The sequence below is a fragment of the Columba livia genome, chromosome Z (assembly GCF_036013475.1).
Source record: "Columba livia isolate bColLiv1 breed racing homer chromosome Z, bColLiv1.pat.W.v2, whole genome shotgun sequence".
Lineage (NCBI taxonomy): Eukaryota > Metazoa > Chordata > Aves > Columbiformes > Columbidae > Columba > Columba livia.
The window spans coordinates 31,652,867-31,724,955 of NC_088642.1; the positions used below are offsets into that span (position 1 = coordinate 31,652,867).

Consider the following 72,089-nt stretch of genomic DNA (forward strand, 5'->3'; position numbering starts at 1 on the left):
CATTTCAGAGCATAGATGTGCTCTCAGTCGAAAATTTTTAGTAAAACGCATCAGTCTCAAATTTTAGCTCTGAAAGTGATATCTCTGCTAATTAAGTAGCAACATGTAATATCAAGGTAAGTTTGGTGGACTCATAACGTAGTAGGTTTAGATTGGATCAAACACACACAACAATAGGAGAAAGCAAGGTCAAGATGTTACTTCCACATGAAAATTTACAAAGAATTTTAATTATATATGCTTTAAGCTGATCATAAAAAAACCTAACAGAGGCCAACTTAAGCAACTGTTCCCATGCTTCATTGCTGTGAGAATATACACCAAGGCAGATGGCGACAGAAACAGTACACATCTGTGTTATGCTTTTGATCAGGCAGAGTGTAGCAAAACCCAGTTTTGCTCAAGTCACAAAGGAGACAGAGAAGCTAAGACAGGTGTGGAGGGTGGTGCAGGTAAGCCATTTCTTGCCAGGCACTGCTGGTTTATTTTAGGTAATAGAAACATAGAGAAGTTTTATGTTGGTATAAATTACAGTGTTCCCTAAGTTTCCTACCCTCAGTATAAGCAAAATACAATTTTAATTTTTGTTTCTAATTTATTTCCTGTGTAAGAATCTACTTGTCACAGGGATGTCTACAACTTAGTAAGAATTATAGGTAAAAATATGTTTTTTTAATTAATTTCTGAAGTGATCTGGACTCTGCCAGGCAAATGGTTGCTAAAGAAAATACAACTGGAATGATTTGAAGTATAATTGGATGGTACAATTTCACAGTGAAGCAACAAATGCAAACATTAGGTAAGCAAGTTGTATTGGTCTTTCATTCCATCATCATTTGAGTTTCTTTCCTATTCTGACTGGAAGGAAAATGAAAGTTTTAACTGATTTGGGCACAACATGAAATGATATGCTATTTTCCATAGGTCACCTACCCACTCATTACCACAAATAAGTGTCAGTCTCTAAAAAAAAAAATACTATAAATTAATTTGGTGCTTTTGCTAATGTTTTGTTTCTCTCTATTCAATTTACAGTCCTACTTATTGCATGCTATTTAAAGTTTCTTGTCAATGTAGAACTGTAGATTTTCTCAGGGATTTCTTCTGCATCAGGTCCGACTGTGTTTAGGTGGAACACCTCTCAGTCTTATGTGTTCTACCAATGGAGTTCTGTATCACAGAGACATTAAGGCTGAATCCTGAGGTATGGCCATTCTTTTTGGGTGCCTGATTTGCAACATTTACAGTCTGTTTTTTCAGAATATTATACATTTTTACATTGCTGGCTAAATGCAAAAATATCTTTATATCAGATACAGCAATAAGCTCTGAAATCTGCAAATCACATCACTGATGTCTCAATCTGAGGACCTAGAAAATTAGGAATTGCAGTGCACTTCAGGTAAAAAATAGATATAAATGACAAGCTGGGAACTCATCTGGAGGAGGCTCAGTAACTAGCTTGACTTTTAGCTAGTAAAGAGATAATCTGTTTTACTGTTCCTTGCCCCATTAAATATGTAGCTTCCAAATTCTGTGAAAGGTGAGGAGAAGTTTAATAGACAATTGTTTATGAGAATTTACAGAACTGTCATCACAGAGGTGTTGCAATAGTACTTGCAAGCTAAGGAAATATATCATAAAAGCTAAATGTGGTGGGAGGTTTAATAGGAAAAGTGTGTGGTGGTTTATTACGTTTGAATAAAGGAATTACTTCCTCACAGAAAAACAGGCTAATATCTACCTCTCTCTGTAAATGTGTGTGTGCGATTGAACATATTTCTGTGTGTGTTGTTCCACTGTTGCATAAATCTATAAATTAATGTTTGTCTGCACATCACAATTATTTTTCAAAATAAACCAATGATGTACCTGGAACATCTTCACAGAACTGCACATTTGCTTTTTAAAAAGACATATTCCAAAGTGTTTGTTTTGGACACCTAAAATATAAGTCACGTACAACACATATTTACTTATTTATTTCATATATACTGTATAAGCAGCAGACTGAGAGATCTATTGCCTGAAACCTAACCATGGGAAGACACTCATTTTGCAAATGAAGACTGATATCTCTGAGACATTAAGGCCAAATCTTGATGTATGGCCACTTTTTGGGGAGTGTCTAACTTGAAACTTCTACAGTCTGTTTTCTTAGAATATTAGAGAGTACCGCAATATTTCAAAAAAATAGTGACTCAATATCAGCCTTACAGTCTGAAAACAAGATGATTTCTCTCCATCACTGTGTTGTGTTATGTCCAGCAGAACGAGGGCTGAAGCCTCAAAGCAGGATATGAGGTAGCAACAAATAGATTAATCTATCTAGAAAATAGGATCTTCTGATTCATCTGGCCAAGTAGGACTCAGAGGACGATTAACAGTCATTTCATATGTCTACCAAACAACATGAGAAAGACATTAGACAGCCCTCCAAAGATTATACTGGCTTACAGAGAATCTATTGTTCAGAGCACCCAAGAAAAAAAATGCATTTCTAAGTTGTCAAAACTTATGACTGGAAAAGGGAAAATGAACTGACGGCTTTATGTGGAGTTCAACATTTAAAACTGGAAGCTCTCTAGGGCTGCTCTGTTAATCATCTTCTCTGGAGAACTGAAAATAAGGGTCTACAAATGAAATAAAAGAATCCCTGCTTGCTTAACCTTCTTACTGAAGTGAAAACCATGACAAAAAGATCTAAAAAAACCCCAAAGACACCACATTCAGCTGTTTGAAAGTAGCTGTAATGAGGGCTTGTAACATCTCATTAGGAAACTGTCAAACCCCAGGTTGCTTTATAAATGGACAATCATGAGCTGCAATTACAAAAGAGTGGGAAATACAGTGATAGAACCAAACATTGCAGCAGGAGCAGATAAGGTGCACAGCATGCACTGGGAATTGAACCTGAGTTTTAAGTTTTAAGTCTTCAGAAAAATCTTTTAAAGGAAATACTAGGGTAACAAAGGAAGAAGAACAGCATTTTAGCCACTTTCCTATTAAGACTGGAATCTCTGAATGTCAACATCGGTATAGTCATGACCTAAGATGAGGAGCTTCTGCTATCTGACCCCAGGAAAGTAGCCAATGAGACTTTAGCAGTTTTTCTCTGATAGCATATTTAGAATAAGGGTGGTAGTGTGACAATGGGCATATAGTTTTAACGGAGCCTCCAGAAAAAAAAGATATACTGGGTCTTGCAAAAGTACAAAGATAAACAAAATCAATGATTGTTGAATAACTAAAAGTAGCAAAAAGCAGTGAATATTAAGAAACTTAGTCGATATCTCAAATCACTTTGTCTCTCTATTTCATCCAACTGAATTTTAATTTCTTAGCAGAAATACTTTTCCAGCTAGTGAATACCTAAGAAAAAAAAAAAAAAGAAACACTACTCCTGTCATGTAAGAAATTATGATGGGTCATTCAAGGACAAATGTGAATGCAAACCCACAGAAGATCCATAGTCTTTGTATATGGTGTGACAGAAACAACTTCCTGGGTAGAGCTGACATGTGCCTGGGTTTCCAGTTCCAGGGCAATGACTTTCTCTGCAACTTGAGTAGTAGCTGCATTTATCAAAGAATGGCTTGTGAGATGTCCAGCTGTCTATCAAGAACTGTCTTATAATGTACAATTCCAAGATGTCACTGAAATATGCTGACAGATGCTACTCAATGAATAAATGCATCCTGTGGTAAAGGTCACACTGGGAAACCCAACCTTGGGCAATCTGGACAGTGGTGGCAGCACACAGACCTATCTGCTGTGGAAAAATGGGCCTACTTCCCATTTCCCAAATGCATTTATGTTATGCTGCTTATGATAGGGATGTAATGACGATGCTACGGATGAGTGATTTAGGGTCCTGCTTGCCGCAGAGCAGTGTTTAAATCACTGAAATGATGGCTGAAAGCCACCTCTTCTACTGTAAGAATGGTGTCTTCTTTCCCTTGGAGGCCTAGTGAGATGGCTTGCCAGACAGCAGTTGCCAGCAGCACCAAGTGAACTCTCCAAGCACTGTTGAAGTCATGTGCACCTCAGAACAGAAGCAAGCAAGTCTGCAGGCACAGCAAAGAAGGCAGCATTGCACATCCAAAAATGAGGGTCAGATAGTTTTGCCCCCTTGGAAATGCACACTAACAAGGTGCATTAAACTTCAAATTAAACATGGAGAAATTACAGAAGCGGAAGAGAAGTTCAAGGAGGTAACAGAAGACAGTGAATGTTACTGCTGTTCTTGTGAGGCTGCAGTTTCAACAATTTTCTTTACTTCCTAAAGCTCAGTACCTTGACTGTCAAAAAAATAGGTTCCCATGGGAAAGAACCCTTCGAAAATGAGTCAATAATGATAAAGTTTTCCATGTCACTTGGTTCAACTTTGTTCTTGATAATTATAATTGCAGTCTTCAGAAAGTTATCACGTATTCACAATAAAGAGACCTGTCAAGCATTTTGAGGCAAGGAAACTGAAAGAAAGAAATTAGGATTCTTAAGCCAAATGTGATGTTAGATAGAGTAAATCCACAGCTCGGACCTCGACCATGTTACACATGCTCCAAAGTTTGAGGCCAGCCACAACGCCAGGTGTTCAGAGCTCAGGTTTTTGCTTTTGGATGGGGTGACTTCCCTATCTCTTTTGTGTAAGTAATTTCGTCTGTGCATGTTTGCTGTAACATATTAGTTAGCTCCCTAGGTGGACATATGCAGTGACCAGCCCAGTATATAAACTGAAATCTATTATATTATGGCCTGTTTCTGGAAACGCTCAGTGTATTACTGCTCTCCAGCTGAATTAATATTCTAAATTTTCTTTAAATAAGACACCTATTCTTTGGAGTGTCTTTGTTTCTATTCCTAGCTCAGTAATAAGTAATATTTATTTAGTTTTGTGCATAGCAACCTATTCAGAAAAAGATATAAGCTGATATCCAGAAAGTCCTTTTTACAAAATGTAGAGAGCATAATTTCTTGCAAATTTCTTTATACTTTATTGCATGTATATCATCCAGCTTTCACTGTCTTTGTCTCATTCACATCCTCTTTCTAGACAGTTTAGAAAGTATGCATTAAATAACCTTACTCCAGAACTAAAAACTAGCTCTATGTGGTCAACCATCAAAATTTCTGTGCAATTTTGAAGCAACTTAGTTTTCCTAAAAAAAAAGATGACAAAAGTGCATGTACTTACTCATCATTTTCATGCCATAAGAACTGAAATAAACTAAACAAAAAATCTAAACTTTCATCTTGAACAAAATACTCAAAAGCTTCTTTTGTGTCCTAGAACACGTGCTGCTGCTAGCTTAATTTAGAGGCTAGTCTGAAGTACAAACAACATGTCCTGTTTCATCACTTGAGCTCATTCACAGTTAACAGTTCAACAGAGCTCGGATTACTTTATTCTGAGAAGATCAGATAAGTTTTTGTGGATCATTGTCTGTCTGCCAGCCACTAAAAAATTCAAAATATTTATGCAAACTTTTTAATTTCCAGAGATGTAAAGTCCTCCTACACTAGTGAATGCTGGATTTCATCCAGTTCTTTTCATGTATGTCTGGTAGGCATGCATTTATCAACAACTAGTACTCAGAGAGAGATTTTTACAGAAGCTGAAATGAGAGACCCTATATTACACATCTCAATTCTGTTAGCGAGCCTTAACATAGTTATAATGATGGTCCAAGGCTTTTCAACAGTGTAGGCAAAGCTCTGATTCACTGCCTTTGGAACAGGGGATCTGGTGTGGATCCCAGAGGACTGTGCTCTCAAGACACAACCTGGAGAATATGAACAGCAGGGGAATTACTCATGATTCTTCCATACATATGTTGTTACGTTATCCACTGTCTTATGCTTCTGCCTACTTTGCTAATATTTGAGGCCATTCATAGTAGTATTTCCCCATATATTACTTTGTAAGTCCATACTATAACATGGTGGGCAGGTGGAAAGAGAGTAGAAAGTGATAGAATGTTAGAGCTAAATAGAAGGATCATAGCAATGTAACTACACTTTAAATCCTGTTTTTTTTAAAAAAATTGTGTAGTGTCATTCATGTTCAAGGTGAATATGAAATTGCAAGATACTTCACTTTGTTCAGAGTGGGCATAATGTTGGTGTGGGCAGGACAGATCTTCCTACCACAAATCAAATTCTGCCCGCATTTCACCTTGGTCCAGATTACTTATTAGCAGAGGCTATCTATCAGGAAATTTTTCACATGAATACATTTCTAACATTTGTATGAATGACAAGCTAATTCATGTTTGCAATCCAGGTTGAAACTCAGTCCAAACATCCCAAAATTAAAGACCAGCAATCCCGTGTAGTTTGTTGAAGAAAAACTGAACCACTGAGATGGGCTAATAGGCACCAACTACCTTTAAGATTGGATCTACTAGGAAAACTCAATTACCATTTTATACTATGTCAATTGAATGCAAACCTGCCATTTTACTAGATTACAAGGATGTTCCACTTCCAATAGCATTCTTCTTTTGTGCAGTACAAGGAAAAAAAATTCTCTTATGTTTGCAATTGATACAACTATTAACCATTACCAGTATTATTTTCCTATTTTACATTTTACTGCCCTGCCTATACTACCAGATTCTATCCAAGGAAGTGCTGTTCAGTATGGGTGCTCAGAATAGTGTTTTTATTTGGACTACTTTTGACATACGGCTTATGTATTAAATTCAAGTATGTATTAATATCTGTTTTGTAACAGTGGTATCTCAAAGTTTAGAGGTGGTCAGATTCAGAATTTTTGTTAAGGCTAGTTCTTCTGCAGAGAGATTAAAAAAAAAAGATAGAAAAATTTATATTCTGGATATGAAAGTAGTTTCCTCATGGCACAGTGTGGTATGTTGTATGTGATTACATGTGTAAGTCTTCATAGATAAAGACATTGCAATATTCACATTTAAAAAAAATGATAGTTAGAACTCTGAGCTTGTTTCATTTGAAACAGAGACTTCCACAACTTCAGCATTTTCTTTGTAGTGTGGACCTAATGTTTTGATTCTGCCCACTGTCTAGGGAGAACTTGCTTAGGCGTCCAGAGCTAAATCTAGGTTTACCAACTCAAAGCCACAGTGTTCACTATGGTATATCTAAAGATTGGTTCAGTCATATTATCTCGGCAATGGTAGTACCTTTTACAATCTCTGTTCTGCTGTCAACACAATCTCCTCTCTGCTTAACCATTCACCTGTGATGTTTTAAGTACGGAACATTTGATTCAAACCTTAATGGAAGCACCAATCTTTAAAACATATTTTAACAACATTTGTTAAACTTAAATTTCGTAATATCATTCTCATTCAGTATAGTGATATTGACATCATCTTAATAAGCATATAAAACATATCCCTTGGGAAGCTTGTAACTTTCTGGTATTGGAAAATACAGTAAAAGTAACAAAACAGAGGTTTGAAAAGGAACAAGCAATGAAAAGTCTATGTTTTCAACAGTCTTTAGAAGTTTGCATGCACAGGAAAGCTAAGATTATGCTATAAAATTGTCACACCACCAAGAAAAGCGATGGAGAGAGCAAATAATTTGCTATGATTAAAAAGAAAAATGAAAAACCTAAGGTAGGTTCTTAAGTAAATGAACGGTTTTCAGCTTCAAGTGGTGAATGTTATTCGTGAAGATATACCACAGGAGAGCTCTAGGAACAATAATGAATCATCAACACACAAGATCTGTGACCTGATATATTAACCACTCAGATGGGAAGAGAAATGTAGCATTGCCTGCTTTCTTTGTTACCATAACACCATCCCAGTTTCTTGTCCGGGTTCTTAGCAGCTCCTCTGACAGCAATAAAGCTTCGTGTTCTTTTGTTGATGTGAGAGCAATGGCTGTTTTCTCTTAGATGCAGTATACTGACACTAGAATATGTACACTATAATAGGTTAGTAAGACATTAAAATAAGTTGAATAATATAATCATTAACACTCCAGTTTAGACCTATCTCCAGATCTTCAGGCCATTGACCTTTGGATGACAAACACATAATGAATCAGAAATTATTAATTCAATCTCCAGAAACAGTAAGAAAACCATCTACACTAGTCTTCAGGTCTTTAACTTTCACACGACTGCCACACAAGTTCTGTGCGTTTATTACTGAATATCTTAAATAGGAAATAAGCACAGTATGAGTAGCACTTTGGACAACAGGAACCATTATCTGAATGTTAGCAGCTGAAAAATTCATGTTTAGTTTTGCTTTGCTTTGCTTTGCTTTGCTTTGCTTTGTTTGTTTGTTTGTTTGTTTGTTTGTTTTTAAATGAAAGGTTTTCCATTGGGAACAATTAAAAAGTAGACTGGAGTAGAGTATAATCCAGGTAATTTTAAACTAAGTAGAGTTCAAACTCTACTTAGTGATTAAAAAGTGATTAAAACTATATAGAACATAGCAAAATAAAAAGTGAGAAAGCATATGGTTAAGTTCACCAATATTAACAATATCAATAACTACAACAGAAGAAAATAAAGAAGAGGTAAATGCTGCTTTTTGCTGTAGAGACTTGTCTGCAAACTATGGAAAGAAACAACCATTTTTCTCAGAATACCATCATGGTAGCAACTTCTTGGGAAGATTTAATTCCTATAATCTGACAACCAGGATTGCTAGTAACATAACCATAGCTTTTCAGTACCCCTTCAAGTATAGGCTCCAATTCAAATCTTGGACCTTGTGTCAGATCACAGGTGCCAGAGAAAGTTTGATTCTTATTAATTTTTTTTTTTTTTTTTTTTTTTTACTTTTAACTTCAAATAACTAAATGGACAGTCTTAAGTTCTGTCAGAAATATGATTTGTACTTTGCAATAGTAATGCCCTCCTTTAAAGGGATTTACTTTGTCCAGTGGAACTACTCAGACTGTTGTGATATGTTTGCATAAATGTCACTAGCCAAAAGGATTCATAAAAGATATTTTAGGTCTATGATAAAAAAATTAAGTTGGATTTACAGGTACGATCATTTGTTGCTTCCCAGAACCATAAGTCATGCCCTTGCTGGCTTCAGGACTTAAAGGATTTAGCACCAGATTTATCACTTCACTTCAGCAGATAATCCTGCCACATATCAAAGTTACAGTGGCTGGATTTTTGCCCATGCTTCATATTTCTGATGTATAAATACAGATACATAGAGATAAACAAAGGGCTTCACACTTCAGGGCTGTCAGGTACTTTGTACAACTGAAACATTAAAATTGCTTAAGCGTGTATAATCTTGATGTGCATGGTTAGCATTCTTAAAATTGCACTGGGATGTATATGTAAGAACGTGAAAGAAGAAATCTTTTTAGAAATTACTAAGTATAAAACTGCCATATTATACCTCTTCTGATACATTTTTTTTCTTGTGTCATGATTTTCTCAATGTCAAAACAATACAAAAAGTCCAAGGAAGTTGCAATCTCCCCTCTGGGACAGCACTATTAGATTTTTATGCTAGTTACTCCAATTCAAAACATGCTAACTTCATAACAGTTTTTCAACTAACTTCAGAAATATTAGCATAATTTAGATTTTGATGGAAAATTGCTTACAAAACACTTCTTCGTGTTAGTTGAGGAAACAAACTGTTGGTCATGTTGACTCTTATTCAGCATGACTTGTGGCCACAATAGAATCTATTACTCAGTTTTGTGCACATTCCAACCTGCAACTCAGACCTTGTGTGCTATGCAAACACTGGTTTTATTTGCTGTTTCCTACATACACCTAAGCTGTGGTTACAAGTATCTCTACTTCATAGACCTACACAGGCCTTACATTGTCAAAAGCTTCTGGATGTTGCCACTGTACAAAGTCCTAGATATTGTCCTTTACTGCGAGTACAGCCAAGTAAATATTTCTAGCAGCCCATCAGCTAGCAGTCAGAGACAGAGAAATGGCATTTTGGTCTTACTTAGTCTCTATTTTGATAACACACGAGTAGAGACTGTTGAAATAAAAACTTCTGCATGTGGTATTTAAATTGTAATAGTCATCACCCCTGTACTACTTTCAGCTAGTCAAAGACTGGATCAACTTCAGCACTTTTGCTTTTCTGTGGAATGGCAACACTTTTCAGCCTGACCATCCAAGTGAGTTCTGTTGCTATCCTAAGGGCTAGACGTAAGGCCATGTGACTCTTTACTGCTTCAATAAAAATGAACTTTTAATGTAAAATACCGTTTCCATTTTATTCCTTTGTATTCATGTAATGCTGCTTGGGTGACTAAAAGTGCTTTGAGAATATATTTCATTTTTGCAAAATTATATTTATGCCATTCCTTGCAGTTGACAGAAGTTTTGCTGTTGATTAAATGTTCTTTCAGAAAAACACGCAAAAGCTTGGTGGGGATGAACAGCGGTATGGTTTCATAACCCTTCTTCTTTTCTTGTTGTTTTTAAAATACATTGTTTTAGGAAGCCAATGCATTTTTTTCATAGCCTATCCCACATTTATAAGCCTGTGATGAGGAAACTGCAACTCATCTTTATTTCTGCTGGTTTGGTTCCATTTTCACACATAATAGACATAACCAGTGGTGCCACTTACTACATCCACCTCCTAAGTAAGAATAATGTTACATTTCTAGTAGTTTAGTTTAGGGCAATAGACTGTAAACAGAATGAAGTATTTCCTCCATTAAAAACTTCACTCTATTATGTTCCAAAAAGGCAGAAGGTCTTGATAAACAACTTTTCTCATGTCATCCCAAAGGCAAGATAATACAAAAAAATACTATGGATCAAAACTCACAAAATTTTCTCTGCTTATTCTGGATTAACCCATGTAGAAGGGTTTTGTCTGAAGGGTAATGAAAGTATTTCTTCTGGTATGACCAGCAGTTATAACACTGAGCTTAAAGAGATGAAAAACAATCACCCTGAAAGTCAGTATATTTTCTTGCTACAAGCTGCAGTGGGAAAATGGGTAAAAAATGAGAACAGTATTTGATAACAAGAGAAGCCTCCACCTTTGCTGTCTGCTAACCTCATCTTGACTCCAAAGGCAAAGACTGCTTTCCCACAAGAAAGAACTTAAATAAGATGCTACTCATCAGAGAAGAAAGGTTGAGCCTGACTACTAGAGTTGGCATTCACAATTATTTTAACAAGAAGCCAGCAACATGTATTTTTTACAGATTCTAGTGCTGCTAAGAATAAATCTTACAAAAGATTTATTACTTTTATAAAGGAAGTCAATTGAGCATGACAGTAATATATTGTTCCAAGAAAAGTTTAACTTGACTAAACTGAGACTCGGTAGGAAATGTAAAGAGAAGCAATTCCTGTTATCAGTTTTAATGAATGCTATTAAGTGATAACCAAAAAGAAAGGGAGAAAATGATTAGTGATTGCTCAGAAAACATCCTTCCCACTCTAAATTATCGTGACACCACGATCTTTAGCTGTGAAGTTAATTTCCTCAGTAATTACATTCTGCTTAGAAGTGCAAACACTCAGAAGCTCTCACTTGGTATGACTTCCCCAAGGAACAGCAAAAATCAGATCTTTGGCACCACAGCAGAATTGCAGGGGATGGAAGATTTCTTGTCACCTCTTTCTCAGACCCTATGATGTATATCCAAGCTGCCCAAACCTCATCCAGAGAATGTGCCTCTTTACTGCAATATGTCTGACAAAACTATCCTCAGAAGCTATCAGTGACATCCAGTTGTCATGACTTAGCCCCAGCCAGCAATTAGAACCATGTGGTCACTTGCTTACCTCTCTCCTATCTCTGGTGGAATGGGGAGAAGAACTGGGAAACAAAAGGCAAAACTCACTGGTTGGGATAAAAACAGCTTAATAGAACAGCAAAAGAGAAAAGACAAACAATAAGAATAATAACAATGAAAGAATACATAAAGCAAGAGCTGCACAACAGTTCTCACCAATCCCGAGAACCAATGTCCACACCACTTCTGAGCAACAGTCCTCCAGGAAGCAGTTGTGAATGCTGGACCTCAGGTCACACTCGAATACATTTGCACTGAAACCCCCATCCTGGAGCAACAGAGGTTCGGATAGCAGCTCGTGCTCAGACATGATTGCACCACACTGATAGTCTAGAGAACAAAAAGTGCTCTGGACTGCAGTGATCCCCAAGCAGTGACCTCCTCCCACCTGGCCAGCCTCGTGAGTTTTATACAGAGCATAGCATCATATGATATCGAACTCTCTCTTTAGCTAGTTTAGGTCAGCTATACTTCCTGTGTCTCCTTCCAGCCTCCTGTGAAAATTAACCCTATCCCAGCAGACTTAGCACACCAGTTAACTAGAAGGATCATCCTGGAAGGACTCAGTTGACCTTCTGAATTTCCCTGAATAAGTTATTTTTGGCCTTTACAAAACAGAAAGGGAATATCATAATGTTCGTCTGCTTTATTGTTTTCTGTTTAGCTGGATGCAAAGAAAATAGACTATAACATCAAATTCATTCTTAAATGTAATTTGCCATCACAAGCACACACCCTAAACCTGTGAGAGGACTGCCTTTGTGAAAGGAAAACAAATTCCCTAGTTACTTGCTAGAGTAGCCATAGTAACCATGGCTGACTGACAGTATTGCTTCTCCACAATGGCATTTGCAGGGATACATCTTCAGCCTTGATTTCTGTCATGGAGATTTAGATACCTGCTAAAGAGCAGTGCATTGGGGCAAAGAAAAATTCTTTTTGTGATATCACACAACAAGAGTCAAGGGTGAAACACGGCTTTGCAGACTCTATTCCTTCATGTGTGTCCTACCATGAGAACAAGACTCAGAGGAAGACAGGCAGTTTCATATTTTTAACATACAGGCATGACATTCCTAAGAAACCATGAAGTATCTTCTCATTTACAGAAGCTCAGTGAAAATTACAGCTCCAGACCAGTGGGTTTTGGAGCTAGAGGCCAAGATGAAACAAAACCAAAACCAAAGCGAGCAAGCAACCAACCAAATGTTTTTATGTATGTGAACAAAAGACAGCAGCCTTATGGACAGTAGTGTCACTGGTGCCACATTTGAGTGATAAACACTGCCATCTGAGAATATTCATCTGTCTCAAATAAACAAACAGGTCAGAACTCACTTAATCACTCTATCAAGATATCTGGTCTCATGTGGTGTTTGATCCAAAAGTCATGTAGCTTCACCATTATCTGCAGTGCTCTCTGCAGAGTTTACTGTACTGGGTAAAAAGAAGCACTCTTGGATTGGACCTGACAGAAATGTAACAAATACAGGGGTCTCTTTAAAACAAATAAACAAACAAATGTGTGTGGTAATATTATGGAATAATAGGTCTTTGCATGGGTTTTCCATGGATATTTAGAATTCCCTTTTGGGGAAGAACAAATTCTCAACATTGTCTGCTATTTTAGTGTAACTATTATTTGGACAAATGTTTTATAAAAACAGAGCTTTTTAGCAGATATGCCATTATTTCCCTAAGGTCAAGCTCTACAAAATCCACTAATTGACAAACAAAAGTTCATATCTGATTTCCTGCAGCTTATTGTAAAAACACCAGAAGATTAATAGAAATCATGGAAATCCTGGATGTCCTGTTTGAAAATGCCAGCTTGTCTTCTCGTATGCTCTGGCAGCACAGTAACATCTTGTAGCCCAGCTTTAATTTCAAAAGAGAAGCTGTCTTTTAAACTGGCTGTCCAAAGGCTCCACAGAGGTTCCAGCAATGCAGTGGTCTGAAGTCTAGATTCCAGCTCAAGAGTCTGTGACATGAACCAATTTACCAAGTAAGTTTCTCACTTAGCAGTCAAGTAGCAGGTCTACGCTTGTCTAAGCACGGAATGAGAAAGGGGTGGTCACATCTCCCTAGCAAGGAAAGGTATTCCTTCCAGTGTCAAGATGCTTTTTTCTTTCTTTTGCCCCATCTGTAACTTCAAAGAGAAAAAATAAAGTAAGAAAATGCTGATTCTCTACACATAGTTTACCATTACATTTAGGGTATTTTTTTTTCATTGACATTCTTGTCAGCTTACATTACTGTATACATGGTTATGCAAACTAAAAACTATCATCAGTTATGCTTTTTGTTCAGTCTGTGTAGTAACAAACAGTAAACTAACAAAGCTTTGGAGAGCAAGGACTGAAAGCAACATCAGAAAAAACCCCACCCAAATTTAGATACTCAGATTTGACCTTTGACATGCAACTTCAGTATATTTCCATCACAGTCTATACTTACTTTTATAGCTAGTACTCAATTTGATGTGACTAGCAGAATGTAAGTTCTCTGGAAGTTTCTTTTCTTTATCCACTCAATCATTTTGGTATTTTCACCTTAATACCTTAACATACTTTGAACTACCCTTTATTTTCTTCAATTCACGTTCTTAACTATTCACATAATATTCAGCTTATGTCTTCTCATGAGCTATTTCTGAGTTTCAGTCAGTCACATTACACTACCTCCTGTTGGTATGCTATTAGAAATGTTTCAAAAATATCAAAATTCACAAAAATAAAAACAAAAATACATGGTTTTTTTTAAAAATCCATAACAACAACTATGACTTATGCTTTTAATTGCTATTACTGATTTTTTAAAATAGAAAAATACACTTTTTCAAACTGATTTTTTAACATGAATTGATCTAGCTTGACAACCAGCACATGCAGTTCAGAAGAAAATGAAGAAGAATAAGCTGGAACCAGCAGTTGCAAGTCACTAAAGAAGCTGCAAGAAATGTTCTTCTCTCTCTCGGAGGAGAACAGTAGTCTTCGGATACAAACTACACACAAACACTACAAGAGAATTTATGTAAGCACAAGTCCAGCAATTGCACAAAACAAACAGGAAGATTCCTTTCCCTACTATCAGCTGCAAAAAGGAAGACCCCAGCATGCCTCTTTACACTATGTCATAAAGTACAGACATATGCCCTTTTAGACTTCTGAAGATCAGTAACACAAGAAAACTGCATCCTACAGAGGGAACAGGCAGCATCCACTTTACGTAACACTAAGACTGAGATCTGGTTCTTGGCAACCTGATAGTTTAAGTTGTGTGTATAAACATATATTTATATGGCTTTACTCACTGAAGAGCTGCAAAAGATTTTTCCAGGTATTTTTCTTAATGAGTGAAAACACAGAGTGTTATTGGAGTCAGCTCTGAATCTGGACAAAACTGAAACTCCCTGGTTGAAACCTGATACAGAAATGGTAGTGGTCAGCTGCAGTACTGTTCTTCAGTTGTCATGACTTATTAGGACTGTTCTGCTGCTACTCCAGAATTTGTCCAACCCCAATTACCTATGAGTCTAACCCAATGCCCGACCAAGGCTAAAGATATAGTATGTCCAGAGAGACGCAGATTTCACCTACTGCTATAAATATTCCTTTTGTTTTTATTTACACTCCAGCCAAAAGATAGTTACACCAGAGTGGTGAATTTACTGAAAAAAAAACCAACAACCTGTACACTTCTCATACTTACCCTTAGCTTGCCCTGTCACAGAGATCTCTTGGTTTATAAAAAACATTTCAGAGAGATACAGACTCCTCTGATCAATAAAGGTGAATACAGGCAAACAAAAAGGGTCTGCCTATATTTCTCTTATTTATGACAGTCTGAATTGCTGGCATATATTTCATTGCATCTCTAATTCTATTACTACCTTACACGGGCTGTTTATATTTGCTCATTAATGAAACACTATCATGATTGAACGTGTGGCAGCCACAGTAATTAGCAAAGCATCTCCTTCCATTCTTCAAAATGTCGTCAAAACACTTGTCAGGAAACAAACTCATTTTCAGTCTCTACTGCCATTTACAGGGTTTCAGGCACTGATGATAGCTTGTCTGCTTAGTTTAAAAGACCTCTTGATATAACAGAACCTGACACTGTTTACTTCAGCCTATTATGCCTGCTGCATTCACTGAATGCTTCAGTGGAAAAGAAAAATCGAAAGAAAGCTATTCATTGTAATGCCAGCTGCTTTTTAAAAAAAGGAAATCAATTTCTGCTTGAGCTCAGAATGTACTCAGCAGGCCCAGAGTGACCTCCACGTCTGATGTCAAGAACAAAAGAATCTGCCTGCATTTTCCACAACAATCATGAAACAGCTAAAGAACATTGAAAATGTAAGATTAGTTTCATTTTAGTATCTACTAATACAGACAGTATCTCAAAACAGAATGACTGCTGTGTCACAGGTTGCATGTAAAAACACAATGAGAAACAAGGATATTTTTTGAACATAATATCTCATTAAAAATTACTTGGCAGGACCATTTAAGGCTGAAATAATTAGTTATGTTTGATATTTATAGCTGGTATCGTGATGACTTTCTGTATTGCAAATTTATTATTTTATGGTCAGCTTGTTTCAATTGCATTTATCTAAGTATGACAATGATCACGATCTTTTACATATTCATGACAACCCCGCATCTTTGTCATTCAAAACTCACTATGTTGAATGTCAAACAAACTTTTTTTTCTTAATATTAATTTTCATATGAACCTGTTTGCAGAATATGCATAAGACTGCGTAGGTATAATAATAATAATAGTGATTATTATTACTCTGGTAGTGTAGCCATGTAAAGATCAAAATCAGGGCTTTATTGTGCTAGGCTGTGTAGAAATGCAGATTACAAAAGTAGTCTTTGCACTAGAGAATTTATAATCTAGATAGTTAGAAGTCAGCTAAACAAACAAATCTCCTGGATCAGCAAACTCATAAGGACAGTGATATCAAAGTAAATGCTCTCATCACTAAAGACCTCAGCTTCTCCATTTCTTGTCTTGTGTTCGTGGCGAGTTTAGAGAGATATCAAAAGAGTTTCAGTCTTGCACAGAAACAGACTATTGCACAGAAACAAGAGAATGAAACCATGCAAAAAAACAATTTTTTCTCCCCTCCTTCTCCATGAGAAATATACAACATTTTCTGGAGCAACTCTAGAGATTGAAGCATATGTTGCTAATACAAAGTATAGCCCAAAGAGTCCTGTGAGGGTTAGAGATTTCTTTTGCTGTGTACGCCAGATTTTTCTCTACTCTCTTAGAGTGAAACAGAGAGAATAGGATCAAGAGTTTTGGGCATCTCTGGAATTCAGAAAAAAATTATTTGAAAGGTAAGCAGGAAGAAGAACTAAGAAAGTAAAAACAAAGTCAAAGAAAATTAATAATGAACGCACAAGAATCTGTGTTATTAAAAAAAGAGGTATCTGAGGGGTGTTCACAACATACTTTCTTGACATTTGTCCATTAACTTCAGATACTTTCTTGTACATTATTTGGAGTGGTAAGAAATAGTGAGGAAGAGCGGCCATTTTATACCGTTTCATAAAGATGACTCAGCTCCAAATTACTGACAACATTAAAGTCCTAAGAAACTACTTATATGCAAAGTCCTAAGAATATTTTCTCTCTTAGTTTGTAGCTGAGATAAATAACATCTGTGCTCAGCTCTCCTCAAAAGTCTCTCCTTATTTATGCATTTTAAGTCACAACACTTTGGCCATCTTCCACAGTTCCTCCCACAAAATGTTTCAGAAATCTGGTTGAGGAAGTGGAAAGGATTGTTTAGTGAGGAGGTCAAACATCTGCTGGGTTTTTCTGGGCATTTTTAATGGTATTATTGCTCTCATAAAAAAAGGGTTTGTAGTGCTTGAAAATCTGTTAATCTTGTGCAAAACGACTCAGTTTACAGAAAGAATAAATTACCTCAAACCACAAGATGACCAAGAAAGGAAAGATGTTAGAAGAGCTCCACTAGGTAATGCGTGAGTTAATGCTCAGGATGCTTCCCATCCCAGTCATCCATAAACCTCCAAATCACTGCTATCACTTTCGATCAAACAGCTATAAACAGAAATTACTGCCCCTAAGGCTGTCAGGTACTGAGAGATCTGCTGGAAATACAGACTAATTCCTTTCTCATCTTCCAGTGAACACTCAAGACTGCTGTCCCATCAGCCTGTGTAGGGTGCATCGGTGGATAACAAAGCACAAACACTGTATATGCTTGGATTGTATGGGCTGAGTTGATTTCCAGTTAGTCATCAAGTGACTTTACAAATATTAATTTAGATTGTCTCATGAAGTTTGCTTCTGCCTGTGAGTTTGCTGGTTGGTTAGAAAGTTACAGGAATTGCATTCAGTATGGCAATCCTTGAATATTTACATCTGATGAAGACAACTGGTCAAAGGAGGAGACCAGGAATTCTGAATTTCTCTTTCCCTTCTACTTCAGTGGTCACCAAAGTATTGACAACCAAGTGAACTCAATCAGATTTTGCTGTAACTCTCTTATAATGCAAAACTGGGTGGACAGAAGGGAAAAGTTTCAACTTTGGTCCTTTTTTTGTTCAACTCTATTTTTTGCTACTTTATAGAAACTTTTGAGATTTACTTCCTGCCCAGAGGTGTTAACAGCATGCAAAAAAACCCAATTTAAACCACACAATGACTTAAAAAAACTTTCTTTTATATATTAATTTAACCAACTACATTTTGAGACACAGCAGACTGTCACCTGAGACAAACACTTCTACAGCATAATTGCATATTGTGTGAGAAACACTTCCTCTGTTTTGTTTTGAGTCTGATATTTTTCTTTAATGACCATTGTATGTTAAGATGATACTCTGTTTTACAAGAAACAGAAACTAATAATTTCCTATTCATCTTCTTTATGTCACACATAATTTAATGAATCTCTACAATTTTCCAGCCTTATGGCCCCATTTTTTGCTTTTCCATAGTGGAGACCTGTGTAATCTATTTCTTATATAGAAAAAGTTTCAAATCGTTGCTTATTCTTCACTCAATCTAGTCACATCAAACAGGTGCCATTCAGAATCTCAACACTGGTGCCTGCATTGTCATAGCTGACCATCCTCCTTGTGCTTTTGGAAATGAGAATCTCTGCAAGGAGAAGACAAGATTTTAGAGAAACTTTGCAGGGGAAAAAGTAAGAGAAATAGTGTTTCTAAGTCAGGTTGTCATAGTTTAAGCCCAGCTGGCAACTAAGCCTCATGCAGCTGCTCACTCACTCCCCCAGCCCCATGGGGTAGGGGAGTGAATCAGAAGACTAAAAGTAAGGAAATTAATGGGTTGAAATAAAGAGAGTTTAATAGGTAAAACAAAAGCCACACACACAAACAAAGCAAAAAAAGCCATTCCTTCACTACTTCTGATGGGCAGGCAGGTGTTCTACCATCTCCAGGAAAGCCAGGCTTCATCATGCATAATGGTTACTTGGGAAGACAAATGTCTTAACTCTAAACATCCCCACTCTCCTTCTTCTTCCTCCAGGTTTATATGGTGAGCATAATGTCATACAGTATGGAATATCCTTTTGGTCAGTTGGGGTAAGCTATCCTGGCTGCAACCTGTCCCAACTCAGAATCATAAAATCGCAGAATCATTTTAGTTGGAAGAGACCCTCAGGGTCATCGAGTCCAACCATAAGCTAACCTAACTATAGCAATAAGCCATGTCCCTAAGAACCTCATCTAAATGCCTTTTAAACACTTCTAGGGATGGTTACTCCATCACTTCCCTGGGCAGCCTGTTCCATTGCCTGAGACAACCCTCTCCATGAAGAATTTTTCCCTAATTTTCAATTTAAACCTTCCCTGGTGCAACTTGAGTCTACTTCCTCTTGTCCTATTACTTGCTGCTTGGGGAAAGAGACCAACACCCTCCATGCTACAATCTCCTTTCAGGTAGTTGTAGACAGTAATAAGGTCTCTCCTCAGCCTCCTTTTCTCCACGCTAAATAGCCCCAGTTACCTCAACTGCTTCTGATAAGACTTGTGCTCCAGGCCCCTCACCAGCCTTTTCGACTTCCTCTGCACTCTCTCTAATACTTCAACGACTTTCTTATGATGAGGGGCCCAAAACTGAACACAATATTCGATATGCGACCTCACCATTGCCCCGTACAGGGGACGATGACTTCTCTAGTCCTGCTGGCCACATTATTGTTGATACAAGCCAGGATGCTGTTGGCCTTTTTCACAGAATCACAGAATGTTAGGGATTGGAAGGGACCTCAAAAGACCTAGTCCAATCCCCCCGCTGGAGCAAGAACACCTAAATGAAGTTATACAGGAATGTGTCCAGGCGGATTATAAATGTCTCCAGAGGAGGAGACCCTAGAACCTCGCTGGGCAGCCTGTTCCAGCCTTTTGTCACCCTCATTGAGAAGAAGTTTCTTCTCAAATTAAAGTGGAACCTCCTGTGTTCCACTTTGTACCAAGTGCCCCTTGTCTTATCATTGGCTGTCACTGAGAAGAGCCTGGCTCCACCCTCGTGATGCTCACCCTTTATATATTCATAAACATTAATGAGGTCACCCGTCAGTCTCCTCTTCACCAAGCTAAAGAGACCCAGCTCCCTCAGCCTTTCCTCATAAGGGAAATGGTCCACTCCCTTCATCATCTTCGTGGCTCTGCACTGGACTCTCTCCAGCAGTTCCCTGTCCTTCTGGAACTGAGGGGCCCAGAACCGGACACAATATTCCAGATGCGGTCTCACCAGAGCAGAGTAGAGGAGAAGGAGAACCTCTCTTGACCTACTAACCACCCCCTTCTAACACACCTCACATATTTGGCCTCAGCCCAATGATCCAGCTGGTCCAGGTCCCTCTGTATGACCTTCCTACCCTCCAGCAGATCAGCACTCCCACCCGATTTTGTTTCATATGCAAACTTACTAAGGGTGCACTCGATCCCTTCATCCAGATCATTGATAAAAAGATTAAACAGAACTGGCCCCAATACTGAGCCCTGTGGAACACCACTCATGACTGACTGCCAAATGGATTTGGCTCCATTCACCACGACTTCTTGTGCATCCCCAGACTACTCACTGGTGGGGTGGTGTAAGGAGGAGAAAAGGCCTTGACCTGCTCAGGAATAACTAAAACATCGCCATACTATCAACACTGCTTCCATCACAAATCAAACCCACATCCTCATACTATCTAGTATGAAGAAATCATCCCAGCCAAAACCAATGTCCTGAAGTACCAGACACTTTAACCACCACCTAAGAAAGGAAAAAAATAGATAATCAAGAGAAGAGGAGAGATTAGAAGGAAATGGAAAAGTATCTTAATAAATAAATTATTAGATGGTTAGCAATTATACCTCTGCTACAAGTTACAGACACTAATTTAAGCTTCAGATCATCATGGATAGTAGTAATAAACATTTCCATAGTACCTTCCTCCTGAAATGCTTTAAGTGTTTTAAAACAACAATAAAATAAGTAATTGTGATGATTACCTGATTTTTGCAGAAGAGAAACAAAGACTACCATGCAGGTTCTCCCAGTCTTTGATGCACTTGAGTCTAGTTGTTACTCTTTTTTTTCAGAGGAAAGAGAAGAACTCCTCCTCAGGGTAGCTCAGAGAAGCTCAATGCAGTTCTTACTCTGTTGTGTTCTCACATGGAGCCTGACTCTCAGCCAGGCTCCATGGAGAGCCTAATGAGGCTAGTCCTAATATCAGATGTCTAGGAAAGCAGATGAATATTCTGCAAACCTTTCTTAAATAAGATTGTAGGCAAGTCTGTGCAATAAACAAACACAGAATTGATTCATTCTGAGACTAAAGCCTCAGCACATTTATAACACTGTCATTTATGATTATATCTCATATAGTTACTGTATAGTTACAGTAAAGAACTTAATGTAATTCATTATTCAGAGGTCTAACTGTGTTCACTGTCATTTTGTGCGTATAGATTAGTAACAACAACTTCTGCATAGTTACCCAATTACAAGCATCTTTGAAAAAGAGAAGATGACCCAATATTTCTTTCATGCGTATGTATTTACAGTGGCAATAGAACATATATTCTGTTCACTTTTAGTCCACTGGACAGTTGCAGAAATGGCAATTGTCTTACACAAAACTGTCCTTGTGCTCAGTTGTATGTAAATTCTTGTTCTTGATCAGTAAACAGTACACTGAGAGAACTGCAAGTCTTCACTAAATTCTAGGTGCTATGACATCTGTTCGTATACCTGTCACCAGAGTAAAATTTCTTTTTAAAGGTAGCTTTCCATACAGTAAAAAAAATTTTGAGTTTCTATCTTCATGCATCATGAACGTTATGCTATAGGAGATATATTGTTAAAAGTTTTGAAATTCAAATTTATGTCCATATTTACAAAACATGACATGAGTACTGTGAGTTATTATCAGACAAAAAGAATTACTCTCATTTTTTATTCTCTTTGGATAGAGCTGCTTGGTTTACGGACATGGTGCAGTCTGGAAAATAATGTACACCATCTGTGAGAAGTTCCTGTTTTCTTCAGGCAAAAGCACAGCTAAATTTATTTTTAGTTTAAGCATATCTATAAGTCAAGCTAGACTTACGTGGCGTGGGTAATGGATGGTAATTTTATCACTGATTCCCTGTAACTTTATAGAGATTGCAAATGTATCTCTGATTGATTCGTGGAAGTTTTGTGCAGAGACTTAAAGCTCTTACTCAGATGCCAGTGCCTTGGAGGAAAATATTTAATGGAGTTTTCATCATGTACTTAAAACCCATTTCAATATTAACCATCACAATGACTGTCCTGATACTCAGAGTTACCATTTTCAACATGGAATCATCCAAGCAAGGAGACTTAAGGACTAACAGGACAAATAACTAATATAACTTTACCAGTACAGTCCTTCACTTAGCTTTGAAGTAACTATATATATATATATTTTTTTTTCCGTATTTTTTCCCAGAACTGGAGAAGTTATCTCAGCATCTTTCCAAATCTCCCATCAGTTCCACAAATCCCACTCCATTACATTTTTATGCATGAAAGAGTGTTTCCTGTCATTATCTAGGCAGTGTCTAGCAAAAAAGAGAGCACATTTCATGCTCATCATGACTGCAAGCTATCTGTGTGTTTTATGTTTTTAATCTTAGGACACTAACATTTAAATTAATGATTGCAAAATCTTTCTAATGCAGAGATTCTAATTCTTCATGTTCTATCATTAATAAGTTGCTGTTGGATGAAAGAGTTATAAAGAGATAAACATCAGTAGGCTAGAGGAACATCGGTTTGTTTGGAGTTGAATTTAAATTTACATCTAGAGGTCTGTGTGGCAGTTTTTGTAGTTTCAAATCTTGTTTGCACAGATGGAAACAATTAGGAGGCAGAAACTTAGCAGTACCTTAGTTATGGGAAAAAAAAAATACTTCAGACATTTTCCAAGTTGTTTCTTTTTTATTTCTTTCTTCATGTGGACCCTCTTTTATGAATTGTGAGTGTGAACTAGACAGATATTTTAGAGCCAGGACAAACTGAAGCAACTACTGACTTTTTTGTTTGGTTGATTTTCTGCTGAACCAGTTCAGGGTAGGGCGAGAACTCTGGAGGTGCCAGTGGTGATGGGTTGAAGCCCACAGCTGGGAGAGGAATGAGGCAGGCACAGACTCTCCACTGCTAGCTGACAGGAGCTGCTAGGAGGTCTCAAATCACACTGCTTATTTTTATTCCAAGACACCTGAGTTTCCCCTCAAGAAGTGTTGTCAGAGGGTGTCAGCAATGAGGCTGGATGATGTGACACGGCAGAATGATTTTCTCTGCAAGTGGGACCAGCTCATGCTTATTGCCATTGCAGAAACTGTGCTAGAACCACACTAAGATACATCAGAAGTCAGTGTAGAGAAGTTGTATGACTACTGTGTTTCTGTGCAAAGACAGGTGAATTCAGTCTCTAGGTCCTCCAAAATGGCCTCTTTTCATTCACAAAATACAAAGACCAAAAAGAGACTTAATCACTACTATTACACCCAGTGCAAGCATAAAAAAACACAATCAGAAATTTTCATAGCGTACTGTCTAAAAATAAAAAGGGAAACTATAAATATTTAAATAAATATTTAAAATTAAAAGTAAGGAGGTGAGTATAAGAGGCAACAAGGAAAATGGCAAACTGAAAAAAGAAACAAAATTGGACCTTAGTGTGTTAAAGATGTTCTCACCAGAGAGTTCACCTTCTCCTCTGTAAGAACTTAAACTGAGTGTAGGGAGACAGAAAACATTGTTAATGATGAATCTGTTATCTTTTAATACCTTGGAGTAGCAACTGTTTTGTGGAATAATACAAAGTAATGTTTATTTGGACCTAAGAACTTTCCTCTTATTCTCTACAGGAAAAGTCTGAACCTTAAGAAGATTTACTTGGCATTGATGTAAATGTCATTTGACTGTAGAGACCTCATTGCAATGCAGCATTAACCATCACAATATGTGTTAACACTTGAAATAAGTAGGAAGAATTTTACATCTTCTGGCACACACTAATTTTTCTGTCAGCCAAGGATGCAATACTTTCCTTGCAGGGCCTTTCATTTTCTTCTCAAACAATGCAGTGAAGCAGAGCAGTTGTTGGAGAAAACAGACCATCTGTATTTGTTAATACTTACTGTTCTGTTCTCCCAAATGAATGTAAAGACCATACTTCTGAGCATCACTTCATTTTTTAATAAATATGATAGCAGACAGCTTAATGATATCCCAGTAGGACCAATATGGCAACATGTGCCCTACTACAACACATAAGAAAAATTGCAGCAGTGCTCAGCATTGTTGTTACATTTCTTTATTGAAGCTGATGGAAAAATGGGTCCTCAGATGATAAACAGCCTGATAAATATTTATATGAACAAAGATGAAATAATAACATTTTATTATCTTATACTACTTTAAGTTTTTAGTCTATCACTACTTTTTGCATTAGACATTATCTTCTTTCTCTTACGCTTTTGGCCTTTAGAACAATATCCTCACACTGCAGGGATCTTATTTCAGGTTTTACTGCAGTTAAACCTTCTTGGATCATTAAATTTTCCAATCCAAGACCACATCAGATTAGACTCTAGGATAGGATGTCTCAGGGATTAAATATCCGTCCATGATTGTAATTAGTCGCTTTCTAAAAGACAAGCGTCCATATCACGCTATTAGATCTCATAAAATCACTTTCGACACCAAATAATTATTTCCCGTGGCTTAAAACTGGTAGAATTTGGTGGACTTATAAAGTTAAAAATATGTACTGTGACCTGTTATTTCCTTTACATGGCCGTGGTAGTACTGCCTTCCCTAAACCCCATGATCTTTTCTCAGTGTTAACTCAGATGAAAGATTGGAAAGGAAATCTGTCTCAACCACAGTTTTATTAGAAGAGCCGTTATAAAAATAAGTATGAAGTTAAACTTCCAGCCTAACTAAACTTTTGCTTTTAATAGTGTGTACTACTTCTGAACTAAATATCCTTTGTTTCTCATCTCCATTGAAGACAATCCTTATGTCTGATTTATTGCAGCATCTGTGTTTTATATAGAATTACTCTGTATGTCTATGTACACCCTTGTTTCACTTATAGGTTGTTTGTTTGTTTGCTTTTTACTGAAGCAGGTGAAACCACTGTTTAATTGGCCATGAAGGTAAACAGCAATGCAAGAAACCCCTGCTCAGTGCTAACACAGGAGCTGTGGACTCTACAGGTTCCTCGCAATACCATGTGAAGCAAAATGGAAGAAGGATAAGTCTCCTTGGTAAATCTGTATGTACTTATGCTAAATTTCTGTTCCTGCTGGATTCCTGCAGTTAGATTTAGGAGGATGCTCTATTATCCTGGCTCTCACACATTTGCCTTGTCTGATTCAAGGCAAGCAAGTCGCAGTTACTCAAAATGTCACAAAAAATGTATTTTTTAAAGGTCTACAGTACTGAACTTTAGGAATTTAAGGTCACATTTTGGGAATAGGAAAATTATGCATTGTTTTCTTTAGACAGTAATTTGTTGCCTAAATAGGTTCTGAAATATCTTGAAAACCAACAGTATTGGGCTTTTCACTCTTCAGTTACTTGACAGTAAACACAGATACATACAAACTTTTCTGTCTCCTGGTGAGTACCAGGAGTATTTACCATACATTTGTAAATATGTAAAGTGCTCGAATGTTATGTGGGAGAACCAACAGAAAGTCAAGTTTTTTTATTGCAGTAACAGGGCAATAAACCACTCTATTTTTGGCAGGCTCCAAGATTCTGTTTCATTCAAAAGTTTACATTGACATCAAGCCACACTGTCTCTCTCCAATGGTTTCTCCTGAATTCCTGAGGCATCACACTTCATACCTCTTTTATGAGACTACATTCCCAAAACACATGGAGCATTTTCCCTCTGTAGCTCTTCCAACAGCCAGCATAAACATCTCACCATGCATTAAAAGGTGTTGAATTCTTCTTTAGCAGCATTGCATAGACTCAGCTGTCACTGAAGTAATTGGGATATGAAAGGTTCAGTCCCCAGCAAGGTCAGGCCTTCTAATGTCCATTAGCTACAGTATCTGTTATAACTTCTTGTCAGAACAATTTTAGTCCCTTTTTCTTCTTTTACATATCCCCTTTTGCCAAAGAAGTCTTTTTTTTTTTTAATTTAAAATTTAAAACCTACAGAAAATTGTGTGACTTACTGATTTTTGAAAAAGATCTGGTGGTTGTCTTCCATGGGAAATGCATTAGCAAAAAGAAAGAGGCTGTAAAAATTGTTAGCTTTCTCCATTAATAGTTAAAAATAAATTTTAAAGTCCTATTTGGTGTCCGACAGCAGATTTAAGAAGGTTTTGGCTACTAATATTAGGTAAAATCCTCTGTCCTGCAGGAAAATTTACTGGCATGCCAGCCTGCAACTCTGTAGTATTTCACTGAAACATAGAGCTCCCTACAGGAGTACAGGTCTTGGCACTAAAGGGTTTGAAGGCAGAACAAGAATCAAAGAAGGCAAATATAAATGTACTTGGGGAGAGAGAGGGGAAGGAGACTAAATATATGTATTGTGCCACTGGAGAAAATCACCATGTGGTTTGACATCTTATATTAACTTCTGCCTCCCAGACTTATGTTAGCTCCCCTTGAATGTCTGCATATGCTGTGCAAGCATTTTATTTCTTTTATTTTCAATAAAAAATTTGGGCTAAGGTTGATACTGTTACATTAGTAGAAATCCAAAGTGAACTCCACTGAAACGATCAAGTTTATTCTGGAATTACAACACAGTAACTTAGGTCAGAAGCTGCCCTGACCCTCATCTTGTGAAAGCGTTTTCTCCTGTGAGTGACAGTTCGATGGAAAATCAATCACCTTAAGCTTTGCTGAGGTAAAGGAAGTGTTACCATCACAATATACATGATTCTGGTTATTCTTAGAAATATGAAATTTATGAGAGATTTTTAAAAATTGGAAATGTTTCCAAGCACCATTAGGAGCTATAGTTCCAGAGAAACAGCTTTACACTCTCAATTACGTAGAGACCATGCCCTTATGATCCCTTTCCTGTTCAAATATGCCAAGAAATGAAATAGTTGTCTGGTTTTGTCCTAGGGTAGAGGATCTAACTTGTTTCATAAATACAATCAAGTTACACTTCATGAAAGGCTTTCTATGTGGGACATTCCAACATTAATATAAAGGCTCCCTTTTTTACAACTTCTCCCTTCTCAGGGCAAATAAGAAAGGCCCATTTGTGTGACCATGTATCGCACTGAATTCAGCAGTCATAACTATTGCACACTAAGAACCCAAATTTGAAGCAGTGATGTGAGACCATGATAATATGGAAATAAAGAACAATAAATAATCAACCAGATAAACCTTGCTTTTTGATCTTTATTGCAGTGACCACAGTCTTCCTGCATTGCTGTGCTTAGGACAAAGCCTTTGTCTTTTGTGAACTGAGCAATGTCGGAGGAAAATAGGCAATGAATGTGTTTTGTAGTAGGTTATGAGAACACTCATCTTGCTTGGCTTTGGCTACAAGCTTTTAAGCAATTTTAGCTAAATACTTATTCCATTGTATAATCAAATTGTAAAGTCTAGAAAACATTAGCTTAAACTTAAATGTCCAGTTTTCTGTAGAGTAGTCAAACATCACTGACCTTTTTCTACCTTATCAGTTCTAGTTGTATGTTAATGAAAACTCAATATTTTTGCTACAAATAAATATCTGAACATTTTAGATATCCAGCAATATTACAGGGAAATAACAAAACCAAAAACAGTTTAAGGAGTAAACTCTGCTTTTTGAGGGTAAAAGTTGAAATAAGATATCACTATTTGCTCTATGTTTTTACCTCATACACACAAAGAAGAAGGTACATGGGCTGGTCATAAGTTGTACTCCCAGTGCCCCAGCACAATATTGTTCAATGTATCATGACCTTTCTTGTCCAGATGCCTACTACATGAACTGCAGCTTAAAGAGGAAGCAGAAAATAATGACATACTACATATCATCAGGAGCACCTTTGTTCCGAGTTGAAGTGCTTCGCTTTTTATATGCTGAATGCAGAGTTGTTCATGATCTGTTCACATCTTTAAGAACCATGAACACATATACGTTGTGATATAGCAGAATACAATGCAGACTGCTCCTGTGTGTAAGAGTGTCTTGCTTTACTTCTAACTGAAATAATCTGCAATAAGTTAACAGCACTATAAGAAAGCTGAGCATCTTTTAAAGATGATAGAAAATTAAAATTTTATAAGTTCATATATAATTAGCATCTATGAATTTTCAGTTCTCCAAATATTTTGAATGGCTTTTTAATTTCATCACAGGCATGACTGATGCATAGAAGAACATGATAACAGTATTTCTAGTGTTTTCAAACTGAAAACCTAAGAGTATTCCACAAACTTAGACAGAGCAAATAATTCCCTTGTATGGTAAAAATATAATTAATAGGCAGGGTGGCTACTACATCTACTGCTTCACAGGAAATTCGGTGACACTTCCCCAACATCAAAAGTAGAACAGAAAAAAAAAATCCCATGATACAAAATTTCAGAAGTTGTTTCAATAAAAACCATATCTTTTCAGAATTTAACTATGTAAAATAAAAAATATATATGTAAAATGTCTCCTAATTTCCAACATTTGAAGTAAAAAAAATATACTCGATCAAGAACATTACTTATCTTAAAGTAGTTCAAAACTTAAGCTTTTTTTTTCTTGTTACATTTGAAATGAACACCTTAAAAAGTTTCAACAAAAGCGTTCTTTTCATCACACAACCTCAAAACTACATATTCTGATCACCTGTAATTATTACACTGATTGATTATTTACTGGGTAGTAAAAACAAGAATGAAGGACTGATCTTTACTCCTCCACCTCTGTTTTTCTTCAGGTGGTAGCTTTCACCTGTTAACACAGCCAAAGCTTTTCAAGAATAAGGTTACCAGAATAATTCAACATTAACTTGATTTCCAATAAACATAAATCCAAAAAAAAAATAGAGTAAGCCAAATATATTATAGTTTATTCTGTTGCTGCACAAAACAAACCCTGATTGAAACCAACAAAACTGATTTTAACAATATTTTCATTGTCCATTCTTACAATAAACAAAAATCAATTTAGCTGCTGTGTACATTCTGTCTTATGTGTGCACACACAGGAGGTTGGCTGGTTTTGCCTTTTACTAATCAAAGACATTCCTTCTCTTCTAAACAACTTTTCCTTCTGTTTGCTCATACTGAGAGGTCATAATCCCTAGTGGTTTTAGGTATAATCTGTTGCTATGGGAATGGCTGCGGTGCTACAAAGGGAGGATTATGACCTTTCACTATATAAAAATGTTAGGTTTCTATTACCTTCTTGAATAGCACTGAAGAATTTTTATTTCAGTGTTGGGAGTTATCTTTCCTAAGTGGATGTTAGGCTAACTATCCATGTAGGTGATAAGTGTTATCCCTAGTCATTACTGATTTTGCCAATGCTTTGATTTCAAAAAGATAATGAATAGCTTAATAAAGAACTGTCAATGGATGAACTGAAGCCTTTAACCAAACAGTGAAAGGCTTTGACTGCTTAAAAAGGATTTATCAGTACACGATAGAGGTTGAAGAATTACCATTAAATCCTAGCAAAAATAATATAAAACATAGCAGGGGAAAAACAAGAATGAGTTTTACACATTTTTTTAATTAATGCAAATTTTCATGTTGCTTCATTTTCTTTCATTATATCGCTTAGGATTAAAGAAAGAAACAAGCAATCACTTGACTGCCTATTGCAAGACATCTCTGGCCTTGACTGATAATAAAAAGGAGTGAATGGTATGAAGCCTAAAGAACAAGGCTCAATCACTCCAGCAATTACTGTGTCTTATTGATACCTTGCAGCTCTATCCTGCAAATGCCATCTCTGGAACAAAGCCTGTCACAGATCAGACTGAATCCATTAAAAAGCTTTGATTAACATGTCCCTAGGGTGTGCTGGGGAAACTTTTTACGCCAAATGGCAGCCTATTGCTACTGCTTCTGAATTGTCCTCCTGCAATACTCTTGTGTTTTAATCTAGTGCACAGTTTAAATTAAAAACAGCAATGACTTTGTGTGACCTAAATACAAGCCGCTTTTATTCATTGTGGGATTTATCAACTGCTTGCAGATTAAGTGTTCAGAGAAGCAACAATTAACCTTACTGTGTGTTAGCTAATATTAATTATATATCTCCTGTGCTTTCTTGTGCCAGTGTACATGCGCCTAGAGAAAAGGTCATATTTAATGTGCTCTGTTTAGTGGACAAGAAGCTTTGTACTTGTCTTCCCTTAAAAACAAATTGTTTGGATTTGACAAGCATAACATAAACAATGTTGGCTTTCTTTAGCAGGAGCTGACATTGATGTGTAAATGGATTTCAGTCTTTTTAAAACAGGCACACAAAAGCTTCATCTTTCTGGGCCTCAAATTTCAAGAGGGTGAGGAATTACCCTCTACACACCCAATCATTTTCCCATGATCCATTGGGGACAACAGCCCTTATCTATTGTGGATATTATTTTTCTTTGTTACCCTGCAGTCCCTTGTAAGACATATGCTGAATGCTATGTGTCAGGGCCAGCAGGGAATAATACATTACAAACAAAAAGTGGCGTCCTTTATACTCTATTAAAATACATATTAGAAACACCTGCAGGTGTAAGAAGCCCTTGCCAGAAGCCTGTTTGACATGATGTGCTAGAATCTAGGAAAGAGACATAAAAGAAAAACCCAATCCTCCTCACATTCAGGTCAGTGTTAAACTCATATTAAAACAATGTCAAACCAGAGCTAAATCCACAGAGAATCAAGTGTCAAAATGCTGAGCCATTTGGCACAGTGGTCATTTATTTGTAGCAATTCAAATTTCCCATGTGCTGAATCTTTAATGAAGGCTACCACTCTTAAGCAGCACCTGGGTGCAAGCTCACGATGACTCTTTTCTTTACCAGAAGGGAGCAACTGGGCAAGTGGCCGGGACCAGCAGCATAGCACAGCCCCTGCCCTTCTCCCAGACAGAGCTTGTGTCTGAGGGGAAAGAGGGGCAGGCAGGCAGCAGCACAGAGAGTGCTGTAACAGCTCTCTACCACATAAAACTCTTTCCGAGAACCGAGGAAACAGGGACACAGAGATGTGCATTGCTTCAACTGTTTTGAACATCGTCCACTGTCTTCAGTGGAAAACGGAATGGGGTATAAAGGAGCTCTGCTTGCCAGTAAGGCACTGATGACTTTTCTGGGTCCATGGTAGAGAAGAGCTCACTAGCTTCTGTACATTTTAAAAAAAACCCTCTCTGCATCAACATTTAAATCTGAAGACAATGGTGTGGAAATAAACACAGTCCTTGTCAGCCATCCTTCAGGTAGTGCTGGGGTAAATACTGTTTCATGGAAAAAGCATCTTCTTCTAAGTTACATTGCTATTAACAGCAGTTTTCCACATCCCAAATGGGATTAATTTTCCCAGAATTAAGACAATCAGCTCAAGGACATAGCCACCTGCTGCAAGGTTTCCTTTGAGTCTCTGTATGTTTATGGCTGAGCATTTCTAAAGGATGTGCATGCAGATGTTGACTTGAAGTGTGTTTTACAACGTACAGGAGTTGACACTGTAAATCTAACAAAAGGCAGAGCAGCAACCAAGATGTTTAGCTGCTGAGAACAAGTTTGAATAAATATGCAGGACTCTCAGAAAAAAAAAAGGTGAGATTGCTGTTACTGATTTGTGCTATTCATGTAAAATGATAGGGCCATATATTTTAACACCCCCGACAATGTTATTTGTTGACTTTGTAGATTGACCACCTATGTCTGCTAGACAACGATCAACAAAAGCCTTTCTATAGAGGGTAATTGTGACTACAAATGTGCTTTCTGTGCCTCTATTACCTTCCCCTCAGCAGGTGTAGCACTTTATTGCTTGATACTACCCTCCCTTTTAGAGGTCTGGCTCCAAGCCCGCTTTGTTTCAACCCAGATGCCCCTCTTGTCCCCCCCCAACCATCTGGAGTAGAACTGATAGAGGAGGAGACTCATTTTTGTACCTTGTTTAACTGCCTTAAAGGTGAAAGGATTTGTCAGATCCATTAATGACCTATCTTAGATCTAATAGACACTTCACATTCAAAAAAGCTTGTTCAGAAGCTGGTTCAAACAAAGGCAACAGAAGAAAGGAAGAACATGCACAAGGGGCAAAATGGTTTGGGAAATATAATTCTACACAATTATAATTTGAACAAAAACAAGTGAGAAACCATACTCTGCTGAGGCACTATTGGCCAAGCATCTTGGGTTTGCATTCATGCATAATTAGGCTTTAGACAGCTGCAGGCTTCTCCAGTGTGACAGGGCACAGGATAACACAATACAAAGTAGGATGCATATCAGTGCCTAAGAAAAGTTGAGTGTATATTCAGATACAGCACCAAAAAAAAACCAAACATAAAACAAAAGAACAAAACAAAACAGAACAAAACCAAACAGCAACAACAGAAAAAAACAAACAAAATCACCAAAAGAACAAAAAAACCTCAAATACCTCATCAAATATAAAATACTATTCAAGATGTAAGTAAAATATGAGCTGGGATACACAGAATTCTACTCCTGTGTTGTATATAATTTTAAGTTTCCACAATGTATTAAAACAAGCAAGAAACATTAAATAAGTTTCAGTATACTGGTTTTTGCACATCTATCTGTTAGGGTATTGTGACACGCAGATGGTAGCTTCCAAGGGGATTAAATATTCAAGAAAGATAATGTCTCTCAGTGGGATTTTTAACAAGTGCTTTAAACCAAGCATTGTCTTGCTTGTTGAAGCTGGTCCCTTTCTTCACTACAAATCACATTTGGCATAAAGACTGAGGAGACAGCATATTTAATGCCAACCACTGGCAGACCTCTGTTAATAGCTGCCCAAGCTGTGATGATCTCAGAAAATATTGTAATGTGTAGCAATTTCAGCTGTCTTTTTACTTTTATTTTCCTCTGAGACTGCTTCAGTTCAGAAAGACTGCAATTCTGTGTCTTACTAATTGTGTTAAGCTTGTGGAAACTTGTTTGCTTTCTAAGCTGTGTGTAAATCTTGGTTATTATGGGACAGAATTCATTGCATATCCCCCCAAAATGGAAATGCATTTCATTTTCAGGACCAGTATTTTTGGTAAATATATCATTTGTCTATTTGACATGGGATCAAAGTTGCTTCTTGGAAAATGTTAATATGATTAATCACACATGGATGAAAAACATAAAGTCACAATAGCCTGGGGACAGGATAAGTACAAGTCAGCACTCAGTTCACCCTTCTGAATGAAACAATGTAAATGCAAACCAGAGATGTAAAGATCTACATTTCTATAAAAGGTAAACATTTACAGTTTTCTTAGCTGTGCAAGGAAGTCTAAATAAAGAGTCCACTAGTGAGTGAAATCAAAGTAAAACTAAGCACAGGAGAATGTACAAAATACACAGCCTTGTCTATAAGATGGCAGACCACTAGCACTGATACTGAATTTGATACCTACAGAGATCTGGGTTGCCATCTAAATTTGAGTGGTTTGGGGTTTTTTAAAAATAATCTTAGTAACGGAAAACTGGAAAGTTTCACCCTCTGTGTCTTAGAGGTATGCTTTTTTCGTTTTTGCAGTGTAGGCTTTAGCAGAGCTGCGAAGCTGTGACTTCAGTTCTTTTTCCTTGATTGCTCATTTATAACAAAATATTACAGTGATATGTTCTTTGTTTTCCTATTCAGCCTTCTTTTTTCCTTTTCCTCACAGATGAAGATATAAATAAAAGCCAAGCAATTAAAAAATAACCAATACAGCAACATCAGCGCGGGGTGAAGTTCAGGTTAATTGCATTTGTACTTATGATAATTGTTTTATCAGTTCTGCTTGTTCTGGTCAGTCATAACTCCCCTTTGTTTTGTCATTGTCCTTTTTATGCATGATTTCCCAAAGTGTTTTATTTCCAGCTAAGTTTAAGTGAAGCAGAGCACTTTGGAATATAATGCATTTTTAGTGTCCTCAGCATTTGAGAATCTTGGGTCCAGATTTGCCGTGGAGCAAACAGACCACAGTTTCCACAATAACCTTCTGCAGAGTTGTGGAATTAGAATGTTTTTTGTATTAGGAATTTTAATATACCATGACTTAAAGTATTTGAACACTTTGGACTAATTTATTGAATGCTGAAATTATGTTCACAGTGGTTTGTGTGTGATGGTTGAGAACTGACAAAGCTGCTACAGGTATGTAGAAGGAGTCTTAAAATACACTAATCAATCATAGGACTTTTAACTGTAAGGATAGTGCAGCTCACTTTTGATCTCAGTTATACTGGTGCAAATCTGTAGTAACTTCGCTGAAGTAATCTAGAATAGCTACTAAAATGAATAAAAATATTCCAGACACACATACTTGCACTTAAGACGACAGCTCTACTCAACTTGTTCACATCGTGTAGCAGCAGCCCCAAGGCCTTTTCAGCGATGCTTTTGGGTAGCCAGCTAGGCTGGATGTAGCAGTGCATGGGATCATTCTACCTCAGCTTTTCATTTGTCCTTGTGGTACTCTGCGAGGTTCCTACTGGTCAACTTTTAGTGCCCACCCAGTTCCCCTTAAGTGGCCGGCCTGCCCTCCAGTGTATCAGCTGCTCACTTTACTCCAAACTTGGTGTCCTTCAAACTTGCTGTTGATCCATTCCATCCCATTGACTGTGTTTTTAATAAAGTTGTTCAATACTTTCCATGACAGTTTTAACCTCAAACTCATAACTGGCATAACACTCATAACTCATAACACTCATAACTGGCAGCTAGTTTGGCTTCAAGCTATTGACCACTAATCTGTGAGCCCAAATGGCCAAAAATTTTTTTTTCTCACCTTCTGTTTCCAGTCACCTGCATGTCTTTCATGTTTACTATTCACCTGAAGATTGAAGTGAGGCTGTCCACTTCGTACTTCCAGGTACTCCTTCTTGCCCTTTTCAACAAAGTGCCAAACATGTCTTCTTCCATGTCTTCTTCCAGAGGACGTCTCGCAATCTCCATGAAGCTTCAAAAAGGACAAGATCACAATGGCATCGTACAGCTATTCTAGCATCCTTAAACATAGCCCATCTGGGATATGAACCTGTTTATATGCAAACTCCTTAAGCAGTCCTTAATGAACTTCTCCCCCACTGCTGGTAGCATTTCTCTCCCCAAAGTTTCCTACCATGTATTGAGACTTGAGAAGTCTGGGAGCAGGCATTGTGAGTAAAACTGAGTCAAAGAAGGCATTTCTTCAACAAAAATATCTGTTTCTTCACACTTTTTTCACTTTTTTTTTTTTTTTTTTAATTAAGAAAAGGTGTTCCTTCTACAAGCCAAGCAAGAAGCAAGGTGCAGAAAGGCAAGTTTTTCATAGAGTTATTTCTACCTACTACATAAATTAAGCAAAGTGAAGGATTCAGGAAATATAACAAAGTCCATTATACAGGCATATTTAAATGAAGATATTGGTAAACATCTTTTCTGTGGAAATTGGGCCCTACTTTAGCAGGATACTTAAGGGACAGACACAAGTTTACAGGACTACTCATGTGTTAGCTCTATTCATGTGTTAAAATATACGCATGTGCCTGAGCTGAATAGACTCACACAGCTGAATTTGTTTCAAATCTATGGTAATTAACAGGAAGATAAATTACACAGATCAATAGTTCTTGCCTACACTGCAGGAACAGTGTTCATTTGATCATTATTTATTTCATTGCCTACTCAAACAGCAAAGCACAAACACGTGGGGCACTACACTTGAGCAGTCACCGTACCACTGCATTTATTCCAGACATTTCTTGTCTCTTTCTCCACTGGACAGAGCTAACCAGATGCCATGTCTGAGAAACATAGTGAAACAGTGCAGTCTGCTAGACAGAAGTGGCCACAACCATCTTGCTCATGTTACTATGTAAGATCTACAGGAAACTAGACCCTTAACAGGATTACCTTCAGATGCACAGCTCAGCCAAGAACTATTCACCTCAGGTTATGATTAAATCCTCTAGACAATGGATTTATTAAACTGTAATCCCCATACCTCTATTGACAGTCTCTTCTCTTTGCTGCCTCAACATTCTCATCCGTACAGCATTTATATTTTCAAAACAAATAAAAACAAAAAAACCCTCCCTTTGTTTCCATATTTATTTCTTGGGTTTTTTTTGGAGTTCACAAGTACTCAAAATTAAGGGCGTAAAATAGAGATTTCTCATTCTGAACATGGCAGACCTTTCTATTTTTCCCTTAAAGAAAGTAATTTCAGTCATGTCGTATGATCAATAAATGATACTGTTAGGTGTCAAGTAATATCTCTGAAAATGATGGACAGATAACAACAATCTTTTACTTAAGACAGCTATACAAAACTCCTTTTCTGTAATCAGGTAGCTGAAACACAACAAAATTGTGAACAAAACTGGAATTACATGTTCCAAGAGGTTTACTCGGCTACTGGTAAAGCAAATAAGTAAGGACAGCCTCATGTTTTGGAGCTGCATTTGTCTGCTGGTCTTGGAGACAGAAGAAAAATGAGGAAATCTTAAACAGTGACAGAAATGTGGCCCTGAAAGCAAAAGTCCAGAAAGACATACCTTTTGGACAGGATATTGGCTGAACAAGGCCCCACCTTGTTATTGGATTCCTCATATGTTAAAGGAAGCAAGACTAGATATTGTCTGTAAATAAAAGAGATTACAACAGATAAATGTAACTCCCTTGAAAAGTTCTCCTTTTATGGAAACAGCCTTCCAAGTTCAGACTTTGCAAAATGCTACAAATGTAATAAATTAAAAAAATCCTCCCGTGACTCTTTTCCTGTTTTCTTCCACTTGCAGAGGAGAACAGAGCCTTCTTTAATTGGCAGCAAACACATTTAAACATTGAAACATAGATTAACCTTTATGGGTTTGTGTATGCACAAGAGAAAGACTGTATATATGTATTATGTGGTGAATAATTAATAACAAATACTATTCAATATAATTATTTACTATTGTTTATATTTCTATTATTCAGGAAGTCCCTAGGCTGCAAATTGTTGGAGGATGGGAAAGTAATCTAGGAATGCAATGTATACTCTTCCTTGTACTCTTCTTTATGCATCACTTATTGAAAGCAGTATAAGTTACAAAGGGCAGTTTATGTGCATTCTATTGTATGCATGCTGTCATGTAAAGACACAGCTTTAGTTCTTTCTTGTTTTCCTTAAATGAAATTAATTGATTTAGAATTGACATATTTGACTATTCTGAGGGTTAAAATAGGCAGCCCTGCTCATGACCATGCAAGCACACTGACTAAATTAAAGGCTTTTGGAACAGCTTTATACAGGGCTTGGGTTGTATGTTTTCATATGGATAGGGATTAACCTTTTTGCAGTAGTCATCAACTTTTTTTGTAGTTCCTGGAAACATTCTGTGTGGAGAGTGTTACCAGAGGGCATTACTGCCTACTTCATTTACCAAAGCTTCTGAGTTGCTTTGTGGCCTGAACAAAAAATATCTGTGGGATTGTGAAGGAATCCCGCAAAGGTTATTTTCTGCAGATCCAGACTGAGCAGATTGTTCTCTTCGTCAGACATGGACATTTTCACATCATTCATGGGCATTTCTAGCTCTTATAAAAGGGATAAAAAAGGGACACTCAGGACACACCTTCTATTCTGGATCTATTTTTCCCAAACAGAGAGCACATATGCTTAGTAGAAAATATTAATGTTATTTTAAGAAGTTAACTGGACAGTGTTAACTACAAATGACTGGCCAGTATTGCACACACCAGATCACATTCAGTATCATGTCAAATAGCTATCTGAATTCACACTGAAAATAAGTGCTTAGTGTAATGAGGACTGCTTCTGTTTGTGCACAGCTGGTGCTGATTAGGGCTATGTATGTGGAATTTTGTACCTGTATGCTTCCCCTGCACTGTACATGTGATAAAATTTTTTGGTCTGTTACATGGAGATGAGAGTTACAGTTCGATCCTTGTCTTCTTTACTTCTTCCACTTTTTTTTTACTTTGTGGACTTCTTCTTCAATAAAGTACCAGAAAATTATAAGGGAATTAGTTTTTCCATAGTAAAGCAAATAGTCTGGTTTGGAAAAAAAGAAATTCCTCTTTTAATGCACTTATTATTTGTAAAATATAAGGAGAAAAAGAGAAAACAACAACAACCAACCAACCAACCAAAACCAAACCAACAAACAAACAAAAACCCAAAAACCCTCAAAACCCATGCAAAACAACAAATGAAACAAAAACCCAAAACAGCCTAGGTGGAAAACTACATTATTTCTACAAGTAGTCCAATTTAATTTTTACACAGTGTAGCTTTTTTATTTGCTGCCATGACACAGAAAAGGAATGAAAAGTATTAAAGCTACCATTAATTGGGGAAAAAAAAAAAAGTAATAGGAACCAGCTCGATCTAATTCCATATCTCAGCAAGCAGAACTGTTACAACAACTGATTTCATGAGGCAAGATTAAAGACTGAACACAAAGATGGGAGTAAAGATGTGATTTGAATATGTTTGATCACATCACAGCTTTTAATAACTTCAGGACTTTATCATAGAACCTTGTGTTTTCCACCCTGTTACCTTCCTTTCCAGAAGATAATCTAAATTTTTTTGGAATCATTCCCATTTCCTGGAATACAGCATCATCTTGTGTGAGTTAATTTGACATGCTGTGCTTAAATATGACAGTTCTGGGATGGTACATGAAGATGTGGTAGAGATGAAAAGATTCCTTCTTCCTGTGGAAGTCCAGCTTTAATAAATATGTTCCTATCTTCTGAGCTGTATTTCTTGTATCAGGAATTGTGATCTTGGAGTGAGGCCAAAACTATTCACCATATGTTATAGATCAAAATAAATTTATAGGCATTTCCTCTTGTTATACTCATTTCCACTTCAAACAAAACTTCAAAACCTATAATGAACAGGAGATCATGTTCTAAGAGGGGTCTTTTGGAAAATGGATTATGATTGTAAGGACACTGACTTACTCTAAAATCTAATGATGAAAAAACTGGAAAAAAGATGCAAGTCTTTGGTCAAACCAATGTCATAGAAGGTCTATCACTGTAACAAAACTCCACAAGAATTCATCTTGTCAGAAACTAGTATCCTTAATTAATACAATCTTGAGGTAATACAAAAAAGAAAAGGCAAAATTATTACTGACACAGAAGCAGAACTCCTGTTGATATTAAAGGGACTTTTGCATGCATATTTGAGTGTCACTTTTAGTCAACAGAGTCATGGCCCTGTTAACCTTATAAGTGAAGCTCCTACCAAATCCTTTAGTCATTACTGCAATTAGACTTGTAAGACTGATTGACACTTCCGTTAACAACAGTGATGAAAGGGCCTTTGCTGTCGAACTGAAAATTGGTGACTCGTAAAGGATTAAGTTCTATATCCTCCATTTTACCCCATGCCAATATTAAATCTAAGGGTTTTTTTTTCTGAAACTACAGCATGACTTGTAGTTACAGGATGAACTAAACCAAACAGGCACCATGGCTGTGCTTAGGGTTCCTTGTCTCAGAATGGTGAAGTGAAACCAGAATATTAGTTCTTATCTTTTAAAAAATATGATTTAAAACTCCTGTCTACAAAAAAAAATCTGCCAACAAGAATATAAGAGTGAGCAGAGGCTGCCTGTGTCACACCCATCTCTCTGCTTACACATTCCACTTAGTGGTTGTGTAGATGTTTTAAAATACATACACTGCTGTTGCGCAGCTCCTGAAGTCTAGTAATCAGAAGGTAAGAGGTTTTTCCAATGTATCAGTGACATTTATTTCAGAGCCTGACATCTTTCAGTTGCAATTTCTGTACTTACACAATGCTGTCTTCAGACTTGCTCTATGTTTTCAAGCACACTGTATAGTGTTTCTTTCATTAATCCCATCCATATAGCTAATGCTAGCAAAAATTTTATACCTACGTGGAAAGTGCAATGCTCTATTGAGCTTGGCATTAAATGTTACTTTTGCCAAGAATAAGAAAATAGTTGATTATATTCCATCAGTTTTCCTAATTGCCTTAAACAATTAATCCTGAAGGCTTTCTGACTCATTTTACATTGGATGTGTTTCCTATCACAAACATCACATTATTTCTCCTTTAGTGTTGTCAGAGATACTGCTGTGCTCTCCTATACCAATACACTATAACTACAGCAAAAGGGTCAGGAAGTTGGTGAGGGCAGGGTCTGTGGTTCTCTGCTCACTCCTGCAGATTTAGTAGGATGAACAATAAATTGCGGTTCACTGTCAAAGACCATACAAGGCTAGCTGTTACATAGTGCTTTTGGAAGTAGATAACCTTTTATGCTCTTCATTTTGAAAAGAAAGACAAGAAGAACACAGCTGTCAATGGAGATAAGGCCAGAAATTGGCAGTCTGAAAACCAGTAGTCCCCTACAAATGTAGGGACTGCAAATAATGTCTCTGTTTGGGCAACATAAAATGGTTGGATTGGTAGAAAATTTGTTTAGATAATTTTGCTTCTTATGAGTGGCTTTGTTGACATGTAATGTAATGTTGACATTACAGAGGACTCAAGGCCCCGTTACCTTCCACATCCACACAGGACATTGTAGAGAGCCTGTGTGGCTGAACTGGTACAATAATCTTAGAAAATGCAAGCTCAAGCTCTGAATTTAAGTTTTAAGTGAGGCACGGGAAAGGGCATCTCATTTAAAAATTTGTAGGCCTCTATAGCTGAAGTAGTTAGCCATACTCTTTATGTAATCAGTCAAGGTAGAGAGGCATTTCCAAGGCTTCCTTAATCTCACCCTAGTGGAAATATTTGAACTACCTGAAATGGGTACCCACAGTGCCGGTTTCCCTCTGGTGCTTGTAAGGAGGGTCTAGACAACAGATTTGGATATGTCTTCACTACAGAAGTTTAAATTTAGAGGAGCTGAATGCTGCTCCCAGGGGTGATTACTAAAAGACACCAGGCATGAGAAATCTGGGTTCAGAGCAGCTGAGGTGCTCACATGAACATCACCAAGGCAGTCATGGAAAGATTTGCTTGATTAACGTAGAAGATGGAGGCAACCTGAGTTAAGCACTAATTGGCAAGAGGGGAGATCCATACCCAAAAAGCCATCTTCACATGTTTTTAATCACTCCAAAACTTCTTTTTATACCATGAAAATCAAGGGTCAAGACCCTACCTACTAAAGTCCCAACAAATTTTCAGAAAGTAATGTATTGTGATCCTTTCTCTTATGGCTTTTGTTTATGAATACAAGCACTATTTTGCTGATGGAACTGTGGTCATAGTCCTTTCACATTTATCAAACAGCCGTTTGTTTTTATTACAAGAAAAGGGGTATTTGCCTTTTGCATGTTGCCACAACAGATGTAAAAAAAGTAAAAAACAAACAAACAATTTAACACCAATGGGCCAAATTCATTACTTCTGTAATTCAGTGGGGTTCATAGAATTAATATAACTCAGCTTAATTATATCTGAGACAATTTGCTGCTGGCATTTGTCTTCAGTCTACTTAGAGGCACAGTAACGGTTGCCTTTGTTTCTGGAAAACAAATGCTTTTTTGAAAAAGAAAACAAGCTTACATGGATAATCAGAAGTCATTCTTCCTTGCCACAGAAAATAATAAAGCCTGAGATTTCACTGAATATCAGTGAAATAATTTGTAAATTTACCTTGGCCCAAAATGAACACCACAGTTAAAACTCAGGCTGAGCAGCAGAGCAGAATGGTTAAAAACAAAACAAAACAAAAACAAAAACAAACAAACAAAAAAAAGACAAAACAAACAAACAAACAAAAAAACACAACAAAAAAACCCAACCTAATATTGAAAAAGCATCTGGTTGCAATAAAAGTAACAAGAGACTGGAGTTCCATGTTAGGAAGATGACTTTGACTTGCACAGAGAAAAAACAAATGAATTGAAATTTGAAGCATTTTAGTTTGTTCTTGGGTTTTGTTCTCACTTTCAAAACCTAAGTTGTTATAAAATCAAGATTTTATTCGGTCTTAATTTCCAAAACTAACATTTTTAGAGCATGACGCATGTAAGGACATTTTAGACACCCTGGTCTAGCCACAGTCAACTTGAATCAAGACATTGAATCAAGGCATTTTATTGAAAGTTAGTTAAACAGCACTGTCTTCTTAAGTAAATATTTAACTCCTAGCAGGAAGTTTAATGAAGGCTAGTGGGATTAACTTAAGAAAATACACGTGATTGGAGTGATTATTACAATTAGATCCATTCATGTCACAGTTCTGTGGTTCTGTTAGATATTTTTACCAAAGCTAGTGGGATTAATGCAAAAGAAATGCCCAAATTTTAGGTCATTATTGCAATTAGACTTGTACATGTTGACATTTCATGGTTTTATTAGAGAATGATTAATGTTTTTATGCTGGAGCAAGTAGTTTATTGTCTGCTTCAGGCCACATGTCATCAAATCAGAATTTAGCTGTAATGCAATAATATTCCCCTAATTGTTGTAATCAGTTATGCTAAAGCAGATCTTATCATCCTAAAATATGGAAAGGTTTGTTCCCAGTTGTATCAAACTACAGGTTCCCATCTTGCAAAAAAAAAGTTAACTAACAGGCATTATCAGCCAGGCATGTCCAGCGTAAACGAAGCACTAAAATACAAAATCCAGACATAGATACATAGATACATTTGGATTAATTAGTCCAGACTTCTATAGAGGGAAATGAAGTAAGTGATGAGGGGGAGTAATACATTGACATCCTACAGATTTTGTGGGCTCTATTACCAGATTATATATACCCAGACACGGAAAGGAAAAGAAGTCAATTGTATATTCTGGAACAGATCAGTTTCACAGTATAATCATCTCCAACATACAACTGAATAAGAAGAAGTATTTATATAAAATAAATAAATAAAGCCAGACAGATTCCCAGGCTTCTTTCGTGTTTCCTAACAGGAAGAACGTGATTATGACTGATGCAAAAGACCTCCAAAGAACCATTTCAGTTTATGAAGTTTCTCAGGATCCAACAGATAGACAACAGATTGACAATAACTCCTCTACACCTCCCCCTTTATAACTTCTTGTAAAAGACAGAGCCAGCAAAAACCACACTTTGGTATCTGTAGTTTCTTCCCTAGTTGCTGGAGAGAGTAGTGGGGAATAAATATCAACCACTCCTCCAGGCCACATCTATATATTTTTTCTAAGACTTGTGAGTACTTACACAGCACTAAGGAATTTTATCCTGCTTTTGCATATTATCTTCCTTCCTCCATCCAAGTGCTCCTTGGTATCAGGTAGAAGGTGTATTCAGATGAGTAACACAAAGGCTGAGCAGACCTTGGCCAAAGCCAGAACACAAGCTAGCAGACTATCTGGTAACCATATAAGTCAAAGCTTTGAGTATAAACTGCCTGTACTAACATTATCTATGGCATTTAGACAAAAGAAAAAGGAACAAAGTATTATTTCAATAATTCCTTATTCCAGGCTCTTATCGTAATTCTGACTTTCTACATATGATATAAATTCTCTGTAATTTTATTATATTTTTATTACATTTCCTTATGAATGTCATGAGCCTCTCTTCCCTGCTTCACATGGCCTTTCTCCTCACAGATGTCCTTTTGTGGAATAAGCACCTCCCCGGGAAGCACTGGGCAGAGTTCTCAGGTGCCATGTTGGCAGAACTAATGCTGCCAACATGCACAGCTTTGTTAAGAGTTTTATGATATCTGGTGTATTATCTGAAACTGTAGTTCCAAGAAATAATTGGCTATGCGACAACCCTATTTACTTGCCTCCTTCTTTATTTTTTTGAATGCTCTCAGGGCTTCAGTCAAATGAGGGATTATGCAAACACACTGCAGCCTGGAGCGTAGAGACCCAGGAGCCAAATAAAAACTATGCAACATCAATTTTTGTCGTCACACAATTCTATCTCTCTCATGAGTATTTTTAGGATGAGTCCTGATCTGTGAAGGTTCAGGTTCATAACAACACAATGTTCACAGCAGCTCACAGGTAGCTTGGAACTTCTTGGCACCAGCACTCTGCTATACAGGGATTTGCAGCTGTGATGTTTCCCCAGCTTGCTGAAACTCTCTCATCACACTCTGTGAGGCTTATTTGACTTGTTACTTAAGAGATATGAATCTGTTCATTTCTGTTTCTCCCCCTTCTTTTCCTTCCTCCTACATAGATTAAGACATTTCTTATGGAATGGTGGAAAAGTCTTTTGGGTCTCATCTTTGCTCCTCTTCACACAAGTGACCACATACAAGCTGTATGGACTTGCATGTTTTTCTCTCACCTTTCCAGTCAACATTTATTGTCATCTAGTGTAGAAGTGGAAGAATGAAAAAGGAACTGTTTCTACAAGATTACTTTCTTCTTCAGACATGGTGAATTTTCCTGCCAAAGTCATGTCTAGTTTTTTTTTTTTTTTTTTGTACCATCTTCTCCTTTAAAATATAATAGAAAAAATGTTAATTAATAGAGTTTTGACAATATAAATCTCTTCATGCACATGTTTTCCTACTCATAAGTTGTCTGAAGGGGTTGTTGCTTCATCTTAAATTCCTTTTGAATGGTACAAATTTAATTGAAAAGATATTTGATATTAGAATAAAATTGTTTATCTTGTGGATGGAAGAGACTTGTACTTATACTTGTATAATATACTTGTACTTATACTTGTATATACTTGTATATACTTGTATATACTTATACTTGTAAACTAGATTGGTTCATGGCTTACATCATAGTGGATGCAGTCATCTGAAATGGTTAAAAATAACATGACATATATCTCATGGAAATTATCAACAAACATCTTCTTGGAGTCAACTGTGGACACAATCTTACTTAGTTTGGAATTTGGAATCGGCTATGAATGGGCAAAGGAAAAAACAGTGAGCACCATGTCACAGGAATTCAGTCTTCATAACAAGCTCAACCGTTCTTGCCTGTAACCAATATGCCAGTCTAGTAAATAAGAGCATAATTTTGAGGAAGACAAATTTAGGAGATTCCAAAGTATGTGGGAGAGACCAGTTGTAGATTATGGACAAGGCCAGCTGGTTAAAACAGCCCTAGATGATACCAGTTGTTTTCTACTTCTGCCAGAGTTGTCACCAACATGTCTATCACGTGTGCACACCTCTTCTATTGTATGGAAAGTCAGGTGGCCAACTGCAAGCCTCCAGTGACAATGAACTTAAACCAGCACTGCAGAATGTCCATGGACCTGCTCAGCTGTCATTGCATTTTCTGGACTTCTGCGTCTGTAGTGTGGAACAGGAGACTTGTAATATACCCTCACAGATAACACCAGTAGTTTCTTAAGCTGCTCCACTTAGATTTGTCAGATTTGTTCAGGTCTTACAAGAAGTAATATAGGGGACAAAACTATAAGAACAAACTTGTTACACTTCTATTGTATTATTTTCTTAATGCATAGAATTACTTCTATTGAGATGAGTTTTTATAAGTATTGTTTTCATTGGTACTAGCAAAAGGCAGTGAGTTACTTATCTGTTACAGTGTGAAAGACTGTATTTCAGCGGATAGATTACAAGTCTAGCCTTAGAGACACAGCTGCTGCTATGTATGGCTATAATTAATTGTGGGTATAAAATTGGGAGTGGTTTTCAAGCTCAAGTAGTTAATATTCCTGTCTTCATTATGCTATTTTTTCTTGCCAAAGTACTTAATACATCTCTGCAAATGGAGAAAAAAGCAAAGAGAAACAACTCTTGCTGACAAACTGACATCTGTCAAATGTAATCTCTAGTAATAAGGAGCTTTATCCTTTGGGAATATTTTAGTCTTCTTATTTTTATGTCAGAACTTCTCAGATCTTTTTCCTTCCTTTCTTAGCAATTCACAGACGGCTTTTTGTTAATATTGGTTTCATTTAGAAATATAACATTTTGCAGTGCAGCAATGCAGCAATTAATGTGTTAAATTGATACTTTTTAATATTGGACTTCTCTCTTGTTTTCCCATTCCTTCAGTGCCTTGCTAGGTATTTTCTAGGCAGAAAGAGTTACTTATGTCTTTTCAAGACTGCTAGTGAACGCCTGTCTCTGCAGGAACAGCCTGTTGCTCATGTTTCAATTGCAACAAAATTAATAAGACTTCCTATAGGTTTACCTTACACCACTGTAACTAGACAAAGGCTTTCACAAAATCTTAATATGGAGACTTTCAGACTCCTAGTTTGAATCTCAGTGTAAGTACAAATAACAGTCTTTATGGCTGCATCATATGCAGCTTGGTTATAGACCATGTGTTTTACTACTGGTTTTATTCACCAAATGGGAAAAAAAAATTTACATTTATTTTATTTTGAATTTTCATGCTTGATTTTGCTGTCATAGTGGTATGCTATGAAACATTGTGATAGATAGATGGATGGATCTCTGGAAATAATCTTTGATTGCTCTCTTTGTTCTTGCTGTACATGTCAAAAGTAAACAATAGAAAGCCTTTTCTCTGTCATGTTTCCTTTCAGTAGATGAAGATGTAAAGCTGAATAAATGCAAAATATAAATGTTATGGCAGACTTAAAATAGCTTTTCCTTGATGTTTGATTTTTATTCAGTATGCATTTTACTTGCTGAAACACAAATACTGTACTAAATTTAGGATCTTGATAATGATATATAAAAATGTCCAAGACATAGAGAAAATCATATACCTCAATCTGGTCAAACATCAACTAAACACATTACAAATTAGAACATTTTTCTGTATGTTTCACTGAATTCACCTAAATGTCTCACATCTATTAATAAATACAGGTTAGCAATCAAAAACAAAAAAACAAACAAACGAACAAAAACCACAGAACATTAAGATGGTTCATAACGATATTGATGGCAAACCTCAGGAAAGGAAAGAAATCCATTCCTAATGCATTTCAAGACATGGATATACTCCAGATTTTCTTCCTGTAGTGCGTTTTTAATATTTGGTCTGCTAAGCATGTAAAAACAACTAATTTAATACCAATACTCTTTCATTTTAATAGAAATAGATTTGATAGCTTTCAAAATTCACTTACAGGTTTTAAATCTTTTAAAAGGTGTTCCAACAAGATTGAGATAACAGTGCAGAACAATACAGGTCCTATATCCAGTCACTGTTAAGACCTCACATTTAACAAAACAGTCTCTAGTGCAGTGGTGCAGATACTCAGCTACTGAAGTGTGTCTGGAGGCCATCATGCTCGTATTTAATTACAGGCATGCAGTTGCAGTGGGAAGATTGGGGGCTGGGCTGAGGGTTGGCAAAAAATAATTTCCATTATATTTCATCATGTATGTTGCATTCAGATTCTACCTGGCAAAATTATTTTTCAAATCTAAAAGTTTTGGCTTAGTTCCACTTCAGCAGGAAAGTCACAAGCTTTAATAGACCAGTGACCTTCTTGAATTACACAGAGGAAACAGTAAACTTTCTTTGGACGCACAACCAGTGAATGGAAGGACAGAATTTATTTCTGCAGCAGTTAAGTTAAAAGGAAGAAAAAATAAAACAAATCTAAACATACTCACCTGCTTGCCTATTGGATATTATTTTAGTTTTCAATGTCGAGAATTAAAACACAGTTCTTGGAATTCCCACTGCAGGCATCGAGCTGTTGCTGTGCAAAATAACCCTCATAATAACATAGCTGTGAAGATACTAAGTCACCTTGACAAATACCATGTTTACATTCTAAATTGCATCAGTGAAATTGTGATAGAGAAATATCCAAAACAGAAAAAGTCATTACTGCAATGGAAAACTTCTTTGACTGCTAGGTCCCCTTTCTGGCTAGCCATCTTTTGGAAGCCAATTCTTATTATCCTTTGGCACTCTGGAAGAAAGACATGCCTATCCTGCGGCAGCTATTAAAAAAAGACTTCATAGTCCCAATATTTTTAAAGTAAGAAATACAAATTTTCATTACTATTATAAGTAGTAAGATCAATCACTTCTGTGTTCTTTGAAGAACCATTAAAGAAAGGTAATTCATTTATTTTTTTTTCCTTTCTTCTTTCCTCTCTCCCACCTGTTCTGATCATAGTTAGTTCCTTTCATATCTGAACAGGCAACACCTTTCCAAATTAATCTAAGCAATTGCCCTCTTTCACAAGCGATTTTTAAAGGAGTTTCGACATACATACTGTAGTCATGTACTCATGCTACTGGCTTTAAGTTTGATAAGGATATGAAGTATAAAAATAAAGTGCACAGAAGACACACTCAAGGTACTCTCAGAGTAAATCTCTGAAGAGCACAGCAAGCCCATTGCAGGCACTATATAGCACTTCACACCACACGGTTTTCTCTCCATGCCAGCACATTGTAATTAAAGGAAAGAGACATCAACATCGAATCAGACACAAGATGCCGTCCAGGTGAAAAGGTTACTGCAGCAAATGAGCAATTAGTGCACCCTGCGGCAGTGACTGTTTCAGGTTCAGAAAGGACTCAGACAAAATACAATAGCTGAATAAACTAGCTTTGTAATCTCTTTGTCATAAATCCTGCAGTCAGTTCTATAGAATGAGTTGGCAGTATATATGCTTCAAGGACATTCTGAGTCTATTCTACTCAGAATTACCAGGCTTATTTTTTCCTGCAGCAGGCAAGAAGACCTTTTTTGCCAATGTATGCCATACCAAACTCTCAAACAAAATATGCTGGTAAAAGCACTTTTGGTGGCAAAGTTCCATGAACTACAAGTACTTTATTTTAAAGAAATGGCATGAAGATAACTTCTCTAATCTGTACTGTCCATCAAATTGGACTTAACAGTTTCATTAAAAAAAAAAATAAAAGCCACAAGTACAAATGTATTCAGTGCCAAATGTGATTTATATCTCTTTGATTTTTCAGAAAGCTGGATTTATATTTGATATTATTTGTTTGCAAATCTAAAATAACTTCACTGATTTATGTGCAGCTATTCCAATTTAGTATCACCCAAGAACTTTTTTTGTCCCTTTAAGCTATACACAGGTTCTAGTTATTTTAGAAGATAATATTTTAGAGCAGAACATTTAGAATATTTTAGTTTAGAGCAGAATATCCTGAATGTCCTGGGTACAAGCCAGCATAGGTGACAATTCTTTCTTGTTAGCTTGTTAAAAAAATACAGATACAGGTATTAATAGAGTACATGGTCAGTTTAATGCTCTTCAAAGACCCTCTTTAGAAACAAATATCTAGACACTCATTTGTGTTCACTGAAGAGTTGTGATGCTGTTATTAAGTGATGAAGGTTACCCTGCCTGCAGTAGAGCTTGCAGAGAACCATGAGATCACAGCACACCTTCCATGTACAGCTCACTTTAATGGAGAGTTTAAACTTCTACATAAAGCTACCAGCTTACAAGAGAAGGTGGGCAAAAAGGTTAACACCTGCATGAATTATGTCCCACTTTAAACCAGAAACACCCTTGTATGCCTCAAAAGTGGGGATAGGAATCAACATGAATGGCAGCCCTAGCAAAGTAATACATTTATCAACTTTTTCAAATTCTTATCACCTGGTCTAACATTCATTTCAAAACAAGGTTTCTAGGAATTTTATTTTTTTTTTTTATACCAAAGACTGGTCTTATTTTCTTTGAACATTCTGCTTTCAAGCATTGGCTTGGCAGCATTGCATCAGTATCACCCTGTCAACATAAACTAAGTTGGAAAGCTCATAATTACTATTTAATGTTTAACATTTACATAGTGCTTTACAAATCTCAAAACATGCAATGGAAAAAATTACATGAAGCAACAATAATTAAGAGGAGGGGGAAAACAACTAATGCAATGGGAGAGTGACATAAAGTTAGGAGAAATGTGAAGAAAAAGGTGGACCAACGACTTAGGTGAGATTTACAATGCTAGGAAAACTACTCACTGGGATTTGTAGTCATTTGTAGCTAGCTATTAATGTATAATGAATGTGTGTTTTCCTCAGTGTGAAAGATGCTCTTAAAACCAAATATCTTTCCCTGCAATAAGCAAACAAAGACATCAGGATTTTGGAAAGGAAGCAGGCAATACAGGCAGAACCCTTCCTTCCACACAACCAAAGGGAGTGAAACAGATTGCTGCTTTCACAAAGAAAAGGCTTAATTGTTCATATCACAGCACTAGTTTTCCCCTCCCTGCTTTTACTCCTCTTGTTTCTTCTCTCCTCCTCCTTCACTCCTCTCATTCCCTTCTCCCAAAAGCCTTGACAAACATTGAAGAATGGAAGGGAAAGTCTTTCAAGGAAAGAGAGGGAAAAGGTTTAAAGGAACAAAGCAACATGATAGTATTAAGTGTGCAGGTTCACAGATGGTTTAAGCTGGTCTAAGACAAAATTGCAGTTGAAAGGAAAAGTCCTGCCCTCTCATCGGCTCAGCATTTCCTCTTGCCCAGCTCCCATAACATGTGGCTGCAAAAGTGAGTCAGATTAACTTGCTACTGCCAAAAAAAGCTTTCAATTGGGACAGCAGACCAACAGAGACTGTGCGAAAAAAGGTCTGCTAGGAGATCTGTGTTACAAGCCCGTGTGAACATTCATGACAGCGCAGGACAGCTATAACTGGAGAGGCCTGTGTACCAGCATGATACATACAGCTTAGATTGGTGACAATTCTATGAACAGAATTCACAGTGATTTTAGAAAATGATGTATTTTTGCCCCCCTGCCCCCCTCTTCCCCCCCTTCTTTTTTTCCAAAGAAACAGTATGACCCAGTTTTATTTATGGCAACATTTATCAAAGGATTTATGTAAATATAGGTATGCTGAGGAAAACACCCATAAGAATTTTTCTGGAAGTGCTTGCTTGCTGTTTGGCCCTCTTCACTGAGTACCACTGTTACAGGGTGGAGTGCATACAGAATTGAAAGAAGAGAGTCACTGTGGAGTGGTGCTTGGCTGTCAAGAGGGCTTGGTCCTGCTCCTGGCTGTACCAGTACTGCCCGGAGAGAGAGAAAGGCTGCTTACTAGTACTTCCACATCACTCTGCAAACTAGAAATGTGACTTATAATGCCTTAAATTTTTTATTTGCCTATCTTTGCCTTGTTAGTGCTCAATTTAGATTTTTTTTCCTCAATCTCTACTGCCTCCCTTAATGGGTTTCACACAGAAGTGTTTTCCAAAAGCTTTAAGTAATCTTTTCAAAAGAGATATATTTCTCCCCAAGTGCTAAAAAGTAAAATATCTTAAAAATAAATGGATTTGAAGAAAAAATTGGTTCTTGCTTGTGCCTTGCAATAAGCACAATTTCCATTAACAGCGATAGGGGAGACACAATTACAACTCAGTTCAAATACTTGAAAAATGCAAGTATTCATTATCTGCCTTGCATATCTTGAAAAGAGTCCTCAGCAAAAGTAAATTACACCTTTGTCCATCAGTTACTATTCACCAATATTTGCGATACTGCTTACATTACTTGGTGAGGTAACTGATAGTAGAGTTGACCAAACTAATCCTAAGTGGTATTAGTGAAAGAAAGTGCTCTCAGGCAATTCCATTACATGCTGTTAAAAGAAATTCCATCAAAGCATATATCCAAAGACCTTTTAGAAACAGGTTTCGCATTTGTCTCTTGATATCTCCAAGTAAAAGACAAAAGAAGCTTTGAGTTATCAAAGGACAAAAGATAGCATAGAAGTCATTTACTGAAAGGTCACGGGTTAGTTTTAGTAAACTACTGTGTAACACGTCATTCTCAGGGAATGGTGGGTTTAATTTAGGAATAATGAGCAGAACAGCAAATACAGATATTTTCCAGGGCTTGAGGTTAGTAATTAAGAATTCAGTTATTGATGCCATTGTAGGTACAACTGTCTATTGAGAAATGGAGAAAACTCAAGAACAACAGAATAACACAACTAGAGCAAAAGTCATTACAATAATTGGTCGTAATCTAGACCTATCTTTCAAATTGTTTTAATATGAATAATATTCTTCAGAGTGCAGAAAAATAACTAATATTGTCCAGAAGAAAGAACCTTAAATTTTTAAATCTCTGTTTTGTTTCCACATACACTTGTGGCACTGTAATTTTTGTTTGACAGTGATACACCCTTTTTAACACAATGTACTATATAAATGGGATCATATTTTTAGCCATTCCTTCAAAGTTGATATATTATTTTTCTTTTTTTTTTTTCCTCTTTGTTGAACTGAGGAAGTTAAGAACAAGAGCCTTGAAGAATATAAATGGTTTCACATATTTTTACCACTAAATTATGCTAGTCCATTTTCTAGATTACAAGTGATCCTATTTGGATCCGAAGGAATCTAAGTCAGCTTTCTTCTTTGCCCCAATAACTCGGTTATTCTTTTTATAATAGGCAAAACAAAATGAAACAACAACAACGAAACTCCAACCCTCACACAAGGACTTTGAAATTCAAAGGATCAAAACAAACAGACCTGTAACCAATTCACTGGAAAGACAGAGATCATGATTAAGAAAAAGTTCAGTTTGTGACAGATTCTGCAAGATTTTTTTCAAAGAACAGCAGTCTATAGCAAGATCAAGATTTTTTCATGCTTCCTTGTTCTTTCTCCTCTTGTCCCTAGATGCTTATTCTTGTAGGCCTGAAATTGCACTCTTTAAGTTGGTATACGAAACATGCACATGGATTGTTAAATACATAATAGATAGCTTTTATAAATTACAGTGTAATTATGAGGCTTTAACAATAACATATAGGAATAAGAAAATTAATATGTTCACAGAAACTGTCATTTTATGATTTTTTAGGGGAGAAAAGTTTGTTTCTGTCCCGAATTCAGAGAACACTCAAATGAACATATTAAGCAACAGAAGAGATCAAATACAAACAAGTGGGGAATGACACACATCTAATAAGAAATTTAGGCTTCAGACTAAGTAACAAAGCAGGTACACCCTGGACCATCACCCAGGGACAGGTTTCCCAAGTAGTTCTGTTTTGACTTGAGGCCTCACATGCATCTTCGCACACAAAAGGTTTCCTTTGTGTGGCAGACTAAGTGTGAAATATGAATATCTAATGTATTATAGAAACTTCCTTCCTTCTTTCTTGCTTAGTCTCTCATCTCCCTCCTTCCTAAATTAAAACTATATTTAAAGTCAGAGGGCTAGGCCCTGTATACTGTCTTTCAGAAGCTTTTATGTAGGGGTGTGGGCACAAGTGGCTTTAAAAACTCCTTTCCCTATAAAATCTCAAAATCAAATTTATTTTTACAAAACATCCATTTTTCATAGAATAGCAATGTTTAGTGGCTGGAAATCAATCACGCATTGTGTTACTCAAATTAAGGCTGTTTCATAATGCTGACATAGAATTAGAGCATTATTAGAAACGAAAATGATTTCTCCTTCTTTTCTGCTTGTATCAGTACATCTTTCATGTTACTACTTCAAATGACCCCTCGCCCTCAGCACACGATCAGTTATTTTGCAATTGTCATTCCTCCTTTGTGGATTCTCTGTTTGCTCCAAATCCCTCTTACATTTCCAGTCTCTGGGTAGCCACCCCTCCCTGATTGTCCTAGTGCCAAAAACCTTTCCATCAGTGTCAAAAATTTCTGGTGAACATAGGCAAAGAGTTTTTTCAAATATCTGGGTTAATGAATGGAACATTTATACTGAAACAATTCTTTTTTATTGAAAATCCCAAAGAGAAAAGAATGTAGACATAATTTTATGTTTCATTTTTTATTATATTTTAATTTAATTCAATTTAATTTTGTTAGAATGGTAGTGTATTTTGATAAGTTTTCCCTGGAACTTTAAATTGAGTAGATTTCACTCCTGGCTGAGGGCTGACTACTGGTGGAGATAGAGTACTGGCACAGCTCCAACCCTGAGTGGCAATTCCAGCTGTTGTGCAGAGAAGACCATGATTAAAAAATGTATATCCACAGTAAAGTTACTGACTATCAAGCTTGTGATGCTAGAGAAATTCCCCAAAGAGAGGCAAGTTCTTCACCAGCCATTCCAGCTGTGGCCTGTATTCTGACCAAAATCTCCTATAAAATACAGTCAGATGCTACACATTCTCCCTCCACCCAGGTGGAGAAAACAGTCTTTTCTTTTGCCTCCAAAGAAACATTTACCCAGAAATCTACTAAGTATCCACTGGCACTTCATATAATCAAAAATCAAAACCTGCAGTTCCTGTATGAACACTGAAAAATTCTCATCAAAAGCAATCATAGCTAGATTCAAACCAGATTTTCCTCCCCCTCTTCCTTTTTTCCTCACCTAAGAAAGAAAAAAAAAAAAAAAGTTGTTCTTTTTTAATCCCAGAGGCCTAATCCCTTTCTCACTTAAACAAATTTCACAGTGGTGAGCCTCCAGATCCTTCAGATTCTTCTCAGCGTAAACAAGAGTTCTTTTTACCTTATCCCTTCAGTGACATCACTCTTCTCTCCTGCTGCACCTTCTGGAGAGGAAGATGCCATCCATACCTTGGACAATTTGCAGTCTGCAAGGACAAGGTGGGAGGTACAGAATTAGAGTTGAGCTCTAGGGAACATAGCAACAGAACTAAGGCAGAAATAATCATGGAGCAGTTTCTATTAAGGTATTTTTCTTTCTAAAATTTCATCTTTGCTCTTTGATAATGAGATGCCCTAGAGGGGCTTTTTGAATATGTGAAAAGGAGTTTTCGTTGGAACACACTTTAGAAAAAAAAAATCCATAAAAGAACATAAAAAAAGCTTGTTAGCCATTACACACCCACCCAGCATATAAGACATTCAAATGAGTTCAATCAAAGCAATTTGCATACAGTGCACACAAGAAGCGCATGCATTTTGCACATTTTATTGTGAAGTAAAGCAGTTCTCATGTCAGCATTCGAAGTCTTTAAAAGGAAAGTTCTGTATGCTGTGACTGTTTCACAGAGAAGACTGTAGGATAGATAGTATTCATAAAATACATTTTATCTAAATTGCTACAGTCTTCAGCAATAAAAACGTCTGGAATAGATGTTGACAACTGGAAATTATATTAAAAGCCCTGCATGAATTCAACATATTCATGGCTATGCTACTGTAATTTCAATATCCTATTATATCTTTGCCATCTGAATAAGGTATATTTGCCCCAAATTGCAATTTAACATAGCAAGCCCTACCTTTTATTGTATCCATTTTGATTTCAGTGGAACTTCATCTTGGGAAAGACTGAGGAATCAGTCTGTATATGTGGGTAAAAAGCAAGAAAGGAGGAAAATTACTCAATACAGCTGTTGTTAAACATTTCCACGCAAAAATAGGCAACTTTGCATTTGTAGAGATCTGGCAGAGACCTTAATTCTCACTTCCTCCTTTCTTTCTCCCTCACGATATTTGACTTAGTATTACTTCTTCCAGATTCAGTTCCAACCATACTTACTTTATCGGTCCTTATCCTACCAATCTCGTGTTTCAGTCTTTTTATTTTTCCCTCCATGGCTCCTTAACTTTTTTGAAGCTTAAGTAATTTGATTTCAACTCAGGCCTTTTTCTCCTCCATCTGCCCTGGTACCAACCTCCGTCAAAAAGTGCAGAGGAGGGCCAAGCAAGTAGTATGGAGAGTGGTGGCAGGAGAGACACATTGCTCAGCATTGGGTACTAAAGTTCCATTTTAGTGTCTCAAGCCTAAAAATATCCCAGATATGTGAAACTCCAATTTTCAAAAGCTATACAATTTAGCTAAATTTAGGACAATTATTTCAACAGCAGAAAAAGACACACCCGTGAAGCAAGACTAGTCCTCAGCCTTTTTACAATCTATTGCTCCAAACCACACCTTTCTAAAGAAAAAGCTGTGAAGACAGGCTTTATCTCTCCTTAACCCCATTCCCAGAAACAAGAGGATCACATGACAGCAAACATTTGGAAAAATGAGTCTGAATGCAAAAAGGCTTGGAAACTTGTAAACAAATAACAGTAAAGCTTTAGAGCAGAAGCACATTGCTATGTAGGACTACATTATCTTGTTATTAACATCTCTTCCCCCAAATGAAGCACATGTTGCTTAATAGTGTTTATATGTTTTCAATATATTTACATGTTTTCAGTACATTTATGAACTAACTTCAGGTTAAGGTCTCTTCCATCCAAGGAAAATCACAGAACAGTAGCAGAGGATAACTCTGGTGGGGAGGGAGGTCAGGAGGTGTCTGGTCTAACATGTTGCTCACAGCAATGTCAGCTGTGGGGTCAGACCAGGCTCCTCACGGAGGGAGTGAGCCTCTGCCAGTGCTCACCTCCTGTTCTGGGAAAGAGCTCTTTAGGAACAAAATTGAATGCAGTATATAGATGTGGTCTAAAAAGTGCTGAGTAGAGGGAGAATCCCATCCAGTGGTTGATTTGCCATGTTCCATGTTGCCATGTTTAAACAGCCCTAAGAGTGACTTAACTTCATGCCTCACAGAGCATGCTGCTGGTGCATGCTCAGCTTGCTGTCACCAGAATCCCCAAGATCTTTCCCTCAGACCTGCCCCCAAGTAGGCAGTCCCCAGCCCGTATCACAGCAAGGGTTATTCCACCCCATGGCAGGCGTTCACATCTGCCCTCGTTCAATTTCATGAGGCTTCTGTTGGTCTACTCCTCCATCTTGTTTGGGTCTCTGAAAATTCTTCAGAGGTGTTTGCAAAAGTTTTGCCTTATAACTATTACCAGTTTCAAAAAAGGTCTTATGCTCATACATCGTAATGAAAAATTAGAGGCAAATCTCACCGGAAAGACAATTTTAAAGGGATAATGCAACACATAAATGCACATGGTAGATGCAATAGTCAAAGCAGGGAATAGAGGGAAACATGGTGCATTGCCTTTAACATTATTCTCATTTCCATCAATATAACACACTGTTTTTTCAAGTAAAATATAGTGTTCAGGAAATGGCTGCAATCTGGTTGCTTGAATATGATGGGATCTGTTGCTTGGCAGACCAAAAAGGTAAGGGAGTAAGGAGAGAGTATACCCTGCCTCTAGTCATTTCTAATAGGTTCTTAGGTGAAAGGGCCCAGGTGTGATGACCAGTACCAACTGGATGTTGTGTGGGCCAGACAGCTTCTCATTGCTGCAGGAAGTTGAGAGCTGTTCTCTTACCAGTGGTTGATCATCCGAGTCTGTCCTCCTGCAACCATGCCTCCAGACTTTACATTTGGATGATACCACTATCCTGTCACTCATCCTACCTTAAATGCTTGGCATGAAGTTGATCACAGTGGTGTTAGTAGGTATTGTCATGAAAAATGGAGATCCGGGAATTCTGAAAACAACCCGGACCAAATGGTTTGCCTCAGGAACCCTGCAGCAGAGTGGATGAGAGTCCGTTTCGAAAATCAGATACATGACAGTAATTAGGGCTGCTGACAGGATGCTGCTTAGAATTCTTTATTTCCAAAACATTTCAAAATTTAGTCAAGGCCATGCCTGGGAACCTTAAATACCACAGTATGTCAGCCTGTTTATAAACCTCCCTGGGCTATTTTCAACAGCTCACTCATCTACGCTGACCAACAAAAGCAATGCACAGTTTTAAGGTATTTCAGCTATTTGGTTTGTTTTATAAAAAAGAACCATCAGTCTGAGCTTTTAGTATCTAGCTAGTGCAGTTTATTTTGCAATTAACTGGATCATTAAGGAAAATACACTTTGTGTGCTGCTGGAGCAGGTGAGAACTCAGGAACAGTCATAGATAGGTATTTCTGATTCTGCCATCACCTCTCTCTACGAATATAAGCACAGTGTTCGGCTACTCTCTGCCAGCTTCCACACACACAAAAAAGGTTATAACAGCACGTACGAGAGTGGTACTGAAAAATAAGAGCTTGGTCCAGCTCCTAAGGAAGTTAACAGATGTGCCTTTGCTCATTTTTACTAGATAGAGACAAATCTAAAGACTCTGAACCTGACTGTGAACCATTCTGTGGCAGCTTGATTGTAGTGTCTGTTCAACAAGAAAGTGTGTGATTTTCCCTCCCACGTGTGGGACCCGTGAGGCTGCAAAATAGGTTGCAATGGTGTTTGCACATGATCTCCTTCTCTAGACACAGACATAAATATCACACAAAGAAGAGAGGATAATGATTGAAACACAGATGTCTCTGTGCCTGGTGGTCTACAGAAATCTCATCTGAGACTGTTTAAAGTTTGAGAAGTCTAAGGATGCATTCTTGAGCATCTTGGAGGCAAAGGGAGTAAATGGAAGCTGCTACCACACGCTTTAGAGTTGCCAAGCATGATTCAGATCCTAAAAAGAAGAATCACCAGTATTTCTGTGGTTTTGCTGAGAATAAATTGTTTCTTAGTAGAAATCCACAGTTAGCAGTACATGTACTATATATGCCCAGGGTGAAAATAATTCCTACATTTTGTAGAAGCTTCCCCTGCTTGAAAAATCACTGAGAGAATGTAATTATATCTAATAGAGGTGGTAGCTTGTAAATGAAGGCATACAGTAGTCTACAAATTGGAAAATCTGGGAAAACATGATATGTTTAACAGAAATTCAGCAGCCTCCTTTGTAGCAGCAGTCAAACAATATTTGATTCCAGAGGGAAGAAAAAATCAGCAACTAGAATCCTATGATTAGGGCCTAATTTTCTTTTTTTTTTTTTTTCCCCATTTTACTGCCCAGTGTGCTGGTACAGCCCCCTCCAAGAGCTCTGACAGTACTTACACTGTGCGTACCCTTTCCGCACTTCAATGCATGATGATCCTCAGCAGGGTGTCAATCTCAATTGTTTCTCTGGGTAACAATGTGAAAGGCAGCTGCAGCAAGCATGGAGGTCAAGCAAAGCAGGCCATGGATGCAGCAGCACCTGTTCTTTGCATGCGAAGACACAGCAAATTACAACATTTGTCACCAAGGAACTGATCAACAGTATGATGTGTGATGGCCTCACAAGCACCATTTTCATCATGTGCATGGGTATATCTTTTCAAATCTAGAGCAGGGAACAGATGTTTCATCAAAAGACACATTTAAAATAAAGATAATTATGCAGTAAAAGGCTTAATTACATAGGATTATTCAGGTCCACTTAATTGCTTGACAGTCTGAGAGCCTCCCACATATTTGTGACAGAAGCACACTTCTCTTACTGGGTTACCAAACTCTCTCATGGCTTCAGGACAAATGTAGTTGTTTTAGTAATTCAACTAATATTAATTTCTGATTTTCAGTTACAAGGAGGAAATGTAAGCAATCCTATCAGGCAATAAAATATTGTTTTATTCCTATAGGTGTTGTATTTTCTTCCATAAAATATTAATAGTCTGAACTGCAAAAATAGAAGCAAAACTGAATGCTATTATCACAGTATATTCAGTGGAACATTAGTTACAGTTAGATGTGATTTAGGCTAAAGAACAGAATTTCCTCTGGTTTGGAAGTCTGCAGATGTTTATGTCTCTCCACTTTCAGAGGGTTTTTATGACTTTCATATGGGTATATAAAAATAGCCTTTCACCTCCCCCCAGAGGGTCACCCTCTTTCTCCGCAAGCAAGAATTCCAATACTGTAAAAAATAGATATTTATTCTAAGAAAATAGACTGTTTTCTTTGCCCTTGTTTAGACACCATGGTATGAACTATGTGGCTATGGTGAAACTATGCAGAGAGACTGCATTATCACCAGAGTTACTGAACTGATTTTACTAATACTTTCCACAACAAAATAAAGATTTCTGTGAACTTCTGCTGACAGGCTTGCAGTGTGACTCTGCCCAGTCCTGGGAGCTTACCACTTGCAGAGCTTGGATTCAGCACTGCTCCAAATACAAAATTCTGACAGCAGCTCTGCCATGTAAATCATGCTGAAGGGGGAAGCTCTGCATTTACAAGGTCTTTATCATGCAGTTGGGGGGTTTAAAGAACACCTAACATCAGTCCAAGTGTTTTTACTCTATACAGGTTTCAGGAAATAGTTTAAAGGAGTTTAGGTAGAGAGTTTTGCAATTTGTGTCACTCCCTCCAGCCCTATGTGCATTAGTTTTCCATGCTCCACACATTCCTTGTCCATGTACTGTAAGGTAGTAGCAGAGCCAAGCACAGAATTTATGTTTAAGGCATGTAAATGTGATGTTCAAAGCCTGAGTACTAAAATGATCTCCTATTTTTCATCAGAACCTACTGTAATATTTGCATTTGTCAAGCCATTGCAGACTTTTCTTGCATAGACAAATTAGGAATGGTTTCATTGTACATTACTGAAAAAAATGTCCAGAAAAATTAACTTTATAAGGAGTTAAATCTTGTCATTTAGAAAAAAAAATCCTTAGTTCAGTCTAAACCACTAAATGTAACTTAAAGCTCAGGAAAGACAATTACCCTATAATGGCTCCATTCACATTCACAAAGTTGAGGTCATTTTAAACTGCTGCTATGTTTTGGAAGGCTGCCCAGAAAAGCTTGATGTGAAAATCTGCCGAATGCCTTTGTGCTACATTAGCTAACAGTATTTAAGGTCAATAATGCAGGTGCGGGCTTTTTCCCATTCAAGTTGCATGGTAAAAACATAAAAACCCCTTGTGGGCTTCTTCCTAAAATTCTGTTCGAAAGTGGCTTTTGCCTAGACCTTTAAAAAGAAGAAACAATGGATGAAGAATGGGTAAATGATAGCATTTTGCTCATAATCAAGAGAGAACACAAGAGAGGTGTCAATAAACCATAAACCAAGAATATAGCTTTTTGCATTCATTTCAGTGCAGCAACTCTATTTTATAAACATGTAACAACACTAAGTACAACTTGTCAAGCAAATCTTAGGGACTTATGTTACTTTCCACACTAATGGTGTCAAGGTGCACTGAATGTTTCCCCCTCTGCTGCCTGAGACTGACATTAGAAGCTTTTGGTGAAGCATATGCCCAAGTTCCTAGCTCTGTAGCAGTTATTGTATGCTAGGGTGACATGATGACTGATCATAGTCAGGCACTGCTTCAGTCTCAGTAAATGGGCTTTCAGTTATAATGGAAATGTTTAGTTCAAAGCACCGTATACATTACACATGTTATTAATGGCTGAAACAGATTCTTCCATCTAGTGAAAGGGTTTGTTTTTATATAAAGCAAATCCTCCTGTAAATCTGGGTCTTTTATTTGATTTCATATCAATTTGAGGGATAAAAATATGAAAAGCCCTTTATACTTTGTCTTATATAACAGAAGCATTTGTGTTTTATAGAAACAAATTTATATACATCTACACACATTTTATTTCCCATTTTATGTGGCTCCATTTTTTTTCTGTTATAAATTGCACAGTTTCTTAATCACTGCTAAACATAAAATACCCTATCAGTAAATTATTCCTACAATAAAATACATGATGCAGTCGACAAATGATGGTTATTAATATCAAGACAGAAATGTTGCATGTACATTGTGGTTTATGTTCAATTAACACTTGACTGCATTAACACAAAGTGTCAGCATAGAATTGAACCAGAGACTAAATGAAAATGAAGTACCCTAAAAAGGAATTATTGCCTGCTCTAAACAGAGTAAAAATCAATTTACTTGGGAATTTGCTTGTACAATAGCACCTGAGATATTAATGAGCAATTCCAAGGGCATAGATCATGTTTCCAGAAGGAAATTATCCAATTGCTTTACCTTTTTATGCACTTTTTGTGAGAGGAATTGTGTCTCTATGTACGTGATAGATCAAGGATTCTAAAGCTGGAGCAGCTGCAATTCATGAAAACAAGATTATTAGCATGGGGAAGATATCTTTAAAAATAAGTCACCCATTTCTTTCATTAATTATAAACAAATCTGTTTCCTAAGGCACAGGCAGCTCATAAAAGTGTGGCCATGATAGAAACTGTGATTGTGATCTTTTAGATGCAAAATATCAATAATTTTGTTTAATCTGATTTTACTAGATGTGTAAAACTCTGTAAGTAACCAAAAGGAGCAGATGATAATTGTACAAAATTAAAATGCTGAATTAGCTTCTTTTGAGAACAGTGAGACTTTGTAGTATGGCATTGCTCATATATTTTGAATTTGAACGTTGTAGGGGTTAAAACTATCCCTAACTCCAAGCCAAGTGGATTAGAACTATGTTTCTTGAATAAAGGGTGAGTCTCACCTCTGATTTCTGCTCTCTCAAACTGTATAGATTGCAAGGCTTTTCACCCTTGAATAAATATCCAAATGGTTGTAAAATATTTGAATCAGAAAGTAGGTTAGCATCATGTCCTGGTTTTGTTAAAAATAAGTTTCTCTTTCAGTGAATTTTGCCTGTCAGCTAAAGCCTTCATATTAACTGCATTTTCCTGGAGAACCAGACACATGTTTTGGTAAACCTAGTAATGGAATGCAAACTTATTGATAAGCATGGATGGACATCTCATGAGAGGGGCAACGAGAAACCGGTGACGAAGAAACTGACCAACTGTGTATAACATTCCATTCACGTGAATACTTCATATAAAAGTGGGAGATCACGAGGATCTCATCCCTTTTCCCTTTTTGCCTTTGCTTTTTCCCTTCTGCTTATGGCCGACATTAGGAGAGGACCTTGCTAGTTGTCCCTGCGAACTGAGGCCTAGTGACAGACTGAATCCAGCTCCAGTTGGCTGCAGAGTCCAATCCAGGACTTCGGGTGCCGGCTCTGCAGTTGCTGAGACTTTCAAGATTGGTTTTGTATATTTTGTATTATTTTCTCTATTCTTATTAGTAGCATTAGTAAAACATTGTTAATTTTTCCAACTCTCTTCTCTCTGTCCTTCTTTTCCTTCCGATTGCCTGTCCTGAGTGGGAAGGGGGGAGAAGGAGGGGCAAAAAGGGGGAAGTGGGGGGGAGAGGGGGTTAACAATACATCTGCCAGGGTTTTATCGTCACCCCGCAATCTTAACCCTTGACACATCATTAAACAGATCCTGGATTGCAACATTACTGAAATTTATTTAATGTCCAGAGAATGCATTTTGAATTAAATGCCCCTTTTATTTTGTAAGACATGGAGCTGGACAGGTTTAAGAAGAACTCCATAGAGGTTGCTTGACAAAACTCCCCAAATCTTTGCGAGCCACTAAATTTCATAATGTGGATTTTACATTAGAACTTATGTATTTGTAGAGGAACTTAGAGTCCAACTGGCACAAAATCACTTCGAAAAACTGGCACCACAGTCCTGAATAAACTGTGTCATCTCCCTCTGAGATTTACATTTCATTCATGTGTATCACATCTGCTTAATCATATTGTCTGAAAGTACCTGAGCTTCCCCTCATCTCAAGGAAGGTCTGGAGGAGAATATCACGATAAGGCTTCCTTCATGTAATTTCACAGAATCACACAGAATCACAGAATGTTAGGGATTGGAAAGATCATCTAGTCCAATCCCCCTGCCAGAGGAGGAACACCTAGATGAGGTTACACAGGAATGTGTCCAGGCAGGTTTTGAATGTCTCCAGAGTAGAAGACTCCACAACCTCCTTGGGCAGCTTGTTCCAGTGTTCTGTTACCCTTACTGAGAAGTTTCTTCTCAAATTTAAGTGGGACCTCTTGTGTTCCAGTTTGAACCCATTACCCCTTGTCATATCATTGGTTTTTACTGAGAAGAGCTTGGCTCCACCTTCATGACACTCACCCTTTACATATTTATAAATATTAATGAGGTCACCCCTCAGTCTCCTCTTCTCCAAGCTAAAGAGACCCAGCTCCCTCAGCCTTTCCTCATAAGGGAGATGCTCCACTCCCTTCATCATCTTTGTGGCTCTGCACTGGACTCTCTGCAGCAGTTCCCTGTCCTTCTTGAACTGAGGGGCCCAGAACCGGACACAATATTCCAGATGTGGCCTCACCAGGGCAGAGTAGAGCGGGAGAAGAACCTCCCTCGACCTACTAACCATACCCCTTCTAATACACCCAGGATGCCATTGGCCTTCCTGGCCACAAGGGCACAGTGCTGGCCAATGGTCATCCTGCTGTCCACCAGGACCCTTTCCCCTACACTGCTCTCTAACAGGTCATTCCCCAACTTATACTGGTACCTGGGGTTGTTCCTACCCAGATGCAAGACTCTACACTTTCCCTTGTTATATTTCATTAAGTTTTTCCCTGCCCAACTCTCCAGGCTGTCCAGGTCTCACTGGATGGCAGCACAGCCTTCTGGCGTGTCAGCCACTCCTTCCAGCTTGGTGTCATCAGCAAACTTGCTGACAGTGTACTCTATTCCCTCATCCAAATTGTTGATGAATATACTGAATAATATAGACCCCAGTACTGACCCCTGAGGCACTCCACTAGATACAGGCCTCCAACTAGACACTGCCCCATTGACCACAACTCTCTGGCTTCTTTCCTTCAGCCAGTTCGCAGTCCAACTCACTAGTCGGTCGTCCAGACGGCACTTCCTCAGTTTAGCTGTAAAGATGCTGTGGGAGACTATGTCAAATGCTTTACTGAAGTCAAGGTAGACCATATCCACTACTCTGCCATTTTTCCTATTTTGCCCCATGCTGGGAGAAAGGTGAGTGGCAGGATTTGATCCCTCACAAAATAGATTTCAGACACCTAGCTGTGTAGGTCTCACAAACATAGGCACCACCATTGTCCCATGCGTTGACAATTTCTCTCAACACCCTGCTTCCCCAAGACAAAACTTCATCAACACAATAGTATAGACACAGTATGGGGTAGTCTGGGTTGTAAAATACTGTTTGCATGGTTCACCAGTAAAGTTTGAAAAGCTGTACTAGAGACAGAAAAATTTACCCCATCCTTCCTCTTTTTCTTTCTTTTGAGCTCTATTGATGTCTGTGTTTGAATGAATGAACTTAATTTGTACACTTTATTTTGCTGTTAGTCCAAAAATTTCGTGTAAAATCAGCTATGCAAGTTCACTTTATAGAGGAAGGTAAGCAGCATGCCCTATTATGTATTTACAAACTACTGAGGAATATCAGCTGTTATTATATAGTCAGTGAACAACACAGTTCAGTTTCCTAGTACTAAAAAGTTGTATTTTGCAGTGTTGCACTTTCACCTATAAAAGTCAGGGGAGACCTGGGCAACAGCTACAAACCACAGTACAAGACTATGAACATTTCTGCTGTTCAGATTAAGATTTTCATTAGGCCCCACCGCTTAGGACATAGCTTGCATCTGCAAACTGTGGTTCCAGCAAACACGTGTCCAGCCCTTGAACTCACTCATCTGCCACTACATGAATCAACTTAAGTAAAATTCCTTCAAGAGATGCATCTCCATAAAATAATTTAAAAGTACATAAATTTTGTTTTAATTTCTAGTTCTAAATTATTTTTATGTTCTTAGATCTACCACAGAAGAATTCAACATTTAAAAAAAAGTTTTTCTTTTTAAATAAGACAAATAATTAAGACATATCAGCAAATAAAAAAGTTACTCATCCAGACCTGATATTTAACCTGGGGTTAGCACCTATTGCAATGAATCTTTAGGTCCTGACTGTGGTCCAAAACTGATATTGCTGTTCAAGTAATCATTCTGTTTGCATAGTAATCTGAGAAGATAAAATCTTACCGGAAATTTGAAGTAATAGTGACCTATACATAAAGTACTGTGCTGTTATTTAGGGAAAATGAGAACAGGAACATTTGCACCTTCTACAACTATATTAAGACAATTTTTATTCCCTCTAAGTATTCACTGAATGATAGGAGTTCTTGTAAAATTTTCTGGAACTTGTGCTGCCTAATTTACTTTCACTTAGGCCCTTTCTAAGATCATTTTAGTGCCTAAAGCATTTTTGTGTTATGACTGTAGTTTAGAAGTAACTTACTACTGTAAAACTAGTGTGTCAAACTGGCAAAAGGAACCACCTTGAAATGAGTTGAATTTCTTTTATGGGACAAAGATATTTTCTAAGTTTAATATTAACTACTTCATAAAAAATAATGATGTTTAGTGACCATATAGTACATATCTTACTGCTAATTTGTTGTATGATGTACATTCATATGCTTGGACTATAAAAGGTGAAGTGATGTACATAAGTTTCAGGCAGTCTTGCTGTTGTTTAGAACTAGTCCTGAATTGGTATTTATTCTCTGTTTTCTTCTGGTTGATAATATATCTCAGGAAAATAGCTCACCTCGTGGCTTACACTTGCTCTGAAGGGCTATGAGTGCCAGATGATAAAAATTACTTTGACAAAAAAATGACCAGTTGAGAATAGGAAGGATAAAATATGAAGACAAAACTGAGGGAAGAAAACTTTAAAAGAGAGATGAAGAACCCTTGTTTACGTATTCTATATAAACACCAAGTTTGTTTTTTTTTGTTTTTTTTTTAAGGTTGCTTCATCATATGAAGAATGATAAAGTGCTAGAATACAGTCACCCATGGTAGGTAAGAGGCAGAAAATAAAGTCACTGAAATACCCAATTTGTTTATAGATAGTCCTCAAGGAGTTCTGTCTTCAGGATACTGCTATAAGCTAACTGAGGGTGTTACACTTGAAAAATATGACTTCATACCCAGTACTTGAATGTCATATTAAGTATTCAGGAATAGCTCAAGAATTGCTCAGCTGGCAGGAAAAGAAAGCTAAACAAAACACCTCAGACATGCATTTGATACAGTGTGATTTAAGGAAACGTGGCTTTCTTTTGTTACTGTTGCCTCCTAAATGCAATGTATGGCCCTAATTTTTAAGATTTTCTCTCTTCCACACAACCTCAGATACCCCACTCCCATGATAGTTGCTAGTTTTTTCCCCATAGATAATACATGAATATAGATAATAGCCTTTCAGTGTCAGATTCAGCACAATCTCACACTTACATGTCAGTAAATGTTGCTTTCCTTCAGATATGTTTTTAGTTACAAATGCCTTGTACATTTCAATGTCTTTCTCATGCTGAGCACTTTATCCAGGGTTGGATCTGATCCAGCTCTCACCATAGGCAGTGACAAGAGTCTTATTGGCTTCAGTAAGGGCTAAATGAAACTCTGGGTTTTAGCCTTAAACAGATGCTTAAATTTAAGTATATCAGCAGTCCTGTTAAAATCAATGGACCTCTCACATGTTTATAATTAAGCACCTGCAAAAGTGCTTTACTGGTTTGGGAACATGTACATATATATGTGTATGGGTGTACATATGTGGTATTAAATTATTGAGAGCTATAGAGCTTATGAAAAAGTAGTTCTTATCACCTTATGCATTAATATCATAGTATCATAGAATATCTCAAGTTGGAAGGGACCCATAATGATTGAGTCCAATTCCCTGCTCCTCTCAGGACTACCTAAAACTAAACCATATAACTAAGAGCATCATCCAGATGCTCCTTGAACTCTGATAGGTCTGGTGTCATAACCACTTTCCTGGGGACCCTGTTCCAGTGACCAACCACCCTCTTGCTGAAGAGCCTTTTCCTAATGTCCAATCTCAACTTCCCCTGATGCAGCTTCATTCCATTTCCTCCTGTCCTGTTCCTGGTCACCAGGGAGAGGGAGGAGACCAGCCCCTCCCCTTCCACTGCCCCCCAGAAGGAAGGTGTAGGCTGTGATGAGCTCACTCCTCAGTCTTCTCTTCTCCAAGCTGAACAAGCCAAGTGCCCTCAGCTGTTCCTAGTAAGTCTTGTGACATTTCATCATCTTGGTTGCCCTCCTCTGGACACACTCCATAGTTCAATGTCCTTCTGATATTGAGGCACCCAAAACTGGACACAGTACTTGAAGGGGACCAGACTGGTACAGTTGTAGAGTGAGACAATCACCTCCCTCAGTTACTACCTGTCCTGTGCTTAATGATCCCCAGGATGCTGTGGGCCCCTTTGCCTGCCAGCGCACACTGTTGACTTCTATTCAACATGTCATCAAATCAGACCAACTCAGATCTGTTTCCATGGGGCTGCTCTCCAGAGGGTCTCTGTTTTGCATATTTTTTCAGAAGTCAGAGAATTGAGGAAACTAATCCTTTTTGACAAGGCATGTACTATATCTGACTGAGTCATTCTCTGTAAATAAATAAGCTGAAAAATATAGCCCTTTACCTTAATGTTGTGACACAGGCCTGATTTTTATGTGTGCCTTATTTATAAGGGTCAGATGAATAGTCTGGATGGACTATTTTAAATCAATGGATTATTTAGACATTTTTCGTTTTACTTACTGTTCATTATTTGTGATCTGTGACTAATTCCCTCAGTGTTTAACTACTGTTTCTGTGTTCTGATTGGATGCCTGAAACTTCTGAGAACAGGAAAAGAATGAATCAGAAACAGTAATTAGTACACAGTCAAAGTGAATACACTTGTTAATACATGAATAATTTGGTATTAATATGAAAACAGATGTTAATATGAAAAAAAATCTCTTGGTAATTAGTGGAATTAAAAAAATTGCTTGTGTAAAATTCTTGAAACAGTATTTTTGCCATATTCGGCCCACTCTAGTTACTACTGTACATCCATTATCAAATTACTGCAAAATAGTAGAAGTGCCACACTAATGAAAAGAATAAACTCTAGTTCTTCCACTGACACAGGTTATTGCGTGTTTTATGGTGTAGGTATAGCACGGAAGTAAAAGCACAGGTCCTTAAACCTTAATTAGTGTTATTGACAGGATTTCACTGAACAGTTTCAGAAGGTATTGTTATAATTACAACTGTATAAGTCATTAAGTAAAAAGTGGTTGTAATGAGAATATCCTACCTGATACACAGCCCTCTCTCTCATACCCAGGTGATGTGGCACATGAAAAAATATAAAGCTATAATATTAATAACAACAATTAACTGTCCTTAAAATACAAATGGTAAAAGGTTTTCTAATAATGCCTAGGATAATGAGGGTAGCTAGACACAGCAGCAGGAGCACAGCCAGTGTCTGGGCATGAGGGCAGTTGAACTCTGAGTACTTCATGTTCTTTATTTGGATAATCACAGGAAAAGAAGAAGTCTGAGAAGGGAAAATAAATCCATCAGGTGGAACAGAGTGGCATAGGAAAAAAAGACCAGAGATGACAGAGCTGTGGCCAAGAGGACATAGGTCTGGATGTGGTTTTCCCTGGACGTCTGTTGCAGATCCTCACCTGAAGGGGGTCAATGGTGGCTCAGCAGATCCTGTGCCTAGTTATCATAGAATAATATAATAACTTGAGTTGGAAGGGACCCACAAGGATCATCAAGTTCAGCTCCTGTCCCTGCATATGACAGCCCCACAGTTCACACCATGTGTCTGAGGGAGTTGTCCAGTCTCTTCTTGAATACTGACAGGCTTGGGGCTGTGACTACACCCCTGGAGAGCCTGTTCGAGGGCTGCACGACCATCTGGATGAATAACCTTTTCCTAATGTTCAACCTAAACCTCCTCTAGCACATCTTCCCTTGGATTCTATCGTTGCTCACCAAAGAGAAGAGATCCACACCTGCCCTACCTCCTCCCCTTGTGAGGAAGCTGCAGACTGCAATGAACTAACCCCTTCTTCTTTGCCAGGCTGAATAAACCAAGTGACCTTAGCTGCTTCCCATATCCCTTCCCCTCTAAACCTTTCACCATATTCATGGCCCTTCTCTGGACACACTTACTATCTTAATATCTCTGGACAGACTAGCTTAATATCTTTTTTATCCAGTGTTGCCCAGAACTGCACACAGTGCTCCAGGTGAGGCTGCACCAGTGCAGAGCAGAGCGGGTCAATCACCTCCCTCTCCCGGCTGGCAGTGCTGTGATTGATACAACCCAGGACATGGTTAGCCCTCTTGGCTGCCAGGGCACACTGTTCACTCATGTTTAACCTGCCATCAACCAGAACCCCAAAGATCCCTCTCTACAGAGCTTCTTTCCAGCATCTCATTCCCCAGTCTATATGTACAGCCAGGGTTGCCATGACCCAGGTGCAAAATCCAGCATTTGCCTTTGTTAAACTTCATGTGGTTGGTGATTGACCAGTTCTCCAATTCATCCAGATACCTCTGCAGGGCTTTTCTGCCCTCGAGAATGTCAACAGCTCCCCACAATTTTGCATCACTGATGGACTTAGCTTTCCCTCAAGTCCTGTGTCCAAGTCATTTATAAAGACATTGGAGAGCACTGGCACTGATGGATCCTTGCGGGACCCCTCTAGTGACTGGTTGCCAGCCCGACATAACCCCGTTTACTAGAACACTTTGAGCCCAGCCCGTCAGCCAGCTGTAGACTTATGTACATTCAATAACTGCTCTTCTTCACTGTCAGACTTCTATCGAGTGCGTTGATGTATATCTCTGTATAACCTCAAAATGTTGCATGGCTGTTAATCCTTAGGCATGCAGGACCTATATCATAAAGTCCCACTGTCTCATCCACTCCATGTGCCAGGGTGTACTATGCAGTTCCTCAAGACTCAGGTGTTGGGAAAGCCTGCATAAAACAGAGATGGGAAGACATGAAGTATCTGTTGTCTTGACAGTCACAGAGTTAATCTTTCACTCAGCAAGAGGGGATACTGCAGTGGCAACCATGTTGCTAAATTTTCTTTCACTATTTTGTAACTGACACAGCCAGAGAACATTCAGGTTTTGACTGGTTAAAAAATTATGCCAAGAAACACTTGCTCATTGAAAGAAAATATATAATCTTGCAGTCTTAGGTCTTACGTAATCCTTTTTGTAATTCTTTTATGTTTAATGGAGTACACCATCTAACTGTTTTACAGTGAAATAAAGTGTCATGAAAAGACAAGGTATTTAATGTGGATTTTTCTCATACTGATGAAAGCAAGAAGGAGCTGCACGAGAGAGTTACACTACTGTGAAAACAGCTTATGGTAATAGTTAGAACCAGGACCATATTCCCTGTCAAATGCACAGACGGTAACTCTGATCGTAACTGAAGGCAGAATTTGAAGTCGGCAATTTACCACTGAAGTGTTACCTGTTATTTAAAAGGACATTTGTTTTGACTAAATGTGGCTTATGCAAATTTAAGAACAGAATAAGGGGTTTAGCGTATGTAAATATTCCTTTAGCTGGTAGAAAATTCAATGTTTTTGGCTAGAATTTAGAGACAGTTTTAAAAAAATGTAATATGTTCAGAAGAGAACACCTAACATATATTGAATACTAATGACTGGGGAAAAGAAAAAACTGGTTCCTCTGTATTCCAACATTTAGCTTAAAATAGTTTTAAAAGCCCCAGCCCTCAACATGGACTGATGTAATTTTGAAGCCAGTATTTCACTATGATGGAGAAATTGTTGGTGCCTTTGTTGATTCACTGTTTTGGCATTTTAGGTGTTTAGAAGGCCTTGCATAGTATTCCAGTGAAGTGGAATGTATTTTAAATTAAAGCTTATCCAGCTAATGAGCTTGATATGAAGCTGTTTTTTCCCTTGAAACCAAAATCAGACATCGTTTTGGAACCACAAAATTGGACAGCATTTTTTTTTTTTTTTCCTAGGCAACAAATTAAAATGCGCTTTAATATTTGGTGTTTTTTTCATCAATAAGGTTTCCTGTGTTTTCTAGGACTACTCATTTCAGACTTCTAGTAGAGAAGACCCATTTCTTCATCTGAAAAGCTGTCTCACATTTGGCTTAGGAACAATCAAGTTTTTTTTAAAGTGCCTTGGACTTTGTTTTGGAGCTCTGACATATCCTGAAAAGGTACTGCCGTGCAGCAGGATTTCAACTACAAGTGCATGGTAAACAATTAAGTTTCATTTACATTTTACCATTAGGTTT

At 37.4% G+C, this 72,089-nt stretch overlaps 1 long non-coding RNA gene across 1 annotated transcript; it reads right to left on the reverse strand.

Annotated features, from left to right (window-relative positions):
* Positions 1-29,086: 29,086 nt before the first annotated feature.
* Positions 29,087-47,615, reverse strand: LOC110361878 (uncharacterized). The gene is made up of 3 exons (XR_002418742.2): positions 47,493-47,615; positions 36,999-37,082; positions 29,087-35,419 (listed from the first exon to the last, which is right to left on the reverse strand). It is a non-coding gene; the product is annotated as an uncharacterized LOC110361878 (long non-coding RNA).
* Positions 47,616-72,089: the final 24,474 nt, after the last annotated feature.